The sequence below is a fragment of the Euphorbia lathyris genome, chromosome 7 (assembly GCF_963576675.1).
Source record: "Euphorbia lathyris chromosome 7, ddEupLath1.1, whole genome shotgun sequence".
Lineage (NCBI taxonomy): Eukaryota > Viridiplantae > Streptophyta > Magnoliopsida > Malpighiales > Euphorbiaceae > Euphorbia > Euphorbia lathyris.
In genome coordinates, this window is record NC_088916.1 from 63,180,754 (window position 1) to 63,252,842 (window position 72,089).

General features: G+C 36.2%; 4 protein-coding genes across 6 annotated transcripts; 3 read left to right on the forward strand and 1 right to left on the reverse strand.

Annotated features, from left to right (window-relative positions):
• The first annotated feature begins 11,179 nt into the window (after window positions 1-11,179).
• Window positions 11,180-12,121, forward strand: LOC136234789 (uncharacterized). Its single transcript, XM_066024262.1, has one exon. It carries the CDS (start codon window positions 11,422-11,424, stop codon window positions 11,752-11,754), a length of 333 nt encoding a protein of 110 aa, XP_065880334.1. The 5' UTR covers window positions 11,180-11,421; the 3' UTR covers window positions 11,755-12,121.
• Window positions 12,122-23,351: 11,230 nt separating this feature from the next.
• LOC136200536 (E3 ubiquitin-protein ligase CIP8) lies at window positions 23,352-24,817 on the forward strand. The gene has a single exon (XM_065990903.1). It carries the CDS (start codon window positions 23,531-23,533, stop codon window positions 24,617-24,619), a length of 1,089 nt encoding a protein of 362 aa, XP_065846975.1. The 5' UTR covers window positions 23,352-23,530; the 3' UTR covers window positions 24,620-24,817.
• An 11,913-nt stretch (window positions 24,818-36,730) lies between these two features.
• LOC136235822 (DEAD-box ATP-dependent RNA helicase 28) lies at window positions 36,731-47,069 on the forward strand. Its single transcript, XM_066025869.1, has 19 exons — window positions 36,731-37,125; window positions 37,234-37,413; window positions 37,502-37,570; window positions 37,666-37,772; window positions 37,886-37,964; window positions 38,335-38,508; window positions 38,912-39,060; window positions 39,219-39,314; window positions 39,802-39,904; window positions 40,066-40,128; window positions 40,468-40,529; window positions 40,652-40,748; window positions 42,000-42,118; window positions 42,198-42,240; window positions 42,524-42,625; window positions 44,038-44,136; window positions 44,241-44,321; window positions 44,554-44,831; window positions 46,784-47,069. The coding sequence occupies exons 1-19, from the start codon at window positions 36,829-36,831 to the stop codon at window positions 46,797-46,799; spliced, it is 2,214 nt and encodes a 737-aa protein (XP_065881941.1). The 5' UTR covers window positions 36,731-36,828; the 3' UTR covers window positions 46,800-47,069.
• Window positions 47,070-50,962: 3,893 nt separating this feature from the next.
• Window positions 50,963-59,227, reverse strand: LOC136235040 (uncharacterized). Of its 3 annotated transcripts, none has more exons than XM_066024553.1 (3): window positions 58,891-59,227; window positions 58,390-58,484; window positions 50,963-54,467 (listed from the first exon to the last, which is right to left on the reverse strand). In XM_066024553.1, the coding sequence occupies exon 3, from the start codon at window positions 54,359-54,361 to the stop codon at window positions 51,299-51,301; it is 3,063 nt and encodes a 1,020-aa protein (XP_065880625.1). In that variant the 5' UTR covers window positions 54,362-54,467; window positions 58,390-58,484; window positions 58,891-59,227; the 3' UTR covers window positions 50,963-51,298. The 3 variants fall into 3 exon arrangements, with proteins under 3 accessions (XP_065880625.1, XP_065880626.1, XP_065880627.1); XM_066024554.1 differs by having other exon boundaries at window positions 58,390-58,489; XM_066024555.1 differs by lacking the exon at window positions 58,390-58,484.
• Window positions 59,228-72,089: the final 12,862 nt, after the last annotated feature.

A 72,089-nucleotide genomic window follows, 5' to 3' on the forward strand; every position in this document is an offset into this window, starting at 1 on the left:
ATTTATGAATTGGAGTCTAGAATTTTTAAATTATGGTGTAAAATCATAATATATAGAGAATAATAACATATTAAGAATTAATTTTTTAGAGTAATTCACACTCGCAATTCTTATTGAACAAAATGGAAGCGATCCAAGATCCATTACAAGTGGGACCAGGAGATGGAGAAATATCCACTTCTGAGCTCCCAGGTCCCCGGCAGATGCCAAAGCATTGCATTTGTTGGAGGATCCCCCCTTCTTTACTCTCAGGGTAACTAGGAGTAAAGCAGCTCGACCAAAGGTACGAAGGTGGGGAACTCCTTTGATGATAAGGTGAGTGTTACACATCTTCCATATGCAGCATACTTTTTTTGCAACCAAGTAATTAATTGATTACGTTTTACGAAAGTTCAAGAGTCTAACTGAATATTTTATGTAAGTTGATGAGACTATCAGGATAATTTAAAAGGTAGGATCAATCAAGCTTTTTGGATAAATTGAAGGGACAAATAATGTATTAAGCTTTTTAAAAATAATATCAAAAGTCGAATTGAATTGACAATTAGATCGGGTGTTAATAGTTTCAACCGATACTACAAAATAAATGGTTTATTATAGCGCTAAAATTTAAAGTTTAATGATGTTTTTCGATATCTCTAAATGCTTACCCACATTTTTTAAAGCGTCGTCACAACATCATTAAATCGCATGTCATTAATTTTAGCGACACATAAAACATTGTGTGGTAAATTCAGTCTGACAATATACTACATACAACTTACAAGCATCGTCATGTTTCTAACGCTTATATTTTTAGCATCTTGATTTTTTTATATTATTTATTTTTAATTTCATAAATTTCCACTATGTTTTAATAAGACGTTGCAACAACATATAGTATTTATTATGCCGCTTCAGGAAATATTAATAGCGTCTTAAATACAACATCACTTTAATTTAATCTCGTCTCCAAATTGACGACATTATGTCTACATTTGGTTATATAAAAATCCATTATGTTCCAAACGTGATATTTTGCAGCTAAGATATCGTCTCTAAATTATGACGCTTGCATATTATTATGTCTCCAGTATAACAATATTTCATAAATGAGCGACCAAAAGCTCGAGATGCAATAAGTTGCGTTGGACAAACACGCGATGCAAATACTTTTTCCAACAAATTTTCTATCAGGTTTTTTGTCTCCAGTAAATTATTAAAAAGAAAGATTGAATAAAACTCTATAATGAGTATAAACTAAATTAGAATATTATTAATAATTATCCAATAAAATATATCAATAATTATAAAAAAAAAATATAACTTAATTATTATTTATCATGTAGCTCATCAAAAAATACAAAAAGAATATATGATTATTACTTGTTTTTCTATAAGGGGTCGTTTTTTACGAAATAAAAATTGAGAATTGAAGAATTGATGTCAATAAAGAGATTAAAATTAATTTGAGCTAAAATAATCAGCTAACGAACTCTAAATAAAATTTGGAAAACGGCTCACCAGAAAAGTTGTTTGATGAATTTTTCAATGATGAAAAACTCAAAAGCTTGTTTCCGGGTCTTTTTAATTGATTGAGATCAATAAAAAGTTTGTAAACATGATTTGGAATAGGTGTGTAAACTAAGAATGACTCAAAAATGGGGTTTCGGTGATCTTGGTTTCACGAAAAATGCTTGAAGCTTTGAAGAACATAACAATGGTAAAATTTGATTTCGACTAAGAAAGCTTGAACCGAGGATTGTGTTATAATTTTACTGACTTAACTAAGAGATTGCAAGAAACGATTTGAAAATCGGTTGATTAAACTAAGAGAATTTCGGATTTGAAGTTTCTGAAAATTGGAAGCTTTTCTGAGGAACTGAAGATTAAAGAACTAATTCTGGGAATTGAGACCTTGTTTAGACTAATTAGATACTAAAGAACGATTTCTACGAATCTAAGGATTGATAAAAAGGCCGATTTTGGCAGAGATTTGAGAGAAAAATTGAGTTTTTCTGTGTTTGATTGATTTTGAGTGCGGTTTGGAATGAAAGAGTTGAGCTCTATTTATAGGATTTTGAGTAACAAATCCCATGTTAGTGGCCCTTAAACTTCTCACTCATGATCTCATTACCTTCCTATAAGTTGAAGAAAGAAAATGGTTGAGTTGGGAGTTGGAAAAATGGAGGAAATGCCGTAAAACTTGTGTTTTTTAATATTAGAATCGCATACCTCGATTTTGGTCGTTTTATTTCTTTTAAACGTGTGCAATAATTCTTACACATTTAACTTACTTTTTTACAACCGATTGATAAATTCATTACATTTTATGCAAGTTCATGAGGCTAACTGAACATTTTATACAAGTTGAAGGAGCTATCAGGACAATTTAAAAATTTAGGGAACCAATCAAACTTTTTGGACAAATTCAGAAGACAAATGATGTATTAAGCCCTGTAATTATCAAGTAGATAACTAAAAGTAACTGTTTCAGAATTTTATTAAATACTTTCTATCTTTTGTTTAAATTTTAAAAATACAAACGAGCATTTAGGTTATTTTTATTTTTGTATCAAAGAATAATAAGGTATCAAAATAATTTTAAAGTTCCCTCCATATAAAATACTACCATTTCAATTCGAATGTCTATTGAATAACATAATTAGAAATTGAGATAATAGGAAAAAAAAGATTGAGATAATAAAAATATATTCTGTTAACACCCTTAACACACATAGGCATCAAATTCTGAAGTGGGGGCTTTAATTTCTGATTCACGTGTAAAAGAGTTAACAAAATATATAGGCTTAGCTTAGTGCATCACTTTCCCCGTTCAGTTTGTTCAAAAAGGTTAATTGGTGAAATACGTTCCTTAAATAGGTAGACATATTCAAACTCGTTTTTCAGCACTCTTTCTCTTTAAAAAATTCTACCGGCTTCGTTTTAGCTCCGTTTTGCTCCGTTTTTTACATTCCGGAAAGCTAACATCCCGAGCTTTCTGAAAAAAATAATAGTTGTCTGATATCTTGCTGTTTCGGGGTCCGTTTTGATTGTCGAAGTTGATGGACAGGTTACTGAAAAAATGGTACAAATTTACCCCTGATTTTTATTATTTGTTTTTCTTTTCTTTTTTATAATCATTTTTGATATTATTTTCTATTTTTTATTACATTTTCATTTTGTTGCAAAATGAATTTAATTAAATAAAAAAAACTATAGAGTAAAATTATAACTTATGCTAAAAATACAAAAATTAAATTAGCCCCAACAATTGCCCCCCTATTTTATGTGTAAAAGATTTGAAAATGAATTTTACACATAAAATAAGTTTTTTATTTATTTTTATTTTTCTTTACCCGTCAATACCGATTTGTTGAAGCTGAAATTTGTTTAACTCCGTCTATGAATTCGCGACTTCACTTCCGTTGTTAATAAACTTCTTTGAGCTACTGATTGGCGGAAATAAATTGAATTGTCACTTCTTTTTCACAAGAATCATGATTGGGTAATATCCGTCTTGAACCTCTTGAGGTTGGAGTTGAGAATCCATTTGATGATATGGATATATCGTACATGACGGAACTTGCCCCCAACGTCTTCGAGCTTGGATGCCATCGGTGCTGCACATGTTGTTGTCTCAGATTTGATGGGGACAAACTGAGCGAGTGGACGACGGATCAGGTGGAAAAGGCTACACCGAGCTTCTTTGTAGCGATTGCTTTTTTTTCTCTCTCTCACAACTTTTTTATTCTTTTTTAATTTTTTTTTGGGACATGTAGATGGACTTTTATTGTTTTTCTTCGTTTTTATTTTTCTTTTCATTTATGTCTTTTATCATTTCGTTCTTTACACTTTTTCTTTTGAAATGGATGCTTTATTACCTCTAAGAACGCTAAAAATATCAATGATGCTAAAACAGAACAAAACAAAAAATAAAAGGCACCTCGTACCTTATCGCATCTTTATTTCTTCTATAGTGGTTGATGCTGCCGCTTTGTCCTTCGGATGTGACAAAATTATTGAACCTCTTCGATGAGAGGTTCATTGCTAACCAGCCTATGGTAAGACACAATGGTGCTCGTTTTGAAGATGCTCTTCACTTGATTGGCGCATGACTTGCTTTTTCCTTTAGTCTTGATCTTGATTGGACCAATATTATCTTCGTATAATCGAGACTCCACCATATCCGAATGTGTCTCAATAGGTTTTTTATTTGCCCGAATCACCTCAACGTCATCCCCTTTCCAAAGTAGTAAAAGTTGGTGCAAAGATGATAGAATGCATGAGTTAGAGTGAATCCAATCTCGACCGAGCAAAGCTTGATAACTTGCTGTAGAGCTCACCACAAAAAATGCCGCCGTAGTGGTTTGGGTACCGATGGTAAGTTGCACAGGTAAAACCTCATAGGTTTTAGCAATTTCGCCGGTAAAAGTTGAGACGGAAATTTCTGACGTCATTATGTCGCATACGGATTTCCTGAGAGCTAGTGCCATCTTTAATGGCATAATGTTAATGGCTAAACCATTATCAACTAGAACTCTCGATAAGGGCTTGCCATCAACCTGTGCTTTGACGTATAATGGCTTAATATGGTGTGTCATCTGCGGAGTGGGTTTGTCAAAATAAACCCGCTTCATCTGATCTTCTAACGAAGATTTTATTGTAACACCACATCGTCGTTCTTCTTGGACTTTGTTTCTTTCCTCCTTTGTATCTTCACTTCTGAAATTTATTGGTAAAATTAGAGAAGTAGCAGCACATCCAACTTGGATCAAAAAGTCTCTGACACGAATTTCCACTTTTTCCTTTTCTTTTATTTTTTCTTTCGAAACGTTGTTAGAATCGACACTAGACAACTCCATTTCATTTTTCCTTCTTTTTTCTGCCTCTCTCTTTCTTATTCTTCTTTTTGCATTTTTTGAGAGAGGTTGTGGAAATTTTTTATGTCGGTTGATGAACCATTTTTCGAGGGGAACTTGCGCCGGTGGAGTAACGAAGCATGATCGGCCTTGGTTTGCGCCACTTTTATTTTTATTTATTGGCTTTCGTTTTCTCCGTGGCTTTTCTTTCTCCTTGGCGGTTGGCAAAGTGCCCTTTGGTACCCAAATTTGTTTTGTCTTTGGATGGTCGACGCGCCCTTTTCTCTGACTCGAGGTGTTGCTATGGATATTACGCTTAAGAGGTGGCATCTCGATGGAAGTTGCATTTATCATTGTAGCGGCTGGAAATGGATCATCATCAATCAACATGCTCTCTTTCTTTTCAGGAAATTTAAGCACGCCTTTGTTTATTCTATCCTGCACCGCATTCTTAAAAACAAAGCAAGATTGCATGTCGTGGCTCCAACTATCATGATATTTACAATAAGTTTTTCCACTGGTGTCATCTCCCGATGGAATAATGTGTCCATGTGGTAAGGTGATGAAACCCTCTTTTAGCAAATAATCAAACAATTCTCCAGTTTTAGAAACATCAAATATGTATTGCACATTTGTATTCCGCTTAACCACTCTAGGGGTTTTTGGACTTTTTGCTAACATTGGACAAACGTGAGATCCTATTATAGTTAGTTCGGCTATAGCTACCTCATGTGCCTCATTGGTTTCTATATCCTGATGGTAACTACCTACAGAGTTTTTCTTCCTACGATTATCCTCGCGCATTAATTCTTCATATTCTGACACTTTAGCAACAAGTTCATAATAATCACAAAAATCAATGCCCTGGAATTTCTTCCTATTTTCAAACTCTAAGCCACGTTGAGCAATTTTAACAAACTCTATTTCAGGAATATTAACTCGATATGTATGCCTCATTTTCTTGAAACGATTAATAAAATTTTCAACGGACTCACCTGAGCGCTGAACCATACGAGATAGTTCAGCGATACATACCTCCGACTCAGTTTGATAGAACTGAGCATGAAATAATTATTCCATGCGACCCCAACTTCTGATAGATTCAGGTTGTAATGTCGTATACCATGTGAAAGTCGGTCCAGTTAGTGATCCAGGGAATAAACGCAAATGAAGCATATTGAAGTCTTGCTCCGCACTAATCCCGCTGCATTGGAATGAACATCGAGCAACGTGCTCGATGGTAGATTGTCCACTTTCACCTGAAAATAAAGAAAAATCCGGAATCCTAAAATCGTGAGGGAATGGGTATCGTTGGTCGTATTCCCTAGGGTAGGCTTTCTGAAACTCCGGGCGGTACACTTCACGGACCGTAGGTCCATAAATTTCTTGCACGATGTTCTGAATACGTTGCCTATCCTCTGCTTCATTACATATTTCGCTCCTCACACCTGAAACACGAGATATGTTATTATTATCACGAGAATTCTCACGAATATTTTCACGAGTATATTCGCGGGTATGATCACGGTCTTGATTTCTCCACGTTCCCCCCGAACCACGGGCGTTGATGTCACCATAGTGCTCCGAGTGGGTATTAGGTCCGGTGTTTGACCTGAAATGAGGCGCATTTGGAGGTATTGAAAATTGTTCCGAGGTTCTTCGATCTCCCCGCTCATTAAATCTCATGTTTTCCTCCCGACTAGACGGTGGCCTATATCGGTCGCCTTGGGGAGTGCCTTCCCTTGTGTTATCTGAAACATTGTGACAATTCAAATTTTTAGAAGAAATTTCAGCACACCTATCTGGGATTCTGTTCATCTCATCGGTGAGATTATTAATCCTGTTTTCCAAATTGGGTTGTCTCCAAGCTTGCATCATCTCAGTTTGAGCTTTAACATTTTGCGACATCTCGGCTACAAGCCTTTCCATGTTGCGTATATGGGCCTCTTGTCTCACAAAAAATGCGTTGAAGTCCAGTTGTGGCATTGACGTCTGATGAACGTCTTCCAAGTGGCTCACGGTCTCGGCAACATAACCCTCGGGTGTATTCGTGTCCATGTTTGTATCTTCATTCCTCTTCTGATTTTCATCGGACTTCGAAACGTGTAATTCTCGACTTGTATTTTTCTTGGGTGGCATTGTAAACAACAAATAATATTTAGAAAAGTTTGAAAATAAAACACTAAAGTAGAATATCACGACAATAAAATACCACATAAATACACTACCAAAATAATTAACTTTCGGTTAAATAGTAATGAAAAAAAAATTTAAAATTCTTGGCAAAGCTTAAGAAACCGTAGTTTTAGTACTAAATAAAAAAAAATGTTTTTAGGTCCCACTGGGCGTGCCAAAAATTATTGGCGATATTTTCGAAATATCCCAATTTTCAACCTTGATACGCGGGTGCAGGGATTAAAAATGGTAAAAATAATGCGGGCGTGCCAGAGAAGCTAATTCTCAAAGGATAAAATGGTAATTGAATACAGTAAATAAATAAAATGCGTCTAAATTACTTGAATTCTAAAGGAAAAGCGATTGACGACCGTTACAAGGACTGAAAATAAAAACAACGGTCTTGGGTCCCGACGTTACTTGACAGGTCGGTCGGAAAAATAATTTTTTAAATATAAGTACCAAAAATAAAGTAATAAAACGACACGAAAATATAATTTTTTTTTAATTTTTTTATATTTTTATTGATTTTGTAAATATTTTTCAATGTTTTTTGTATTACAAATAATAATAAAGCATGAAAATTACAAGTTAAAAAGAAATAATAACTTTAAAGCTAGAAATGTAAATAAGTCATAAAAACAAATATGTACGGGATGAAATAAAATTAAACCGATCTCTTTGATGTCGTTGGGATGTGCGAAATTAAGGACTGGAACTCCGGAAAATCGGCTCGGGGGCTGTTGCGTTGTCCAAGTAATTCTGGGTGAATTCGGAGCAGTTCGGAGAGTTCAGGGACTTAGACAGAAACTTACCACCAAGCTAATAAATCAGCAACACTTTGTGGAACAAAAACAAAGATTTCTTGGAACTTTCTGGTTCAATTTCGGGAGCTGTAGAGGTCGGATTATAGCGAAACGAATGCTAGTATTTAAAGTTAGTGTGCGAATGAAGGGTTTAGAACTGGAATTTCAGAAAAAGATCGAGTAAACGAGTCGGAATAAATTATTGAAAATGAGGCGACAGAATAATTGTTTGATGGTTGAAAAACCAAAAGCTTGATTCTGTTTCGTGGAGGGTACTTTATGGACGATTAAGAAGGCTATAAGGGGTCGTTTTTTACGAAATAAAAATTGAGAATTGAAGAATTGATGTCAATAAAGAGATTAAAATTAATTTGAGCTAAAATAATCAGCTAACGAACTCTAAATAAAATTTGGAAAACGGCTCACCAGAAAAGTTGTTTGATGAATTTTTCAATGATGAAAAACTCAAAAGCTTGTTTTCGGGTCTTTTTAATTGATTGAGATCAATAAAAAGTTTGTAAACATGATTTGGAATAGGTGTGTAAACTAAGAATGACTCGAAAATGGGGTTTCGGTGATCTCTGTTTCACGGAAAATGCTCGAAGCTTTGAAAAACATAACAATGGTGAAATTTGATTTCGACTAAGAAAGCTTGAACCGAGGATTGGGTTATAATTTTACTGACTTAACTAAGAGATTGCAAGAAACGATTTGAAAATCGGTTGATTAAACTAAGAGAATTTCGGATTTGAAGTTTCTGAAAATTGGAAGCTTTTCTGAGGAACTGAAGATTAAAGAACTAATTCTGGGAATTGAGACCTTGTTTAGACTAATTGGATGCTAAAGAACGATTTCTACGAATCTAAGGATTGATAAAAAAGGCCGATTTTGGCAGAGATTTGAGAGAAAAATTGAGTTGTTCTGTGTTTGATTGATTTTGAGTGCGGTTTGGAATGAAAGAGTTGAGCTCTATTTATAGGATTTTGAGTAACAAATCCCATGTTAGTGGCCCTTAAACTTCTCACCCATGATCCCATTACCTTCCCATAAGTTGAAGAAAGAAAATGTCTGAGTTGGGAGTTGGAAAAATGGAGGAAATGTCGTGAAATACGTTCCTCAAATAGGTAGACATATTCAAACCCGTTTTTCAGCACTCATTCTCTTTGAAAAATTCTACCGGCTTCGTTTTAGCTCCGTTTTGCTCCGTTTTTGACATTCCGGAAAGCTAACATCCCGAGCTTTCTGAAAAAAATAATATCTATCTGATATTTTGCTGTTTTGGGGTCCGTTTTCATCGTCGAAGTTGCTGGACGGGTTACTGAAAAAATGGTGCAAATTTGCACCTGATTTTTATTATTTCTTTTTCTTTTCTTTTTTATAATCATCTTTTGATATTATTTTCTATTTTTTATTACATTTTCATTTTGTTGCAAAATGAATTTAATTAAATAAAAAAACTATAGAGTAAAATTATAACTTATGCTAAAAATACAAAAATTAAATTAGCCCCCAACAATATTAAAAATTGATTGGACGCTTCAATACGTATTTTTTATAATTAAATTTATCTATACGTTTTTTCTATCCAATCAATACATAATTTATCGATAATTAAATTTACGTTCTAAAAGATAAATAAATATAAATTAGCAAATAAAAATTAATTGCACGCGTTAATACGTATTTTTTTATTGCCAATCAATAATTTATATATACGTTTTTTCTATCTAGTGAATACATAATTTACGTATAATTAAATTTACGTTCTAAAAGGTAAATAAATATAATTTACCAAATAAAAATTAATTGGACACTTCAATACGTATTTTTTATTTCCAATCAATAATTTATCTATACGTTTTTTCTATCCAATCAATACATAATTTATCTATAATTAATATTTATTATAATTAAAAATAAATAAATAAATAAACTCATTTTCCCTAAAGGAAAACGGGTAGTTCATACTACCGGTCCATGGATCAGACCGTATGGGTTACCCGTTTAGAGCAAATTCAACGGAAAAAAAATTCGTTTTAAGTTAAATTCGTTAAATTTCAAATTATTGGTAAATACGAAACTTAGATGTTCAAGTATTTTTCCTTGTTTTGGAGGCATGATTTTTCTTCGTTTTGTTCTTCGGGGTTGAGAGAATTTCACTTTTTTGAATGAAAAATGAAAATGGCAAAAATGTCAAACAAGAGGCGACGATAAGTAAAATAGGGGCGACGTATAAGAAAACCCAATAATAAATGCAACAAAAACCAAAATTTACACTAATATGCAATGATCACATACTGCAGTTATAATTTAACAGAAGTTATTACAAAAACTTGCAGTTCTATATTGAAATTTAATGAAATCAGTGAATGACTTAATCAACAGTGATCAAACCACAAACTCTAACCCTAAAGATGATTTTGTACCTTATATGACACGCTAACCACGACAAAAAGGTACAAAAGTTGATGACTTCTCTCTTTGCACAACCAAAACGAACGGACTTCTAAACGAACGAACTTCTACGATTTTAAATTCAAATTTTTTTCTCCTCACGCTTCTTTTGTAATCATTCACTTCGTTGATTTCAAGAGCAAAAGAATCTAAAAAGAGATGAACAATTTTTAAAGATGATTTTGTACCTTATATGACACGCTAACCACGACAAAAAAGGCACAAAAGTTGATGACTTCTCTCTTTGCACAACCAAAACGAACGAACTTCTACGATTTTAAATTCAAATTTTTTCTCCTCACGCTTCTTTTGTAATCCTTCACTTCGTTGATTTCAAGAGCAAAAGAATCTAAAAAGAGATGAACAATTTTTTTGGGAGAGAAAAATGATTCGAAGTTCGGTTTTTGTGAGGAAGAAGTCGAAAAAAACAAAAACAAAAAAATGTTAGAATACAAGAAATCGATTTTTTCAACTTATTTACGATCATGCATTTTCTAATACAATTTTACCCTTGGCTACAGAACATGAAGACCATTTCCGCAATTTTGATAACCCCACGAACCTCGATCCTTTTTTTCAAAGAAAAAAAATACAAGTATATAGCTGTAAAAACGTGGAATCGCAAGGACTATTTTTGACATAAACCTGAATACTATTGGAAGGAAAAATCCAAATTTAATCAAGGGTTAGTTTCCAAAAAATCTATTGATTATAACAATACATGACCTTTTAATTTTTCTATTAGTAAATTAGATATTTTCTTAGATCGCAACGACGACGTTTTCCGAAACGGAGATTGGTGAGTGAAAGTGACGAAGCTCACTTAGAAAGCCACGATAGCATAGACACGTGTGATAATGTACTTGGATCACCTAAAACCGGCGGATGAATTAGTAGTACAACACAACTCCAACTATTTACTTGTATTTCACCTTCCACTCTCCTTCCCAAGATAAGCTCGCCAAAACAGGAGTAAAGTTTTAACCTTTAATCCCAAATTCTCGACATTCCCAATTGCGTCGACGCATTAACTCTCCTCCTTTCTAGTTCTTCGTCTCCGACTCTGCTTTTTTAATTATATAATCAAGCTCCAGCGGTTCAATTTGAAGAGTTAGTTCCAAAATAGCTGAATTAGAAAGAGGGATATGGCGGTTTCTGATGCAGTAATTGGGAATTTGACGACGATCTATGTCATAGTGATTGCCGGAATTAAGGCGTATGGACTTGTTTGTGGCCGGAGTTTCAGCGGTGGTTTTGTTCTGATTTTATCAACCACAGTTGTCGGTTTGATCTTGATTGCGTCGCTGACGTGGGACGTTTCTCGTAAAGCTACATATGCGATTTCACGAGATCATATTCATGTTCATGAGATGTGTAAAGGCGGCATTTGTTGGCACGGTGTCGCTGTCCGGTCACCGGCTTCTCAGGTCCGATTCAGGCTTCCTCAACATCAGAATAATAACTATGCCCCTATGTAAATAGCAGTTTTTGTTTTTGATTTTGTTAAATATATATATGTATGTATACAGGTGAAGAGTTGAAAAGAGGGCTAGAAATCGAAGAGGGAGGGTTAAGAAGTGAGATACATAAGGTTTGGTTTTGATTTTCTCTTTGATTGCTGGTGTTTGTTGATGGCGCACATAAGGTGTTTGTTTTTTTGCTTCAGAGAAAAAAGAGAGATGAGAATAAGAATGAATGAATGTGTATAATAAATAATACAAAAGGGAACAGTTTTTGTGTATAAAAAGATTCCCCTTTCATCTGATTCTGAATTTCTCTGCACAATTATGCAATTAGGTTTCCAAAATCTTCTCTTTATCTGTTTGCAGAATTGCTAATTTATCATACTGATAAAGAGTTGTTCTTATAATGTTGAATTGCAAAAAATGGAACTTGTTGAAGGCAATCTTTTTCTCTGCAAAAATTGGAAAAGAAATGGTAAATTTTTTTTTTTTTTTTTGAAAGAGAAATGGTAAATTTTTATGCAACCCAATAAGGTTAATTGTACCTACTGACTGCTCTGCAACTCAATTGTTGGATGGAATGGAATTTATATCTTCAGGGGGGGGGGGGGGGGGGGGGGGGTTATCACAAGCACCAGGGGGTAATCCAATAGAAAACACGACACGCGTTGTGTTTCAAGCATCGATCGGGTAACCCAATAGGAAACACAACACGTGCGTGTTACAAGCATTGATCGGGTAACCCAATAGAAAACACAGCACGCGTCATGTCACAAGCATCGATCGGGTAACCCAATAGGAAACACAACACGTGCCGTGTTACAAGCATTGATCGGGTAACCCAATAGAAAACACGACACGCGTCATGTTTTATACAGGGTGTTTTATATGAGGTTCTTCAAGTATCCGGTACTTGTAATAAAATCTCCTCGTTTATAGATATTTTGTAAAATTTCCGGATTAGTATACCCGATCATTTTTATTGATGGGGTCTATTACCTTATTTGTATAATAGAAGTTATCCTTTAGATTATTAAATAACACTGACAATAGATCCATCTTTTGATTATATATGTGGACCAGATAATAATGAAATTAACATTGGCATGGCAGCTGCTTTTTGTTTGTTTTCTTTTTCTGGATGTATTATTGTGTATATGATTAATGTCTTGGCTGCAGAGTATCAGTATTCTTAAGCATTAGTGAAAGAGATTATAAGAATTAAAGCTGGAATGCTGTAATAGGAGTTGTTGTGAATGCAGTGACGGATCCAAAATTTACTAACGGGCAGACTTTCTGGTAGTTTATAAGTAATTGATTGGTCTTTTTTGGATCAATGGATGTTCAATTTTCCTGATTGATGGTCCCTAGCAGGCCCTAGCACCTCCCAGGAGCTAGAATTCAATTAGAGTCAAAGTCATTTACACTATTTGGAGAGCTAGAATTCAATTCAATTCAATTATTAGATTATCCCTTTTGTTGGGAAAATAATTGAGTTAGTAGTTAATAAATTCATCCATATAATTCCATTAGTACTTGTTGGAGGATATGTTAATAATTGCAAGTAAATGAATTGAATTTTGTAGTTCTCATGTTTACCTAATTATGTCATAGCAGTATCAAAGAATTTTATTTTCTTAAAAAACAATGAAATACGATAAAAAAAAAAAATGAAATGAATTGAATTCCTTCCAAATAAAGATTGAAAAGAAAAAATGTCAGAAACAATCACATAAAAACTGTGCTCAGGTTGGTAACTTTTTTTCTTCACAGTTTTCAGGCTTTTAAGTTGGTCTACAGTTGAATTGTGTCGGTGTTTTTGAGAAGAAACATTTCCACCCAGTACACTTGACTCAGTTGGGCCGACAGTACTGTGGCATCCATGATTGAGATTATGAAAATTGGTATCCATTATCATGATTGAGACTAGGGCTGTAATCCAGCCGAGCCGAGCTTTGGCCTGTTCAAGTTCGGTTCGCTATAAAATTAACGAGTTCGAGTCCGAGCCGAGCTTGCTATAAAAGTAACAAGCCGAACCCGAGCTGAGCTTTGGTTTGCTCAACGAGTTTGAGCCGAGCTTCGAGCTTGTTTCGAGCCTAAAATCCTCTTTTAGACTTGGTTCACTAAGAAAATTATCTAACCATGAATTGTTTGTGAATAAATTGTTAATTATATTTGTGAAGTTTGCTCGCAAATAACTCTTTAATTGTGTACATAAACAAGCTCACAAGCAAAGTTCATGAATAAATAAACAAGATGCTTACAAATAGTTTGTATATTACTCATTTATTATGTTTGTGAACGAACTCATCTAATAGCAAATGAAATAATATTAAGTTTAGATATTTGTAAACTAACACAAAATTATATAGTTTTCTACAAAACTAAAATTTGTTCATAAATGTTCTCGCGAGCTTTCGAGCCGAGCTTTGGTCTGCTAAAGCTTGGCTCGTTTACAAACCAAGCCAGTAAATCGTGTTCACGAGCGGCTCGTTTACAAATCGAGCCGAGTCGAGCCGAGCTTTTTTCGAGCCGATCACCGAGCCGTTCATGAGCGGCTCTGTTCATTTACAGCCCTAATTGAGACTCAAAAACCTTAACTTTGAATTAAATTTTAATTTATGAAAATTATAAGAAATTTATACTGACAATTTAAAAATTGAAAATTATATAATTTTTAAGAAATTGTATTGGGATTATAGAACATTAAAGATGTTTATTTCTTTTTAGGTTGAACATTTTTAATTTTTTAACCTTCAAAACACCAAACATCGACTTTTTAGAGCGTTCAAAGCCAAAAATATTCTTTTTTATACAAATAACTATGTAATTATTATTAATTACTTCTTATGTTTTTAATCTTTTTGAACCAATTTTTTTCAAAATTAAATTATTTACTTTTGAGACTCAAGTAGCTTAATTTTGAATTAATTTCCAATTAATGAAAATTATAAGAAATTTATATTAAAAAAGATAAAATTGTATTATTTTTTGAACCGGACTGAATATAAAAAAAAAGATACAGAAGTGAATTTAACTTTTTTTTATAAGATCGAACTGAATTGTACCGTTGATTTAATTAGGTATAATTCTGAAGATTTTCAAATTTTTAATATTACTGAGTAAATATATTGAAGATTCTAGAACTAGATCGAATATTCGAAAAAATATATCCAGAACCGAATTGAACTGTTGACTTTTTCTTTAGAACCGAACCGAATTGTACCGTTGACTTTTATTAGATACAATTCTGAAAATTTTCAAATCTCCAAATTATACCGAACCGTACTCACACCTAATTGCTAATGTCATGATAAAGTCCAATAACCAAGAGGTGATTAATTACCTCCGTTTGCCTTTGGGCTCTATTCCAAAGCCTAACAATTTGATTAAGTGTATTCAAATAAGCCTTTCAGAATGTCAGGGTCACTCACTTTTTCAAAGAGTGTAACTATCTCGTTTCTTTGGCTCATATAGACTCCCCTTGGCGGCTACTGCTTTATGATAACGTGGGTGTCGTCTTTTCTATAATAGTTTCTGGCCGAGTTTTTATTTGTTTTGTTGTTACGTGTTTGGTTTGAAAAAAAAAAAAACTATAGTTTTTAAATTACTTAAAGATTTAAATTAGATTTTTTTTAATAAAAGTAATTATTAAATGATGATGAGTGTCAAGAAGGTTACCCTTAAAGTGCTTACTATTAGAATATAATGATGGGTGTCAAGAAGGTTATCAAAAGGTTGCTAATTTATAGGAACCTTACTTTAAAGTTGTCAAACCTTTTTTACTATAAAAAAAGTGATTTACTTGAATCTTATTGGTGCACCTTTTTGATGACTCTCTCTTTCATTTCACTATTGGTTGACAACATTTACAATTAACCTACTGTAAATGAATTGTTCCAGAATATAAACCTACTGTAAATGAATTGTTCTTTATGTCATTTGTTTTAATAAGATATGGTTGCATAACTGTATAAAGGCAACCACTTTTAAAGAACTAAATAAGTCTAAATAAAAGGAAATCCCTAAGTTTATTTAAAGTGATTATAAAGTGTTCATACAAGCATCAAGTGAGACAAAACATTATAATAAACTGATAAACTTAAAACGACCCCAAGTTAAGTGATATGTTTCGAATAGGGATTGCCATAACACTGTTAAGACTTGCATGTAACAATGTTTTCGATCGAGACAGAAAGCTGATCTCACAAGCTTCAGATATGTAGATATCTGGACAGTTACATGGATCCAATGAAAGGGTTCATTAGGATTGGGGGCTCGACTTGAGATAACAGGACGGGTAGATTTATCCTTGTCATATGTTCATCTCATTGGTATTAATAGGTATAAGTTGTAACACTCTGGTCCAATACCATGTAGATATTGTCCGCTCTGGCCCAAATCCAACACCTTGGGCCGCACGGCTTTAAAACGCGTCTGCATGTATTGGATTCACATCTTACTAATAAGCCTCAATCACTTCCTCTCCATTTCCGATGTGGGATTCAGTTCATTCCTGCCCCCATCGCCATCCCTTAGGGCCGCTCCTTGCTCAGGCCTTCTTACCCCAGCGCCACCCACTCCGGACCGGGTCGTTACAGGCCCACCAGCTTCCGCCTGGTTCGTCCCCGAACCACACATTGTACGTGGAGAGTCGGCTCTGATACCAATTGTAACACCCTGGTCCAATACCATGTAGATATTGTCCGCTCTGGCCCAAATCCAACACCTTGGGCCGCACGGCTTTAAAACGTGTCTGCATGTATTGGATTCACATCTTACTAATAAGCCTCATTCACTTCCTCTCCATTTCCGATGTGGGATTCAGTTCATTCCTGCCCCCATCGCCATCCCTTAGGGCCGCTCCTTGCTCATGCCTTCTTACCCCGGCGCCACCCACTCCGGACCAGGTCGTTACAGGCCCACCAGCTTCCGCCTGGTTCGTCCCCGAACCACACATCGTACGTGGAGAGTCGGCTCTGATACCAATTGTAACACCCTGGTCCAATACCATGTAGATATTGTCCGCTCTGGCCCAAATCCAACACCTTGGGCCGCACGGCTTTAAAACGCGTCTGCATGTATTGGATTCACATCTTACTAATAAGCCTCAATCACTTCCTCTCCATTTCTGATGTGGGATTCAGTTCATTCCTGCCCCCATCGCCATCCCTTAGGGCCGCTCCTTGCTCAGGCCTTCTTACCCCGGCGCCACCCACTCCGGACCGGGTCGTTACATAAGTAATCCTAAGACTCAAAGGAATGTTAATTAGTGATTCTGGATTATGGAATGTGATGCTTTGATCCTGTTGTAACACGATCCATAACAGGGATGACTCTGGGGTGTGTACGGCAGACGTTGGGTATCACAGGAAGTAATTGCAGGATAGTTAACATTGGATTGATCATTTGTCACTCCTGATAAATGGGAGATACGTGTTGGTCCCGTGTAATGTAATAGGATTAGTTCCAAGGGGGGGGGGGGGGTTAGGAACTAATGTAACTTTTTCGCTTAATTACTGACTTAATTTAATTCTTTAAATAACTTCACACAGTTTAGGCCAGCAAGGCTGAGCGCGATGCAAGACAGCTTTAGTCAAGGCTGACTAGAACTGTTTTACTTGTGAGTTGAGAATTAACACTTAAGGTCAGCTTCCAACTCAGCACTCTGATTACTCAGCGTCGGCTTATACAGATTATATACTGAGTAATTTAAACGAGCAACATATACATATATATATCAAGAGAAGGGTTAGAAATTACTCAGCAGTCTTATCCTGGTTCGGCCTCATCGCCTACGTCCAGTCCCCATAATCCTTCCAGGCTTTTTCAATCCACTACTGAGCTCTTTAAAGGTAGAGCACAAACCGTTTACAAGCAATTGAGTATGCAAGAGTACCGTCCTCTATTCGTCTACTCAACCCTACTAAGCGCTATAACCAAACACTCTGATTTTCTCTACCACTGAGTACTAAAACCGAGTACTCAGCACCACTCTCTCAATCTTTACAATTGATACAAATTTGTTCTTTCTAGATGAAGAACACTTTAGATGAATACAAATTCAATCTAGACTTTTACATAGAGATATGATTTGGGTGTAAGTATTTGCTTTTCTTGTTTGTATGTGCTTGTATGGATTGTTTTTCTTTTGTACTTCGGCAAAAGATCCAAGAGATGAACTTGTCCTTTTATAGTGAAATCTGATGCTTCAATCATTTGAATTCGGACATATCCGTTGAATTCAAACGGTCTTCTTGCGTCATTCATTGGTCAGCATACAGATTTGCAGGCCAATCATATCGTCTGAAATTAGCAGGCGTCAGGCTTGTCTTCTTCCGCCAGGTTCGTCTTCTAGCGCCAGTTTCGTCTTTTAGCCAAATGCCAGTTGACCCATGCATCTCGAAAAGGTCTCTTGGGTAATTTCCAAGGCTTCTGAATTGGCGCAGATCTTTGTCGGATTTTGTCTTTTAGTTAACGGATCATTGGCGCTGTCCTGATGAACACTCAATTTGACTTAATAGACGTTGCCTTTGATCTTTATCTTTAGCGAGGCTGAGTTACGTTCTGCTCAGCTTCGTCTTCAAGCGTTTGTTCTGAAGAAGACTTTTCTTCTATTATGTTGAGTTGTGTTCTACTCAGCTTCTGTTGCTCATGCTGACTTCGTCCTGTCTTACTTTTTTATTTCTGTTCTCATTTATAATTATACTCAACATTGAACAAACACATTAGTACAATTAAATCAAAACACTTAAATTTAATTGTCTTAATCATGGGATTAACTTAAATAATTTTGTCAAATCAAAATCATGTGGAAAGGTGTTTCAACAATACGTCCAAGGATTGATTGTGGAAGACTTGACTCTAAATCCTTGCAAGGTGATAACTTAAGACTTGAAATGAAGATTTCACTTAACCTATCTAATTGGAGTTAACTCGGCCTGTACAAGTAAAACGAATGTCTCGCTATACGTGACTTGACATAATCCATGGTTATAAGATTCTGTTCAATGATGTAGTTGATAAAGGATCGAATTATACTGTAACTAATACGAAAAGGTCAATGGCGGAATCAACCTGTCTTCTTATAGATCTGGGGGAATGTTTCGGATCTGCCAATCACAGTTCGCGCACTCATTCTGTTATACAAAGATTGAATGTAATTTTGAGAAATTAATTTAATGGTTGTATACGGCTAGAAGTAATAAGAACCTAATGGGTCACACATAAGACTTGGAACCCAAAAGAGGAACATATGTTAATTAATTGATGGAAGCCCAACTGAGTCCACTAAGGCCCATTTAAGGAGGGGCGATTTTATGTGTTGTGACACATAAGGAATTAATTTAATTTTAATCAATTATAATTAGATTATGATTATGGATTAAATTAATTATAGGATAAATAAGCTAGGAAGTTTATTGAGATTAAATTGCTCCTAATTATTATCCTGTTTAATAAGTTATTATTATCTTTATAATTAGATATAGTTATAGATAATAATAATAAGAGTATTATTCCAAATATAACTCTTACTAAATAACCTAATTCTATCTAACTAGGGTTTAGATACAAGAGGCTATTTATACCCCCTACCATTAAGAATTTCGGCCAAGCTAAGCAACCCCGGGAGAGAGAAAAATCGACCCCTACCGTAGTGGATCAATTTTCACCACTTGCTTCCGATCAATTGATTTTCATCTCTTTCTTTTATTCTTTGATCTTGTGTTGATTAATTAGAGGCAATTTATCTTGATTGCTATTATTCGGTTGAGTTCTAATATCGTTTGATTTGTGTTTTTGTTTTGTGCTCGTGAACTCGGATTAAGAGTTGAGGGCACTTCGCTAGCAACGGTAGATAGTTCGTCAAAAGTTATTTCCTTTTATCCCTCTTTATATGATATAACGATTAACAGATCTTGGTTTAAAGGAAATAGGTTAAAAAAATTTATATTTCCGCTGCCAAACGTTTGCCTATTTTCCTTCAGGACGAAGGGGACAGATGATGTCGTTGATGGAGAGTGAAAGAGAATAGCAGATTAGGAGTTGGGTTGGGGTGAAATAGAATTTGAGGGAGAGAGATCGAGAGTTTATGGATTCAATTCGGTTGAGAGGTTAGGTTTAGTTTAGGGATTTAGGCAGCCTCTTCCTCGACAGAATGAGGGAGGGTATAATTAGATTTTTTTTATTTCGTTTACTTAAAAAATGAGTGTCGTTTTGTGTAAAAGAAATAAAAAAAATACAATTATACCATAATCTGCATATTTCCTTCTTCCTCGATAGATTTCTTCAAATCTGCAGTACAACAACTCTCTTTCACCGGCATTAATGGGGGAAAAGCCCAAAAATGATTTTTTTTTTACAGAGGGATATTATTTCTTTACGGATCTCAGTGGGGGCAAGTGCCCCAATTGCCTCCAATGTAGATCTGTCCCTGCCGAGTAATAGTTATGTTAACGTACCTCTAGGGTTTTGCTATACCTCTCTATTTATATTGCTTAATGGATCCTTCTTCTTCTTATAGGAAACATCCTTCTTTTTAATAACGGACGATTTCTCTTTAATGGCAGACAATTTTTGCTTTATGGAAAACGGCTTCTGGAAGCTGCTGGATCTGAAGGCTTTTAATACTCACTGTGATCATTTGATCTGAAATGCTCCATGTGTCATCATTTATTTCCTATGGTATCATATGCCCCTCTATTTTTCTAGAAAATTGAGCTCTTTAGGGTTCGGTGTGCCTAGTAGAAAAAAGTGTATGGTGTTATGTTTCATTGTTTCGGCTTTCTTATTAGTTTTCTTGCTTCGGTCTTGGCGCGTGTGGTAAATATTTTCTTATCATGTGAAGTAGGTAGGCCTTAGGACTTGTAGTTTTTCCCTTGTGCACGTATGTCCAGATGTATATCAGGCATTTCTCTCTCTCATTCTCATTTGTGTGAATACTTGAATTACTGTTTTTCATCATAGTAAGCTTTAAATGAGGTTGTCGAATTGTTGCCACCGTTTGAATCTTTCTGAGTGCCTATAAATACTCCTAGACTTTCTTCATCGTTATTTTCTCGTGCCTACCCCATCTCAAGTAATAACTAGTCTTCCCGCCTCAAGTTCCTTAGGAGCTTCCTCTCAAGGGACTAGGGGTCCTGTTGTTGATAATCCTTCTTGCTTTATTGAACTCTCCTCATCCTTTTCCTCCTATAGTTCTTCCTTAGGTATCCAACCTCACTTGGACCGCATAGAGGAGGTGATTCAACAAGCTCGGAAGAATGATATCCCCCACCTTTGTCCCAAAAAATGCCCCAAACTGTCACTCCTTCGACGACCATCATTGCTGAAGGTTTGCGTGCTGCTGCACATGCTATAGCACAAGTTGCTGCTGTCGAAAAGGCTTTTGCGGGAAATGTGATGGCTCCTATTGAGAAGGTTGCTTTGGGGGAAGGTGTGTCTGAGAAGGCTACCCCTAAGTAGGAAAACCCATTAAAGTGTTTGTTATGGCTCAATCCCAAAGGACACCAAAAGTGAAGGAACCAGTTGTGTGCTCAAAAAGAGTTAGGAAGGAGCTTGAACAAGCCCTACTGGCGAAGAAGCAGAAAATGGATGTTGTTAGGAAGAAATTGGTTAGAAAGCCTCTGAAAGTCCAAGTTGGGAAGAATGGCTCCTCCCAAGGTACGAGGATGTCCCACCCTCTTAAGGGGGTTTTTAAAGAATTCTTTTAGTACTTCCAACCTTCCAAATTTGCCATCTATTGGCCGAGGTCATGGAAGGGTTCCAACCTTTATTCTTCTCACTATGTCTTCTATGGCTTGATCGATGGTTATAGGAAGCTTGTTTACACTTTCGCCCTTTCCTCAAAGTGATGTTATGCCCTTTTTCTAGAAGTCTCCAGATCTTCCTTCCGTCTATATGGACTACGCATCCTAGACCATCTTCTCTGCGGGGTTGGGCTTCTAGCGTATCTTATAGTTGTTTGAGTTGGACGGTGCTGGATTCCCCAGTGTGATATTGGCTACGATGTACGATATTTTCTGCCCTTTTTATTTTTTCTTTTAACTCTGCCATTTCTACCGCGTGCGCCGCCATGATATCATCCATCTCTTTTTGGATATCACTTAAGTTTTGGTATAATCGGATTTCATCAACTAATCTCTGGTACTGAGGAACTAATGGTTTCTAGTAGTGTCTAGACTTTGGCTCAGATTCCTCCATATCTTCTCCATGAACTTCAAACTGGAGGGGCGTGCTGGTTGTAGGTATGTGTATATAATCTTATGTTGGAAACATTGTTTTTTCGAAAGTTAGGTGTTTGTTCAATTTCACACTCGCCGCCTTGATATCGCCCATCTCTTTTTGGATATCACCTAGTTTTGGCAGAATCGACAAGTGATTTCATCGACTAACCTCTGGTACCGAGGATCTAATGGTTTCTGGTGGTGTCTAGACACTGGCTCAAATTCCTCCATACCTTCTCCATGAACTTGAGATCGGAGGGCCTGCTGGTTGTAGGTTTGTGTGTATGATCTCTTGTCGGAAACATTTTTTTTGGAAATTACGTGTTTGTTCGATTCCACACTCACCGCACTAATGATAACATGGTATTCAAAGCGTCCTCAAAATCTTTCTTCAAAACACATGCAAGAAAGAACAGATAGTCAGAGAGGGGTCGGCGTCCGGCAAACCCGCTCCGATGCCTAAGTAAGCAAGAGTTTAGAAGGGTTGAAGACAATTGAATACCGAGTAATTTTTTTTTTAAGAATGCCGAGTAATAGTTATGTTAACATACCTCTAGAGTTTTGTCATACCTCTCTATATAGTGCTTAATGAATCATTCTCTTCTAGAAAACACGTTCTTTTATTAGAAAACATCATTCTTTTAGTGAAGGACGGTTCCTCTTTAATGGCAGGCGGTTCTCCTTTATGGAAAACGTTTTTGAAAGCTGTTCGATCTAAAGGCACTTAATGCTCCATATGGCCACTCGATGAGAAAGCTCTTAATGCTCCATGTGTTGTTTATTTATTTGCTATGGTATCATTAAATATTAAACAAAGGTATAATACACAAATAACCCCCTAAACTTGTCCAAATGTTGCAACTGTCCCCTCCAACTTTCAGTTGTAACAATTTACCCCTTAAACTTGTTCAATTGTAAAACATAACCCTAAATTGGAAATTTTTTCACCCCGTACTTGAAGCAACCGTAAAAACGTTTCTCTGGATTCGTATCACGCTAAAGATCTGATTATCACACTCCACGAGCGTTGCAACTTTTGTATTTCACGTGTTTCTTCAATTGCAGTCCATGTCAGCAATTTGGAGTTATGTTTTACAATTGGACAAGTTTGAGGGGTAAGTTTTTACAATTGAAAGTTCGGGAGGGCAGTTGCAACATTTGGACAAGTTCAGGGGTTATTTGTGTATTAGGGCTTAAACAAATTAAGTGAAATTTAAATATTTTTATAATTTAATTTTGATTTGAAAAAGTTGGTTTTAAGATTTTCAGTTACTGTTCTGTAGTTAAATTGAAACACTAAACTGTCTTTACCAAGCATTGACAAACGAGAAATTACCAAACCACCGTACGATCAGCCTAAGAAACACTCCTCTCATCCTGTTAATCCCATCTAACGGCTGGACATGAAAGGCATACAACCAAATGAACAACACAGAAAGCCTGTCATTACATAACGACACTGAGCGTAATAATCGATTTTCTTTCCCCCACTTTCTCAGCACCCTCTTCGCCACCAGCCTAATCTAAAACGGGCGGTTCCTCGGCCGTATCAACACCGACGTGCGATGGCCGAAAGCCCGTCTCATTCGCCGGCGCCTGTTTCTGTGCCGGAATCGGATACGTCTCAGTATTGGTGCTACCACTGCAACAAACGCGTCTCTGTCGAAACCCTAGCCAATCAACCTGATGTTATCTGCCTCGAGTGCAAGAATGGTTTCGTTGAATCAATTACTGCCACGGAAACTCCACCTTCCGCCACTCCTTCTCTCACATCAGACCAGGCTGATGATTCTTCTTTTGGATCTCAATTTCTTCAAATGCTTCGCATAATCGCGCAGGCGGCGCGTGATGAGGACGCGCCTCCTCCTCTTCCTCAGGATCCCCAATCTGAGGATGATTTTCTTAGGATTGAGCTTAATGGATGGGAAAACGAGGAAGATGAGGATGAGGATGATGAAGACGATGATTTAACCGAGCACGAGAACGAGAACCACCACGAAAACGAGGAGAACATAGAGGAAGGAGAGCATGACGGTGAAGATGGGGACGAGCGATCTGATAACGAGCATGAGGAGCTCAGAGAGGAAGGGGACGAAGCTAGAAGGCAGCGGGATATTCTGCGTCTTAGGATCCGTGATTTTGCGACTAGAGCAAGGAGCGGGCGTAACAGAATTCTTGACTGGGCAGAGATCTTGATGGGACTGGAAGACAACTCAATTGAGTTTCGCCTTGAAGTCCCAGAAACGGACAGATACATAGGCAATCCAGAGGACTATGTGGATGCTGCTGGATACGAGGCACTGCTGCAGAATTTGGCTGAGAGTGATGGTGGTAGAAGAGGGGCTCCACCTGCTGCAAAATCAATTGTGTCAGCATTGCCCACAATCGAGATCACATCAGAGAAGCAGACTCTGGCATGTGCTATATGCAAGGATATGGTCAATGTTGGTGAAAAAGAGACTAGATTGCCTTGTGGGCATGGATATCATGGGGGCTGCATCGTACCGTGGTTGGCTTCTAGGAATTCTTGTCCTGTTTGTCGGTTTGAATTAGCAACTGATGACTCCGAATATGAGGCAGATAGAAAGAAGAAACCAGTCAGCGCTATCAATGGAGCTTCAGGTTCAGGCGGTGATGACTTGGGTTCCTATTGATTGGAATTGGTATGTCTCGAAATTGGAAAATTTACTCTCATGTAGTTTAAATGGTTCATGGAACTTTGTTGTTTATCTACTTTCCATCAATTAGATGAAGTTGGATTCACTTTCATTTGCCTATGAATGTAAATAATATTTTACTCAGCTTGATTATCTTATTGTTAATATATAACTCAGCTCATTATCAGCCTTGAACTGGCAGTCTGGCACATTAATGTGTTGCAACTAGACATGTAAAAGCTTGCTGCTTGTCCCCTTCCACTTGCTCAAGATTGCTTCTTTTTAATCCTTTTGGGCTCGGATATGAATTTTTTTGACGTTTGATATTTTAGTGGTATTAAAGTGAAACTTCTTTGTGGTTAGTTTTTCCATTTCATGTACCGGAAACCATGTGCATAAGCTTGTTTAATGTCATGAACTAATGATTAGATTTGGACTTAGGGCTTATGATGAAGGTTGCTTGATATTTTTGTATTGGTAACTGTTTGTTAGAAGCTTTCATTTGGCAAAAGAGACTGGACACGAGGTGAACAATATTTTATGCTTGATACTCCTCGTCCTTTGTCTTTCTTGTTTGTCTGATTAATGGTCAAGAGTTTTATTGGTCATCCTTTGAAGTAAATGAGACCATGTTTGTATGCTTTCTGAATAATGGTAGTATACTAGTGATGTGGTACCTGAGTTGAGGTATTGATCCAGTCACTGGAGATGTACTTGTAAAATGGTCGGGTGGGTTCCCAGTGAACTCCAATGGCGAAGTCAGTAAAGGTAGCTGATAATGTATGGTTTATTGTGCTGTGAATGTCTTACCCCTTTGTTAGAAATCTTATACACATATGTATAGGACACGGTATGGAGTAGAAACACTACCTATCCCCGCTATAGGTTCATATGGACTTGTATGTGGACCCTGGCTTGTTATGTGGTTGCTTGTTGGATCTTTGGGCCTTCTTGGATTGGCCTGTTGTATTGGTCATCATCAACTGGTATAGCTAAATTTTTTTCTTTGCCAATTTTTGTGATCTCTTGTTCTCTTTTGCTTGTTAGTTGTTAGGAAATCGAGACTGTCACCTTACTCCAAACCTTTGAAATAGTGATTGTGTGAGGTGTATTTCTTCCTTACTGGTTGCAGTAGTATGGTTTTAGCTCATGCTAGTTGCTAAAACAATCTAGATAATGTGCATCCATATAAGTTCTCATTAGCCTGGATTTGCTTAGTGGAATTGAGTAAGTGAATTGAATGTTGATTAAAGTTTATGTTGAAAATAAATTGTCTACATTTTTTATATTATATGGACTTAGGCTGTTTATTTAGCTTCACAAGGTGTTATTTATGGCATGTGCAGTAAGAAAAGGCTGCATATTTTGCATTGGTCTTTTTTTGCCTTGTATATAAACTTTTAACTTGAGACTGAGAAATTTATCTGGTAGACTCTCTGACCCTATTAGAGCTTGTCTTCAAATGTTTTTTTTGCCCATGTTGTTGTACTATATAGTACATATCACGTGATTTGAGTGGTTAGAAAAACTTTCTGCTGTCTTATTTTTATTGTTGGGAGAATGCTCATTTTATTTTGGAGTGATACGTCCTTTGATGAGAAAAAGCTCAAGATTAGGGCTTTTTGAATCAGGAGCTTGAGGCACTCTAACAACTATTGATTGGAAAAATTGCCACCATAAATGAGGTGTCTGAGACAAACAACTATCAGCTTTCCCAAAGAGTCTAGTAAAATGCCCTTGTTTAGCCACATACAGAAGGAAATTGCTTTCTGAAAAATATGGACGGTATCAGCAGATGACATTTAGTATTAGAAAATAGATGCTGCAGTTGTGTACTTAATTTATATAGGACTGGCAATTGGTTTTGTCCGCCTGCAACTGTCTGGCTTTTATAGTTGTATTGATGTTGTAAAGAGTCTTTGGAATTTGTAGGTGGTGCATCATTTCATTTGATGGTTCTATTCGCATATGTGCATAGATGAAACAGGATTACTGATTCTGATCTGCGTAATGATTGTTTTAGTTTGGTCCTTGCAAGTTGTGTGTTCGTCTGTGTTGTGTTAATAGTTCGCACTATAGTTGTACACTTGTATTTGTGTGAGTTTTCCTGTATTCTAAGGTGTAGAACTCTAATATTGGTGCTGAAGGGGTAAAGCAGGATTTGCTGAGGGCACGGGTCTATTGCTCGACCGTTGCTTTACTCTTAGTGCATCACAACAGAATGAGTAACGCACCCCCAGAGAAAACTCACACAAATACAAGTGTAAGAACTGAGTATAAATTTTAGTTTTTAGCTTAGTTGTTCTTGCCTACTGAGGTTTAGCTGCTTTTAATTGGGTGAAGTGAATTATGAACTTGATTAATGGCTTCTTCCTACTGTGATATGCTGTTACGGTTGGAACTAGTTAAAAGAAACAATATATATACATATACATATTCTGTTAATTTTATCTTAGGAGGGTGAAATGGATTGTTTTATGTAGTATATATGTTTATTTCGTAGTGGACTTGTTAACGTTTAAAATGGTGGATAGCCAAACAGTCAACAAGCCAGCCATGTTCATCTGGGCGTGTATTTAGGGTTTTGATCTAGAGGGGGCAGCTGCCCCCTTGCTATCCTGACGTGTGGTTCTGTTACTATGAAAAGATAATCCCCCTTCCCTCTTATTGGGTGTCTTGTTAGCCCCCGAACCTAGATTGGTCATCGGAATTTGCTTAAAGTGATCTGTTTCCCTTGAGCCCATTCAGCCCTGCCTCCTAAACTTGCATATAGTTCTAATTTGTCAAAATCCTCTCATGTTTTGCCATGTGGTTTTAGAAGGTTAATCAATCATGTCACTTTAAGTAAGTTTAGGAGTTAATGAGACACTATAAGTTCAGGGAGCCAATAAGTTTTTGGACCAAGCTCAAGGGACTTTGATGTATTAAGGGCTTAAAGCACTATTTGATCCCTGATCTATCCAAAATTTTGTCATTTGGCCATTGATCTATTATTTGGTCACATTTGGCCCCTAATCTATCCCAAATTGGTGAACTTTCACCCAATTTGAATTCAAACTTAACCGAATTATTATCTCATTGATAAGTAACGATATTTTGACACTTGAACTTAATAGATTTTAGTTTAGGATTTGTTTTTTCTTTTTTTCTTTTTTTAATCTAATTAATTATTTCCACATAATGTGGGGGAAAAATACTTTAAGAAATATCACGTTTCAAGTTTAAGTGTCAAAATAACGTTGCTTATCAATGAGATAACGATTCCGTTAAGTATTCATACAAATTGGGTGAAATTTAACCAAATGAAATAGGTCAAGGGCCAAATGTGACCAAATAATAGGTCAGGAGTCAAATGACACAATTCTAGATAGGTTAGGGGCCAAATAATGCTTTAAGCCATGTATTAAGTCTATTATACTATATTTTAATTAGGGATAAGATTTCAAAATAGGCTTATGGTTTTTGAGAAGTATCAATTTAGGCTCAATATACAAAATAGCACAAATGTATGCTTAACGATTAAAAAAATTATCAATTTAGGCCTCGATAACGGAACGTGACATGTCATTTATATTACTCTGTTAAGTTCTGTGGAGAGAGAAATCAGAACTTAACGGAGTAATATGAATGACGTGTCACGTTCCGTTATGATGCCTAAATTGGTACTCTTTTTTAAACGTTAAGCATACATTGATGTTATTTTGTACGTGGAGTCTAAATTGATATTTCCCTAAAAACCATAAACCTATTTTAGCAATTTATCCCTTTCATTATCCTATTATCTCTCCTAAATTAGGAGATTTCTTTTCGATTAATTTTTAATCAGCAAACCTAAATATTCTAGCGGTAGAATACATCTTCATTTTTCAGCTCTTGATTATTTCATTCCAAAATTGTTTATTATTCTTATTTTTTTTTTTTAAAGAATCTTAAATATACTTTCTAAAATTTACAAAAGCTTCTTTCTAAAAAAAAATCTCTTCGTTTGTGTTTTTTGTTGCTAGCGTTGTCCTCTTGGAAATTTTTATTTATCTACATAAATTTTTTCTTAGATTTTTCCGAGTATGCGATATTGGCTTGTTGGTGTTGAATGAATGATTGTTCATTCATTGGTAGTGGAGACTAATTTTATTGGGCAAAAAGCATTATTAGTCTTGATTTTTTTTTTGTTCATTAAGCTTTTGATTTTTTATTTGGATATATTAAGCTCTGATCATTTATTTTTTATCTCATTAAGTCATTTATAATTAAATTAGTAAGTTATGAATATTTAATTCTGTTAAAAATATGTTATTAACTTTATCTGTATTTGAAATTATTAAAAAAAAGTATTTTTTACAGTTTGAATTAAGGTTTTACAGTTTTTCTACGGCCATATTATACGTTCAAAATTGCATTCAAACAGTGAAAAAATACAAATTTTGAATGCAGGTGCAATGAATAACAGTTTGTTAATCGAATTTTATGTTCAAAATTATTATTTTTTGTCATAAGGGGCTTAATGAGATAAAAAATAAATGATCAGTGATTTAATGTATCCAAATAAAAGGTTAAGGGTTTAATGAATCAAAAAATAAAAGATTAAGGACTTAATAATGCTTTTTTCCTTTTATTGGCTAGAGTTTGCATGTGGGTTGGGGATCTAAGATATTTATGTTATGTTGGTTTGTCATGATTGATCCTCAATGGGTAAAAAAAAAAAGTTATTCTCTCACCAGATATAAATAAACATCGATAAATAAAGGCATAAAGCAATTTGGCCCCCTAAACTAGTTTTGTTGATGGAAATTTAGGTAGATCAGAAATTTTGTCCTATCAGGAAATGCTATGAATGGGGATTGAAACAAATGAGTTCACTTTGGGAAGTTGTGGAGATGTTTCATGCCTTGGTATATAGAAATAGTCTCTTTTCAATCTGATAAGGAGGATACATCATTTGCTTGCTCTGTTTTAGTTTTAGTTTTGGGTTTGATTGTTGATTTCTATAAAGGTTAGAGACTCATTTGCTTATTTGAAGAGAAAGATGGGCTAATTGATTTTGGTTTTATAGTTTGAGAGATCAAATGGGTTTCATGCCATTAATAAATATATGTAGTGTTACGAGAACAGAGGAGTACATGTGTACGTATCTGTTTTTCTAAGTATCCTAATTTCAACCTTGACGAGTGCGGATGTGATACGGGGCGTGCCATAAAAAATAATTTCCAAAGGATTTTTGGTATTTTTAAGAAAATAGTTGCCCCAAAACTTAACTTCTAGAAACGAGATTGACGAAAGATTCAAGGACTGAAAATATAGAGGATTCCCGACTCTACTTATAAAAAGCTTAACTATCTTAAAAATGGCTACCAAGAAAGTGAAAGCACAGAAAATAGAAAATCAACACATGATGTTTTAATTTTTCTATTTTTATTGGGTTTTTAATAATAATATTTCGATTACAAATCGGGAAGGAAAACATGAAATTACAAGGTGTGCTCACGGAGGAATAGAAATTGCAAATAAAAGGGAAATAATGACAAAATATATACAAGCAAGAAGGATTGAAACAATGTAATTTTTTTTGGGTTTAAGGGACTGGAAGGTGCTGGAAAAAATGTTGGAAAAAGGGTGGTCGAATCTGGAATTTTAGAGCAACAAAAATGAGCAAATTTTGGTGAACTTTGGAGCAATAAATAACTTACATTTGGGTTTGGATTTGGGAAATAAAAAATTTGAGGTGGAAGTTGGGTTGCTAAAGATTATTTAGAAATCGAAATTAGGCAAATCATCGGAAGTCGGTAAAAGAAATCGTTGAAGTTGACAGGTCGAATCTGATTTTTTAGTGCAGAAAAACCAGTAAAGATTGTCTTTTGGAAGTCGGGAAATATCTTGAAAAGTTAGATTTTGGGTTCGGTTTTGAGCGAAAAGAAAAATTCGAATTTGGTATGTTGGGATGACAATGAAAACAGAATTTGCTGAAAAAATAGGCACATGTTAGTTAGAAATGATTTTGAAAGTGGCATGGAGTACAATTTTTGACAAAAAAAATGATTTGTATAAAATTTTCAACTAATCAAAATCTTAATTATGAATCATTTTGTTGAATCAGGATGATTAATGACTTGGAAATAATGGATGGAAATAGTTTGGCAATTGAAAATGGTGAAAACCGAAGGTGTGATGTGTTTTGATTCGAAGCTCAAAAGCTTGAAAAAAATGGAGAAAACATAATGGTGAATTGAAGAATACTCGGTTTTGCACGAATTAAAAACTTGGGAAAACCAATTAGGAGCTTGATGATGAAGATTGAATGTTCAGAAACGAAATTTGATGGTTGGGATGAAGAATTCAATAATCGAATTAAGAACTTGATTTTTTTGACAGAAACTGGATATTAGAGCTTTAATATTTGAATTTAGGAATTGGAAGTTGAAGATTATAGCTTGAAAATGGAAATTGAAAGTTGAAAAAAACAAAATGAGGTCTTGAAAAGAATTCAAAAATTGATTTTGAGTTTATGATTTTTGTTGTTGATTTGTTGGTATCTAAAAACGAAGAATTCAAGCTCTGTTTATAGAGTTTTTGGGCATATATTAACCTCATTAGCTCCTATTTTCACTCATCCTCAATCTCACTACTTCCATTAGAGAAGAAATTCATGCATCCCTATTGAAGAAAATTGCATAACAAATGACATTGAAAAAGTTGTTCACGAGTTGAATTTTGTGTTTTCTGATCTAACTTTGAAAACCCATATCTCCTTCAATACAAGTCTATTTTAGCTTCATGAGTAGTTCATAGTTTCAGAATTCCTTGACGTAATGCCAAAATTCCATCATTTGATGTCTCGAAAAATTTGTCAAAATTGGTAGCTTGGGTTTCATTAAATATAAATATTCTTTTCCCACTTTTGCTTTTATTCTTTTTTACTTCTTTTCTTTGTTTTATTATTTGCTTCATTTTAATTTTATTAACTATATAATATAATTATAACGTATGTTATTTAATTACATAAAAATGAAATTAAAAAAATTAGCTCCCAACAGTATCTTGATATTTTTTATGTGAACATGTTTAGGAATGTTGGTTCGTACATAAGGAACAAAAAGGAATTTGGGAAGAGGAATAATAATAAAGGAAAAAGAAATAAATGATTCTGAATTTCTTTGTCTGTTTGTTTCTGTTGGAAAAAGTGAATATCATACTTGTGAGTAAACAAAGGAGACAATCAACTAAAGTTGTAGATAGTGGTGGAACTAGGATTTCCGAATAGAGGGGCTAATTTTAGCCCAATATTAGAAGAAAAAAAACTTGTTCATGCATATATAAAAAATTAAAATCAAACTATATAAAATTTTAAAATTCTTTGAAAAATGTTAAAAAGCACTTGTTACATATATTATAATACCGATAAATGTACCTATTTTTTTTTTACAATAGGTGAGCTACCGATAGAAGGCAAACTTACTCACCAGGAACCCAAATTTTAAAAATGTTGCAAGATGACTTCATCTTCAACATTGTTGAAAGAAATATTCTCAATGTAACACAACAAGCAATTTGTGAGATAAGCATCTCTCATCCGGTTGCATAAATCTGTCTTAACAATATTCAGTGTAGAAAAACATCTTTCAATAGTTAGATGTTGCAACATGTAAGACTAATGCCAACTCTATAAGTTGATATACTAAATAGAAAAAAAAGTGATACTACACCATCTTTTTTGTAAGCTCACCTATATCACCAAGACTAGCGAATGCTTCATTTACTCCCATAGCATGAATGTAAAGACTAATTAAGTTGATGTCAAGCTTGGTTATATCACAACTAGAAAAATCATCTGAATATAACTTAACAAGACAAGGTGGTCTCTCGTGATCAAACTTAACAAATGAATTTAAAGGATCAAGACACGATAAGCACAAAAGTAACTCAGAAGTTGATTCTCGAAAAGGATTGTTCATTTATGAAACAATAGAAAATCAAGTAGCCCGAGAAAGACATACTTGGAATGGTATCTTCCATATTAGGCACATGTATATCTCTTGCTTAACAAAATTCAGTGACTTTTTTTTAATAGTAATAACATTTTTTTATACTTTGTCTGATTTATTGGCTTGAGGCTCGTTAGACACCATTTTACGTGGATTCTCTCCCAATTAAAGCTTTTTGCGTACGTTAGGACTCGAATCCGAGATCTAGATTAAGCGACTTGAAACCCTTAACCACTCAAGTCCACCTTAATTGGTAATAACAACAATGTTTACATCTATATGTTCTGTATTAATAAATTAATCTCATATTAAAATCAATTACTTTAATAATTAAAATTAAAAGATGGTAAAATAGAAGAAAGCGAAATAAAATTAATTAAAGAAAAATGCTCTAAAAAATAATAATTAAAAAAATATATAAAAATCATACTTTAGAAAGAAAATAATAATTTTAAAATAATTAAAAATACATATTAAAACTGAGATAAGATGAAAAAATAAACAAAAAAAAATGGTTAAAATTATTTTTTGAGGTAAACAAATTAAAAATAAATAAGTACAAAGATTAAAAATGAAATTAGTCTATAAATAAAAATAAGGACTAAAACAAAAATTAAAATTAAATAGAGACTAAAGTATAATTTTGCGAGAATGCTAGAGATACAAGCTAGTAAAAGAGGGGAAACAAAATGGAAAATTGCACTGGGAGTTGTACATTGAGATTAGAAAAGTTTGGAGTGAAATAAATGAAGTGATTGTATTAATAAAATAAACACCAACAAAAGAAACACAATCTCTTTTTTCACTCACCATTTCCTGGAACCCCTAAAATAATTGCCCTCGTGTTTTTAATATTTCAATCTCTTCAAAACGCATATAAATGTCTACATTGTGTATATTCTATAAGTAGATGTAGAATTATAAGTCGTTAATTTCTCATCTCTATAACTTGTATTCAAGTTCTTATAATTTGTTATCATTTAAGGGAGTTTGGTTGGGTGAAAATAGGGTATGAAAATGCGTAATTTCCTTTCTTAATGTTTGGTTAGACAAGATGTAATAGGCAATGAGAATCACATTACCCCTTGTATGAGAGTGGGTCTTAAGTAATCAAATTTGATTCCATTATTCTCTATAAAAAAAATCTCCCACGTTTTCATTATCCGTTTTAAAACCTTTTTCGTTTTTGGTTCATAAAAGCTTTAACTATGCAATTTGTGTCATCATATATTAGTAGAAAAATTCAATTTGCAAAATCTATTTTCTTAAATACATAAGAATTCAATTTTGGTGTGGGTGTTTACATAAAGACTAGATCAATAAAAATCGTGAACTAAAAACCATACCTTCTTTAGGCTCCCATAATTGTGATTCCATAACTTATGGAGCTAAAAGACTCGTGGCAAAAGACTCAAGTAACCGTCTGTTCTTCTTTTCAGCTTGAGGATTTTGGGTAGAGGGATGAGACGTAGGGTTGTCAACGCTTACAAAACCACTAGTCCACTTTCAAACGCCCGAGGGTTGATGCAATCATATTCCTTCGGCAAGGCTAAGCCAACTTTAGTCAAGTCGAGATCCAAGCACGAATCCTCTTACTCTTTCTCACTAAGGGTACTTATATGAGAGTAGAAAGAGCAATCAAAATGTTAGAATTATAAATTAAATCAAGTGGAAAATTCTTCCACACAAGAGGATCATCATAAAGGCCTTACTACACCGCTTTAAAGAAAATTTATTTATCACAACTTCAACTTCTTCAAGCAGTTTTTCCCTACCACACTCCTCGAGCACTTTTGCTACATGTTGCTTGTTCATATCAGATATCATGAGGAATCTCCATCCCTTCCATATCCATTAACATCCATCCATAAATTCATCTAATAAAAGCCTCCACTAATTCTCAATAAGGATGGGACCCATACTTGACACCCAGTACCCACTCGAAGGTTTCGTGTTCAACCTCGAGTAGAGCCCTTCCAGGCATACGAGCACCTAAGTCCAATTGAGAGGAATTCGAAATCGTTAGGAATGGATAAGGATGAGGCTCATACTTGACACTGAATACCCACTCCAAAGTTTCATGTTCAACCTTGAGCAGAGCCATTCCAGGCATACGAGCACCTAAGTTCAATTGAGAGGGATTCTGATTCATTAGGAATGTGAAAGGTGTCTTTCTTCTCGCAATGAAAAACTCACTCCTCCACTCGGGGAGCTATTTCTAGGCTTTAAGAGGAAGGGAGATTTTTGTGTCTTCCAATGTAGATGACACGAGTTCGTATTCTTGGTAATAGTTAAAAGTTGTTTGATTAGCGTGATAGTAAGCCTACATCCTTTACAACGACAAAATTGATACATGTTACTAGTTGAGACCAAATGATAGGACCTATTTGGCTTAGAGCTTTGTCTAGATCTAATTAACTTATCAAAAGAACGATGACAGTGGAACTTAAAACCCACACGCGACATGCGCCTCATAAAGAATAAAATCATCAGGCATCATGCTATTTGCTCGAATCTCAAGCCTTGAAACATCCAATACATATAACTATATATAATGGCTATTAAAGCCACATCCCTAGGAGTTAATATACTACCGAATTCATCAACGAGGAAGAGTTTTTTTTTTGGGTGTAAGATGATGCCAATGCTCAAATCTACTGCCCAACATATTCCAGTGCTTTGTCTCCGTCCACCGTTGTCTCTTGACATCTTCATACATCGTGCTTAAGATCAATGTCAACATCCTTTAAGGTATAAGAATCAAAGAATTCTTTTATGTACCTAGCCATGGTCGGAAGGAATGTCCTTATGCGATAGGTAACAACTTCTAATTTATTTTGTTTTTCAATAGGGGGATTCTTATCTTCCTCACTAGAATTGCTAGTCCAAGAAACGTCTAAAGAGGAAAAAAGCTTGGGCATTTCATAGAAAAAAAGGAGACATGAGAGTAAACTATAAACTTTAGATTTTATAAACAAAAGGGGCGGCTAGATAAATAAAGTTAAATGAGGTGCGATTGAAACAAGGAAAAGACTAGAAGAGAAAATTACAAAGCGAAACTAGCCCGAATATGTTAAAGTTTTTTCACTCTAGAATTTAAATTCAAATAAAATGCGGTCCTTGTGTCTTATACTCGAAAATTGCTGACTTAATCCGAGTCTATATACATTTTCACCATTATAAGTAACCATCAGTTTTATATTGAGTTATCATAGAAGCCTTTGATCGACAACGATTGAACCTTGAGATAAGAGCAAATACCTCTTCACATTAATGTATAATGAGATAATGGGGCATTATTTCGGACGTAGTCCTAACAAAAATCCAATTCGCTTTCTAAAGCCCATTCTTTTCTAAATGGCCCACCGATAAAAGAGAAACCCACAATAAAAATCGTGCCACCGAGTAGACAAAGAGAAATGTCATTTTCATACGAAGCTTATAAGTAGGCAATCTTGAGTTTTTCTCTCTTAATTATGTTAGATATCACTTTATTAACTTTGATATTATAGTGTACCCATAAAGCTCATACTAACGTAAGTCAACGAGTAGACTTACGAGTCAACTCAGAACCAGACCCAACAATATTTATTTTGGGTAATACTTTTAGCCTTTGTTTGGGAGTTTGGAGCTTAACAGATGTGAGAGTTAAAAGAGGTAATGGAAAGGGAAGTGATGGAAATGAAAGTTAAAAATTAACCTTGTTTGGAAGTTGATAGGATGTAAATGAGGCTAAATGTTTAACTTTGTTTGGGAATTTAAATATGGAGGGGAAGGAAGATTAAATTTACTCTGCAGAGACAAGAAATTTTAAAAAAGTTTACGTTACTCCCATTAACCCCCAATTTGGAGGTTAGAAGAAGTAAACATTTAACCACATTAACCTTCATTTACTCTCAAAAAATAACTTCAAAACAAGGTTAACTTAATACTTAACCTTCGATTACTCTTATTTACTCTCATTAACCTCCTCCTAAACAAGAGCTTAATTTATTAATAATGTTTTATTAAATCAAATATGAGTTAGCTAATAATTAATTTTTTATTTTTTATGAATGTAAATGTTTTTAAATTTCAATATTTACGAAAAGCCCTGACAAAAACGACGCGTTGCTTCTGCTCCCTAAAACCCTTGCTAGTCTGATGCATGAAGAAAAACCCTTTTGCATAAACAGAATTGCATAGCAGCTGTAAACACTGCTATCAATTTTTTCGATTCCTGCCAGTGCCATGGCAAGCTTTGTCTTTGAACCTGCAAGCGACGAAGAGCTCAATTTATCCCCTGCCGAAGAGGAAGACAGCGATGATGAACAGGAAGTGGAAGAAGAGGCACAAAAGAAACCTTCAGGTCGGCGGACTCAATCACCATGGGATTTCGGTTCCTACTCCGAATCCGTAGCGGAAGAACACGCTCGTCGAAGCACTACCTCCATCGATTACAAGATATCAAAAGTGCTCCAAGAACGCTCTGTCTCCATCCCCAATCCCGACGATGACGATGCCTCCGATTCTGAACTTGACCAACAAGTACCTCAATCACTCTATTCACGCATAATCTCCGTTTCTTAGGCCGCGAAGATTTCATAATCAGAGTTTTTGGTATTATTATTTATTATTTTCTTATTAATTGCGCAGGAAGATTACAGACCAGAAGAGGATGATGATGAGGCGGGTAATGTTAATGAAAGCAAGCCGTTTTTCGCACCGTCAGAAGGGACTTCATTCCATGCGAATTCCTTTATGGAGCTCAATTTGTCTCGCCCTCTGCTTCGGGCCTGTGAGGCTTTAGGTTACGCTAAGCCTACTCCTATACAGGTTTCAATATTGCCTCCAATTCTACTTACTTATGAAACGTGATGCATTTCTTCTTTGGTTACTGGCTGATAAGGATTTATTTCTGAAGGCGGCTTGTATACCATTGGCACTCACTGGCCGTGATATTTGTGGAAGTGCCATTACTGGTTCGGGAAAGGTACATTTTTAGTTGATACACTACTATATTCGCCTTAGCTATTTACTATTTGGTTGATAGTGGGAGTTTCTTTTCCTCGTTTTTCAATCTGGCAGACAGCTGCTTTTGCATTGCCTTGTTTGGAGAGACTACTTTTCCGTCCCAAACGTGTTCCAGCAATACGGGTCCTTATTCTTACACCAACCAGAGAATTGGCGGTTCAGTGAGTCCTGCTTCCCCTGGCTATGTTATAATTATTGTGCTAGCCACTTCTTTGCCGAATCTTGTTAAGTAATTAATCTAAGGTTTGGACTCAATTGCATCTTTCAATTGTAGGGTGCATAGTATGCTGGAGAAACTCGCTCAGTTTACAGACATCAGATGTTGCTTGATAGTCGGTGGGCTTTCTTCGAAGGTCGGCTAATTTATTTAATCTCTTCAATGTTAGCTCAAATGTTACAATGGCAATATTTTTGGGTATTGCATTTTACTAATCCACCTTCAGTTCTTCTTTGCACGGTTATATTTTTGTCAACCCTCAGTCGTAACAGATTATATGTTGACTATCAAACAATGTTTCATGCGTGTTTGAATTCTACTAGGATAAAGGACTTACTGATTATGTTTTTTTGTTTCCCATTTGTGCACAGTTATCTTTCATGTTTTCAGGCAGTTGGTAGCGAACAAGGATTTTTCTTCTTTTCTCTTTCGCCCCTCCCATTTATGGATACTTCTATTCTTATATATCTCAACACGAGTATAGCTTGAGAAGATTTTTTTTATAGGTACAAGAATCTGCCCTGAGAACAATGCCAGATATTGTTGTGGCTACGCCAGGACGAATGATAGACCATTTACGCAATTCTATGTCTGTAGATCTGGACGATCTTGCAGTTCTAATTCTCGATGAAGCTGATCGCCTTCTGGAGCTTGGCTTTAATGCTGAAATTCAAGAACTGGTACCTTAACTTCTATATCTTTGGCCATTTGAAAGTTGTAACTTCTAATATAGATCATAAAATTGTCTCTGAAAGTTAAGATGTTAATGCTTATTTTTCTTTCTAAACTATTTTTAATCTAACTTGCATGTGCATACAAATTATTGGTAAAGCAATCTATCTATATTGCTTCAGGAGATACTTTATTCATTTTTACTCTAGTTAGCAAAATCAGACAAATTACTAGGGTTCTTATTTCTTAAGGGTGGAAAGTTTTAGTTCGGCCTTATTGACCAGCTGAGTTAAATCATAGTGTTTTCTGTGCTTCAGTTAACAAATTCTTTTACATTTCTTATTTCTCTATTGTTGGAATGTGCTATTTTTATTCTAATCTTTTTCTAAGCAGTTCCTGGTTTATTTGCAGGTTCGACTATGCCCCAAACGAAGGCAGACTATGCTTTTCTCAGCTACAATGACTGAAGAAATTGGTGAGCTTATCAAACTCTCACTGACTAAACCATTGCGGCTATCAGCTGACCCATCAACTAAACGACCAGCAACATTGACTGAGGAGTAAGATAATTTGATCCTATGATCATCAATCCCCTCCCACTCTCTTTTGTCTGGACTTGTTTTACCATTGGGTAATTTGACTTAGGCATGGATAGGATACGCGTTCTCTTTGATTATGTGTGAAGCTTATTAGGAACTATATGGCTTTCTATCTGCAGAGTGATCAGGATACGAAGGATGCGTGAGGTGAATCAGGAGGCTGTTCTTCTTGCATTGTGCTCAAAAACTTTTACATCTAAAGTTATTGTCTTCAGGTGGTTATTACTTTTTATTGCTGCATTAGCATGTTTTCTATCATAGGCTGTTTAGATGTTAGGATAATTGCATCTTGATTTTATTTTTTATTGAATCATTACTGAAGTTGACAATGAGGGTTCATGTTAGCTGACACGACTTGATTTCACGGTTTTATATGATGGTTCATGTTAGCCGACCCCGAATCATTTCGGGACTAAGGCTTTGTTGTTGTTGTTGTATTACTGAAGTTGACAATGAGGGAAACATTGAAGTATAAGAGCGTTATCATTTACCTCTGAAAAGGGAAAAAGGGAATGTAGGTACACAAACAAAAATGTTAATGGCATACCGTTAACCAAAAATGTTATTCTGAGGTGCGAGGACTGAGATTGCAAAGCTTTGACATCATTTTTTTTTTATTGATGATGTCCCCATTTTGGTACTATCTACTTGCGATTTGTCAATTGTCTAGATGGGATTATCATTCTGAGTTTCTCTTGGCAGTGGAACTAAGCAAGCTGCTCATAGATTGAAGATTTTGTTTGGATTAGCGGGCTTCAAAGCTGCTGAGCTTCATGGAAATCTTACACAAGTCCAACGTCTCGATGTAAGTAGCTTATTTTGGAAGATTGCGTGTGTCTCTCCTGAAGATCCTGCAAAAAGATGCAAGAAGATTGTCCTATATTATGCCAATTGTTGCAAGAAGATCCTTCTTGGTTTGTTAAGATCCTTAATTTTCTTTATCTGACTAATGGTTACTTGGTGTAGGCTTTGGAGCTTTTCAGGAAGCAACAAGTTGAATTTCTGATTGCAACAGATGTAGCTGCTCGTGTGAGTAGAGATACTATGTGCTATGTTCTTGTAGTTTAGTTGCAACTTGCATTCCAACAGATCATTCTTCATTTAATTTTTTCGTGACATAAGCAATAGCTACTTATGAAATTCTCCATGTGTTTTGGTGGTTGGGATTTTGATGTTAACGAGAACTTAGATTTGAGTTCATAATAATGCTGAAGATGTTATTTTTGTCCGCTGAAATATAGATTGGCTCCTCTACTTTCCTCTACTTTCCTATGCTTTTTGTTCTGTTTGTTTACTTGCCGAGTATAAAAATTTGGATAACTTTAAGTCATGCTTTATCCTGTGACATATTTGGTTGCTTTTTTTCAGGGACTTGACATTATTGGTGTTCAAACAGTTATTAATTATGCATGTCCTCGTGACTTGACAAGGTAAATGGGAAACCTCCCTTTTGTTTTCTTAATATATGATACTATTTTGTGTTTTTTACTAGAACTTTGTTAACTCATATTTGTGTTTTGCATATCTGGTTTCTATTTCTTTTGTTCTACAGTTACGTTCATAGAGTCGGACGTACAGCAAGAGCTGGTAGAGAAGGTTATGCTGTTACATTTGTGACAGATAATGATCGCTCTCTTTTAAAAGCCATTGTGAGTCATGATCTTCCTATATCTTCTTGAATTGTTTTGTCTTTAACTTAATTTCTGTAAAAGATGGATGTGCTCTGGTTGTGTAGTGGATATCTTAAGTCAGAAGAGTGATAGATTTAGCATTAAAAGTTATCTTAGGTATTTCATCGGCAAAAGCCATATTTTGGCCCCTATACTTGCATATTTTTTTTGAATAATCCCTCTACTCTGATTTGGACTTCCCTAACTCATGTACTCTCAGTTATTGGATGATTCAATCGTTGACTAACGAATCTGTAAAATTGGATTTGTAAATTTTTTAAATTTTACAGATTTAGATTTAGTGTGAAAAAGGATAATGTTAGGATCCAAAATCTCAACTACACGTTAGATCCTTTTTAGCCCTCAATTTGAACAAAAATCTTAAAATTTAATTTATAAATTTTACAGGTATAATTCCTCCATCATCTGTAAAGTTCTGTACATTTATTAGTCTGGCTAGATTATCCAATAAATGAGAGTACGTGGGCTAACTAAGTTCAAAATCAGAATAGAGGGACTTATTAAAGATATTTAGGTAAGTACAGGGGCCAAAAAGGGCTCTGCCCTATTTCATCAATTGGAGAAAATTGGATATTTATTTAATATAGGAATACCTTCTACCTAGCTACATTTTTGTACTTGCTTGGAGTTGCCATGGATGTTTCAACCCCTTAGCTATGAGAAGACAAACATTTTGTTTCTTTATATGTCAGTAGGTATTGGAGGATCCCTTAGGTAATATTACTTAAACCAACCTTGTTTTTTTGTCTGGGTTACTGTAGAGTAAAATATATATTCGTACTTCCCACTTTTTTATATGATCTTTTCCCCTTGGTTTTTCATATTTCTTCATACTATCTAGACAAGAATTTTTAGCACAGCCTGTTCATTCTCGAAATGAAATTGATAAACCATAAGTTTTCCCTTAGGTTGGAACTTCTCCAATGAGTTCAGCTCCTTATCTTGCAATTGAGAACTGTCTTTTTTTTTCCCGCACAAAACCATGTCAATGAATAAAATTTTATTTATTGCCTGAGAAATTGTAGCTTAAAATTCAAACTATAAAATTATGAAATGAAGAATTGTGAAAAACGATTCTTTAGTTTACCGTATTAACATAGAAATTATGAAATGAAGAATAATGAAAAATGATTCTTTAGTTTCCCTTTTTTCTTTTCCTTATTTGCATCATTAGTTAAATATAATGACCAGAAGCTACGACCTTAATAGGCAAAGAGAGCTGGTTCAAAGTTGAGGAGCCGTATTGTGGCAGAGCAATCAATTTCTAAGTGGTCTCAGATAATTGAACAGATGGAAAATCAAGTGGCTTCTATTCTTCGAGAAGAGAGGTTTGGACTGGCCTTTTTCTCTTGGCACTTTGAACCATAATGTTATTCAGATGAAGTTATATATGTTAAATTGTTGCAGAGAAGAGATAATTCTTAGAAAAGCTGAAATGGAAGTAACGAAGGTACTTGTCCCTGCTTTGTCTAGACTGCTCCCATCTTGTTATACACTTATTCATGGGTTATTTTGGGAAGGGTCTTATTATCAGAACTATGTTGCACGGACACTTCTAGTTAGTAGCGTTTCTGAGTTTCTTGTTCGTGTCCATTTTCGTTTGTAGGCTATTTTATGATGGTTATGTTTTAGAAATAACGTTTCCTGTCTGTGTCCGTGCAACATAGTCAGAAGATTATTTCGACTATATTATAAGTATTGGCATCCATGAACACTGTTATGCATATGAGCAGGCAGAGAACATGATTACACATAGGGATGAAATTTATTCACGCCCCAAAAGAACCTGGTTCGTAACGGAAAAAGAGAAGAAGCTGGTGTCAAAAGCAGCAAAGGTAATTTATTTTATGCCATAGCTATTTTTGCTTTGGTCTAGTTAACGTATTAAATAATTCCAGATGTACATAAGATTCATGCCAATGCTACAATTGACTGTATTCTCTTATAAAACTTTTTTCCCATTAAGTATAGCTGTTACGAGATCTAAGACATAATATATTGTGAACATAGAAATTAAGAAATTAAAAAATAAACCATTTTTTTCGTGAAATGATATTGAGACACGTAGGATATCATCTTTTGATAATCATAAATCAGAGAATCCTGAATGGCTGGCTTTTTTATTAGCTGTTTCTTTGTCTCCATCTATATATGAGGCTAAGAACTTCTGAGTGATATCTTTAGTCAGCGTTTGCCATGACATCTGCTTTCTTGCCATTGATACCTGGGTGCTTTCACTTTGACTTAGTTTCTTGCGAAAACACAGAATTAAATGCTGAAAAATTAAAGGAGTTATGTAAGTTTTGAATGTCCCAGATGCTGAAATTATTAAATCAAAAAGTGATTTGGTAAACTAAAATAAAGCACTGAATTTTATCTATTTGCGATTTTCTCTAACGGGCTCATGTATTTTTGTTGTTTTGATTTATTAGTGATAATATAAAGATATTTCAAAAATTCTTTTTTTTTCCCCAGAAGATTTTGGAACTATATTACTGAGCTTCTTGAGTTGAAATTTTTAGTGAAAGATCTCAAGGTATAAGATTAAGAAGATTCAAACTTAATTGAAGATTATATTAATAGTAGCCATAAAAATGTGAAGTGCTTAATTTTGTTCAAATTGTTGAACGAAATTATAAAACAGTCACTTAATATTCTTTTGTCAAACCTATATAAACAGAAGTTCATGATACAGAAGATAAATCTACTGAAAAACAAATTGATTGGCTATTGAGTGCAAATCTGCATATGGATAGACTATAGGAAGTAGCATTTAATGGAGTATTGAGTGTAAGATCTACTTTCAATCTCAAAGAAACTTTGAATATTAGTGACTTCATATGATATTAATTTTGCTAACTGCTTAAGGTGCTTCTCTTGATTTCGTTATATTAATCTCTCTGTCGGTTAAGAAGACTTGGACTTAATTGAATTTTTTTGGTAATAGCAAGTGTCCATTATCAGTCTTTAAAATAATAAGCACTCTTTTTTGAAGTTCAATTTCTGAATGAAATTATCATATACATAGTTATATTTATCTTTAAACCTGATTAAACAAATATAATAAGTGTTAGATAGAAAGGACAACCTACTGAAAAACAAATTCATTGACTATTTAGTTCAACCATGTAAATAGATTTAGGGAGTAGCATTTACCACCAGTGTTGAATGTTAAATCTGCTTGAATTAAAACTGTGATGACATTATTTTCTCCAATTGATTGCAATTCCCCTAATTCATGTGACAGGAATCAAACATGAATGAAAAAGGTTCTGGTAATGACGTTATGAGCGCCCAACAGGCTGAAGAACTTAAATTGAAGGAAAAGAGAAAGCGGGAGCGAGAGGTTCCTTTTTTTATTTTATTTTCAGCAGTTCAACTTTATCATCTTTTGATTTAAAAAATCTGCTCAAGGATCCATCCAATTCTCATGCTAATGTCTTTGGACAGAAAAATTTGCCCCGAAAGAAGCGTCGAAAATTACAAGCAGCTAGAGAGATGTTGGAAGATGATCAAATTGAGAAAGCAGAAGTATGTCTTCTTTGAACTTGTATACTGATTTTGTTGAGTTGGAGGTTTTAACATCAAACTAACAATTACATGGTAGACATGCACTTCATGATATTGGGGACAGTTTCTTGTGCATCTGCATGTTGTTTCGACCTTTAATAATCCATTTACTGATGCCTAAACTAGTTTTTATCTAGTTAAGCTTTTCTTTCAGTTGCAGCTACATTTTGTACTTAAATACAAATTATTGCAGGGAAGTGGAAAGAATAAGAATGAAAAGAATGGTATGTCATTGGTTGACCTGGGTTATCGACGGGCAAAAGCAGTGAAAGCAGTGAAGAGGGCACTAGATTCTGGGAAGATTGTACAAAAGGATCACAAGAAGCCAAAGCGTCCTTCCCAAAAAGGTCAACAGAGGACAGAAGAAATGAAGGAGCTATTCCAGAGTGACATGAGTGAGACAAAGCGGAAGAAAATCAGTGGTGGAATGGGGAATAAAAAGTCCAAAAACTCATTTAAGAGCAAAGCACGGTATGAATCAAACTAATTTTCTTCCTTTTTCTAGTGCTGATGTCATAATTCAGGCTATCATGCTGTTTATACTTGCATACATGATTTAACTTAAAATTGAATATACAAGAGGTATTAATCAGTCCACAACCGTTTAGAAAAAGAATGCTTAAATCTTTAATGTTTTGAGTTTTTCATGCTTTGTGAAGTGAAATGCGGTATTTATATCAGAATTTTAATGCAGTTGAACTCTTTAGCCAGCTTTAGCGAAACCATTAAAAGAATGGGTAAATTACATGTGTGGCCCCTCAACTTTGCTTTCTTTATGACCCCTTAACTACAAAACTGGACATAAAAGCCCCTTAACCTTTGATCACTCCAATATCAATTAACCCTCCATCGTAGATGATATTCTAAAACAACTTCAATTCTTGAATGTTTTGTTTTTGAGGTCATTTAGGTGTTATTTGGTTAAGAGAGAGAAAGTTGCTATTTAGAGAGAAAAAGCTCCGAAAATGGTATTTGGAAAATAAAAAATGGTGGTTCCATGGGAAATGTGGTTCTAAAGAACTTTGATTCTTGGACTTTTTCATTTTGAGATGTGGTTCTAAAGTACAAAGTTCATGAGCCTTTATGTCCAGTTTTGAAGTTTATAGAGAAAGTAAGGACAAAGTTGAGGGGGCCATAAGTATAATTTACCCTTGAAGGAATGGACTGAAGTTTTTTGCATCCATATATGTTTTTTTTATCGCCTATTGCATGCATACATTTTCACGTTAGGAACTAAATGGGCATAATTTGCCAAACTCATGAATGAAAGAGTGGGCAAGTTTTATGTTTTTCAACTCATGGTTATTTATCATAACGTCATCGCTGAGCATGTCAAACTGTTTTTCCTTAAAAAGGAAACCTTTCAAGGGTGGAATAGGTTAATAACAATTTTCAATGAAAGTTGAAGATCATAATTATTAGTGTTTTTTTTAGGCACTTCTATCTAGGGTTGCAAATGGAGAGGGGATTACCCATCCTCGATGGGGTTGCCCCGGCGGGAATGGGGGATCCCCGTTTATTTCCCGAATGGGTGGGGTTAGAAAAATTCCCTAGAGGTGGGGATGGTGCGGGGACCTCTAACCCCATCCCCACATATCCCACATGATTTTTAAAATAGTATATTCGGCTTAATACCTCCCCAGCTCCCTCAACTTGTCCCTTTTTGTCACTTAATCCCCTATGCTTAGTGGCCAACCTTCCAGCCTCCTAAACTCATCAATTGTGTCACATTTAGCCCCTTTTTGCCTACATGTCACATGTTGCGTTAGGAGGCGTGTATGTGCCATGTAAGCAAAAAGGGGCTAAATGTGTTACAATTGTTGAGTTTAGGGGGCTGGGGAGGTATTAAGCCTAGTATATTCATATGGAATTTTAGATATTCATTTTTATATTTGATAAATTGATGTATTACTTTTTTTTTTTTTAAATAAACAAACTTTTATTATCTTAAATCATTAGAAAGAACATCAATAAGAGATGGAGGTGAGTTCATTTTTATAGATTATATTTGCCTAAGTATATTACAAAGCAAAATTTAAATTTCACTAAAGAAAATGTTATTTAGAATTTGAGTAATGGGGACACCACATGGATGGGGATAATTTTTTCTCATTTCATAAACGAGAACAGGGACGGCGGAAGCTGTCCCCACCCCATTCTGCCACATTTGCAACTGTACTTCTATGTGGATAATGTAAGCATAGAACATCATTGTTATCCTAATCACATAATTGCGATATTTGTCCTATTTAAGCCTTTGCAACCTCAGATTGATTTCCTATTATCAAGTTATCTAAATGTAAAGGAAGTGTTTTGATAGTTACATTTCTTTATGATAGATGTCAATATCATCTGCAATGAAAACTAGTATTGGTAACGATTCCTGATTCTAAGCCCTTTTTATTTTAATATGTGATGTCCAGATACAAGCGGAGGTAGCACTGTCAAGTCTTGTCTTGGTTGATGGTTGGCTGGGTTTGTTAGGAATGAGACGGAGACAGAGACTGAGAGAGACATTCAAACAGCAGAGCTATCCAAAAATTGAAGAGGCAGTTTTCTGTAGACAGATTACGATGTAACAATATATTAACTCAGTTCTAGAGGCGGATGATGCATCAAAGAGGTTGTCATTTACCTCATTTTCTGCATCTGATCGCTACAAATGTATTATTTTCTACCGACTTAACATTTTTTGTATTATTTATATTATACTACCTCAACCAAAAACAAACAAACAAAAAAAACATACACGGACAAATATTTACAAAAATATATTTTTTTATAAAATAATACTCTTTTTTTTAACTTCAAAAAATTTACAAGGTTTAATATACCAGAAGCTCTCTGAATTTGGGCTGATATTCAGAGCTGAAAATCAATCGGTGTTCAAGACTTGTAAAATGTAGGTTAGTCTCTTGAATTTGTACAAAATGATTTAAGCAATCTATCGACACTCTCATCTTATTTTGCTTATAATGATGTTAAGAGGTTAATGAGATACTTGTAAAAACTAATATAGTGTTTTTTAGGGTTGCTCATATTAAGTTAATTTACAACGATAAGCTACTAATAATCAGTCATGTGGATTGGGGAAAATCTACTAATGATCAGTTGTAGGGACTGGGGATATAATGCACACAGGCACTTACAATTTGCATCATTAACTGGGAAAAGTATAGAGGCATTTCACAATTCAAGCAATTTAAAAGTAAATGATTTATTTATAGAAAAAATTATAATAGAGTTCCAATATATATTTTCAATTTCATAGGTCGTGATAAAGCAATATTTGAAATACGTACCATACAGAGTAGACTTCAAAGTTCTTCTCATCATCAATGACTTCATGAACATATCTATCAAGGAGTCTATATTTCGATAAAAGCTGTAAGAAAACTCCAAACCTGATGAAGTTAAAAAATTTCTTGATTGCTAGAATTCCATCATCTCAATGTGCTCAATGAATGAATGAGGTTTTCATTTGGTTATTCAGAGTCCAGAGGTAAACATTACTATACAATTAGATATAGGAAGTGAAAAAAAACCACGCACAACTAGCATCAGATCTAGGCTTATTAAAATTAAAACTAGGAAGTTTGGTCTATCACCATTAAATCAAATCAAGGTTTATTAATATTATAGGGGTGGAGTCTTAGAGATTAAAAGTGAAAAAAAAACGTATAACTTGGAAACCTAAGAATAATATGAAAAAATAGAGTATATGCTCTTGCTCTTCTTGTAGATATGATCAAATACTACATGATTATTAAGGTCGTTTGATCAAAACTGGATAAGAATGTTTGTCTATGATGGGTGAATATCGATTTGGTGCCTAACCGTTCATTCAACCAAATCATATTATCTATTAACTAAACTGAAATGATCGTCAAATTTAACATCGAGATGAACAAGGTTAATAACTGAACATAATTGATAAAATTCGATTTAGTTCAATTACTAACCGATGACTAATTAAAATTATTATAATAGGTTAAAAATAAATATTAGATAAAAAAAAGTAGTATATTAGTCACTGTTCAAAAAGAAAGACTGCTTGGACCACCTACGCCACGTCTAGGCGCTTGAAATCAAGAATTTGTCCCGATTTTTTCCGATTAGTCATTTTAAGCGTTTTTAGAATCTTAGGTGGTTTTTAGTTGTTTGGCCTCCACCTAGGCTGCCTGGATGCTTCCTAGACTGCATAGGCGCCGCCTAAACGACGATGAGCAAAAACTTTTTTTATTGTGATATTTTTTACTTTATTAATTTACTTTTGAATTCTTTCAATGATATTGTTGTTGAAATGTTGATGTTTGCATATATTTAAAGTTATATAGTACAAATATACATGTTTTTCGATATTTCATAATTTTATATTATTATTTTTAGATAGTATAATACATATTTCAATTAAATTTATATAATAATTTGTAGATTGATAAATAAAAATACAAAAATACAAATTCGATTAGTCTCCGATTAGTCCCCGACTAATCCTCGAGGACCATGTCCGCCCAACTAGCGCCTAGTGTCTTTTACAACCTTGATATTAGTAGTAAATATATTAAAGGGTAATTAATTTATTAGTCCCTATATTTTGACAAAACACACTGTTTAGTCCCTTTATTTTCAAAAACACGTGGTAAGGTCCTTAACCTTTTTCTCAGTGAACTGTTTAGTCCTTCTGTCTGTTTGTTAGATTTGTTACCGTTTATGACTTCGGAAATGACTAAATTACCCTTTACTATTTACCTTCAAACTTCAGAAGAGAAAATCCAATTTAGAAGAAGAAGCTATTTGTATGGAGAATAAGAAAAAGAACAGACCCAGTGCTTACGAATTTGAACGATTAAGAAGAAAATCAAGAAGAAGAACATTCAAAGTTGATTTCAGATGCATTAGAGTTTAGAGGAAATGAAAATAAAGGAAAAGAAGAACGCAAATCCAAATTGACTAACAGAATCTTCATGAGAGTCTAACGGCAGGGCCTAAACAGTTCACCGAGAAAAACCTTATGGATTTTACCATATGTTTTTGAAAATACAAGGACTAAACAGTGTGTTTTGTCAAAATATAGGGACTAATAAATTAATTATCCTATATTAAATAATCAAGTTAAATTATAAAAATGTAGAATAATTATTTTATATAAGTATAATGTAAAAAAATGCAATCTAACATTGACAGCTAGGAACGATTTTACTCACAACGGTGAAAATGATTCAATTTTATTCCTAATGTTGGCAGCCAATAATAATTTTATGTTGTCGTATTCTGCATCAGTTGCATATCAGTTGACACTAAAAAAGAATTTGCATTTTTTGTAATTTTATAATACCATTGGAGATTAATATATTATAAATTTAACGAAATATTTGGATCTTTTTTCCAACTCGTACAAAACACGATATAATTTTTATTTTATTTTTTTTCCATATGTACATGTTTGTTATGTGTTGCCGACGCGGATTGATAGATTCATGTCTAAAAAAACTATTTAATGAATTATTTTTCAAATTGACTCAACCCGTCAATGTTAAAAGTAAATTTGCTGTTGACCACCCGCGTTAAGATTAACGATATTTTGGAACCTTGCCCTTTCATATACACACAAAAATATCTTGATATTATTCAGTTATATATATATATAACCAAACTGATTGCTAATAATTAAATTACTCTAATTTGAAACCAAATCAAATCAAACTAAATAAATAATCGAATCAAACTCTTTTCTATTTGGTTTCAAATAGTTTAAATTAGGTCTTTTAAATTAGAGACCTAGGGGGCGTTTGGTTTAAACTTCGGAATCGGAATTGGAATCGGAATCGGAATGTGACGGAATCAGAAACGGAATGACTATTTATTTATTTTGTTTGGTTCTATCTGGAATCGGAATATGATTTCATTTGAAGTTGTTGGATTATATAATACTTTTTTTAAATAACTTATTAAATAATAACAATTATAACTTCGGTTAAAAATAAATCTCCTTCAACAATTGAAGCTCTATATCAACACTCGTCTGAATATCAATGGTATAACCTAGCTTGATCTAATTGGGTGAGAAGACAATAGAAGCAACTAATGTTTTATTATTTTCAGCATTCTCTCCCTTTTCTTCAGTCCTATTTTGAATTTCAAACTAATATAAAACCTATAAATCTCCGATTTTGGAGCAAGTGTGACTACCATATTCAACCATGATTGAGAACCTTCTAATCTCATTTCTTCAGGAAATCCAGATACTTGCTTTTGCACAAAAGCAAACAAAACATCTCGATTGATGCTGTGGAAAGTGTTCACGAAAAAGACGGATGAGGGGGCAGGATATGTGAAAGTGGGGGAGATAATTAAGGAGGAATAAATAATTAATTGATTAGGGAATCAGATTTAATTCCTTGGGGTGTCGGGAGGAATGGGTGATTCCCATACAAGAGGGAATGGGATTCTCATTCCTGTCATATTTTGTGTAACCAAACATTATCAAAGGGAATTAAGCATTCCCATTCCGATTCCATGCCATATTCTGATCTAACCAAACACCCCCCTAGTATATACATAAAACTTTAATTCATAAAAAACGAGAAAAACCCCAAAAATGTCAAGTAATATATAATTGCTTTAAATTGCTGTGCTATGTAAGAAAAGAGAAATTACAGCTACATGTACCGAGCTTCTATGATTGCTGACCTATGGAACATGGAAAAGGAAGAAGAAAGTAAGAGACTAGAACAAATAAAAACCTAACTTTTTTTCTTCAGCAATTAATCTCATGAATCATAATACATTCATAATCCCCCCCAATCTTATTCAGTTCTAATTTATCCCCTCACTGAAGCCAATGGGCTTGCAAACTCTTCAATGTTATCGTCGCAAATCCATAAATTAACCAGCTCGCCGGAAGAAGAAATCAGGCAATTAAGATGTATTGTATCCTATCTCCATGGAGGTTGTTGATGTTTATAGGGTAAAGAGTAATGATCCCAGCCGCTATCAGGTTCTCTCCTTTTAACACCTATTCCGGAGCTTGGGCCGGGTTGCACATTGGCCCTCAAATGCTCTTCCATCATTCGGCTTTGACCAGGCATGAGAAACTGCCTTAAACCTCCAGCATTTACTCCATCATTTGTAAAACCGGTATTCAGATCGAAGCTGGGCCGTGAGGGCCCTGCACCATTTAAATTTGGTGGTGCACTGGCCATGTTCATGATAAATGGCGGCTGGGAGTAAGGAGGAACAGATGCAGAACTCAAAATTTGAGGAACCATAGAGGCTGCTACTCTTGTATCCACCATGTAAGGAATCGAGGGGCCAGCTCCATACATTGTTGAGGATAAGGACATGTTGGGAGCTGGTGTCAGTCCGTTGTACCCGAAAACTGGAGAATGTGTGAACGGAACAGTTGGAATCCCCAGAACACCGCCCATTCTTGCCACATTAGCATCCATTATGGCGTGGTCTAGAGACTTGCCGTTTGCTAATGATGGATGTTGCGGAATGAAATCCTTTCGACCGACTTCCACCCTGCTACCCACTTCAACTCTAGTACCCAGAATAGAAATAACAGGATCACCCGGTCTAGATATTCCAAAAGCACTTACATTTTGGTTGCGATGGTAGAACCCCTGATCTGAAGAATCATTGTGAAAAAGCGGTCTATCATTCAGATCAAAATTCCTCAGTGAAGGCTGCATCGATGATGATGAAGATGCAGGTGATGGGCTGCGATGGCCATTTCGAGGGTAAAATAGCTGCCCCACCATCCTCAAAGTTGATTGTGGAACATCGCCTTCATTGCTCATACGATTTAAATCCAGATTGGGCCTCTCTGTTCTTCTTGGACCAACTTCAAGTGAGGATTCTGCAGATTGCAGGCCAGATGAGACTGGAACAGGCCTTACTGGCATTAAGTCCAACATCTTCTCATCTCCATCCCCAGCAACATTGAGATCAAAATCAAAGCTGTCCTTCTTAGCTTTTGAACTATGGCTAGTTCCCCCGGTCTCAAAGATCCTATCACCATCAGAGGTCTTGCGTGGGGAAGCTGGGCGAAAAGCACTAGTAGCTGCAGATCCTTTCCATCCAAGAATCCCCTCGAACTGCAAAGGTGCTGAAGGAGATGCAGAAGCCACTGCTGGCCTGGAAGCTGAAACAACCGAAATTGGAGTAGAGATGGGATTCACTGCACGCTCCATATCATCAGAACATACTTCTTGATTCAAATCAAAATCATTCAGATCAAAAGCACATAGACCTTTCTCTGACTTAATTTCTTGTTCCGGAGCCACTTCAGTGACCTGTGATGACTCCAACTCATGTGTGCCATTTTCTGCTTCCGTCTCCATGTTGTTTGAACTAATTAAGCGCACATCTTCCATAGGAGATGGTTCCGCAGGCTGATTTTGTCCACTTGGCATGTCTTCATGGGAAACTCCTGTATGCAGGTCCTGCTTTGTATTTATTGAATCAGGGCTATCTGGTCGCCTAGTATCACTTGCCATGATTTCATCTGAAGAAGAGCTGCAAGATGGTTCTCTATAATCTATGACCTCTCTTTCCACTTCTTGAGCAACTTGTCGAGCAACTTCTAGAGCATCAACTATGCCATAGTCAAGCTCGATATCAGACCTCCTTCTGCTATTCCGATCCGGGCTTGGGGTATCTTCGGTTCTAGTGAAATCGCGCACATCTCTTAAATAATCAGCTCCATCACTGCTATGCTCCCCATCATCCTCATCCTCATCATCCTCATTATTACCATCCCCATCATTATCATCATTATCATCATCATCAGCAACTCCAATGTCTAACATGTGTGAAAAACGAGTCCCTACATCATCTGGTTTCTCTAACTTCCTGTTACTGAGAGATGAGTCTAGCAGAGGGTCGGGAGAGCAATCATCTTTATCTGTAGAATTGAGTGCCTGCGCTGGAAGGTTATTATTAGCCCCTCCATCGTCTTTCCCAGCTTTTGGCAGAGATGCAGAGTTTCCTGTATCACTAGACATACTGTTTGAACCAAAATCACCTTCCCGTGTATCAACATTGTTTTGCACTGCAGGTTCAGCCATATTCTCTTTAGCATTACTGGTGTTAACAACTGAAGAGCACACTCCAGGTTCCACCTTACAAGGTGGAGAAGCTAGCATATCTGAGTTATCAGAGAAACTGCTTAGCTTCTTTGAAGAATCCAACTCTGGTTCAGTAGTTGGTCCATTTGATATGGAAAAACTATGAGTCTCAGTCAGAGTAGTTCCTTCAACGGCACTCATCGAGACCTTTTCCTTTAATGGAGGACTCTCTTGAACAGAGTTTGCCATGACAGACGTATTAAGAGGATCGGGTGATACATGCTCCCTGTTTCTATGAGGTTGTTCTTTTAATTCTTCTGATTGAGGACAATTCGAATCATCTCTGGCAGGTTCAGCTATAATATTTTCTTCATTGACAATTTTATTGAAAAGGGAAAGATTCTCAGCAGCACACTCTGCCACTTCACAGGCGTGATGAAGTGCCAGCACACCATCATGATGAACCGCATCACTAACACTGCCCTGCTTCCAGCTATCAAACAGTGCTCTTGCTCTATCCTGTACACGAGAGCTGCCATGATCAAGAAGATTATTGACAGTGATCCAGATCCCAGAAGAAACAGACCTCTCCTTGTCTATTTGCAGCTTTTCCAAAGCTCTTAACAGTGCAGTAAGTGACTCCTCCACAAAGCTATCAGCTGCATCATTGCCATACTTCTTCGCATCTTTTAACCAGTTATCAATATATGAGAGTCCATCTAATTGAATAAAAAGATCTAGACAATCTTTGTTCTCTGTAGCAGCGATCGTGCTTGCAACAGCAGCCCACTGCCTTAATGCATCTCCGACATTCTTTACACTAGAATCTTTTTCCTTCTGCATTACAGCAACCAGCTCGTGCACTCGAGAAGGCGCTGTGAGCCCATCTTTCATTTCAGTCAAGGTAAAGAAATCTTCAAGTGTCATAGTTCTTCACACCCCAAACCTCCAAGAATTACAAAAATCCTCATTGTGTAATTGTCCTCTCTCCATTGAGAACAGGTGGCTTTGGGAACAATAATTACAGAATAACCTGTAGAAGACACAAAAATGGAACCCCTAAGCAAACAATGTCGACAAATTCAGTAGCTCAACTACAGCCTACAAAATTCAGCTTAAAACAACACGGGGAAGACAATAATTGCATAATAATCTCAAAAGGAACAAAATGCAACAAGCTGAGGACATCCAAACACGCAGCTTGAGAAAACTATGACCAAGCATGGGCAACTAGAATAAGGGACAAGGAACAATAAATTAATGTGCAAGATACCATATATCTAAAGGACTTAATACAACTGGCACTTACAAAAAGATAGAATCTAAATGTTATATTGTTCACTTATCCACTAAGGTTCTAATTGACAGCATAACCAGAATTTACCCAAATTATCAAGCAATGAATACAATATCATGCATGAAAGTTTGTTCTACTTGTTATACTTCCTAGCTAAATGTAGACTAGCATGAAGACTTCCTAGATAAATATGGATCAACATGGAGACACACAGCTAAATATCGACCAACAAGGAGATAAAAATATTGTTTCAAAGATAACAGCCACCTCACATATTCATAGAGGACGAGAAATCAGCCAACAAGGAGACTTGAATGATGCCAAAGAGGGGAAAAAAGTGCAACACTTCTAATGATATGATCCTATCTACAGTGTTTTCTAATTGTACTCTCATCATTAGTACACACAATAAGCTATCATACATACACAGCTAACCTAAAAAACAAGCATAACCATAATGGTTGATGAACATTAATCCATGATACAACAACAACAACAACAAAGTCTTAGTCCCGAAATGATTCGGGGTCGGCTAACATGAACCATCATATAAAACCGTGAAAATCAAGTCGTGTCAGCGACACAGATTCGCTCCCTCCACTCCGTCCTATCCACTACCATATTTTCCTCAATTCCCAGTAAACTCATATCACTCTCGATCACCCTCCTCCAAGTTTGCTTAGGTCTTCCCCTACCCCTCACCACTACATCCCTTTGCCACTCTTCGGTTCTCCTAACCGGCGCATCAAGCGCTCTACGTCTCACATGGCCAAACCACCTTAGTCGGTTTTCTCTCATTTTATTCTCAATAGATGTGACCCCTACTTTTGTCCTAATTATTTCATTACGCACCCGGTCCTTTCTCGTATGACCACACATCCATCTCAACATACGCATCTCCGCCACCGACATCTTACGGATGTGGCAGTGTTTCACTGCCCAACACTCCGTACCATATAACAATGCTGGTCTAATTGCCGTCCGGTAGAATTTTCCCTTCAATCTATTAGGCATGCCGGGATCACAAAGGAAACCCGTAGCACTCTTCCACTTCGACCAACCAGCTTTAATCCTATGAGCAACATCTCCATCTACTTCTCCATCCGTTTGGATAATAGATCCTAAATACCGGAAGCAATCCGAGGCCTGAACAACTCTCCCATCTAGGGTGATTGTCCCTGCCTCCCTACTCCTACGGCCGCTAAACTTACACTCCAAATATTCTGTCTTACTTCGACTCAACTTAAAGCCTCTAGATTCTAGAGTTTGTCTCCATAGTTCCAACTTCCTCTCCACTCCTTCTTTCGTCTCATCAACCAACACAATATCATCTGCAAACAGCATGCACCAGATGCAGCTGGAAGTAGAATAAATTTGATATGAAAAGATTTTCCAAATGCAGCTGGAAGTAGAATAAATTTGACAAATCCTTAGTACATATCTTCTATAGAATGTTGTCGTTCCTCAGAGTGTAGGTACATACACATGTATAACAAATAAGCAAAATTTCCTCCATACAAGGTAAAAAAGAAATCGCTACAGAACTGTTATCCATAGACAGGAACACCTTTCAAAAAAATGTTAACAGCAACAGAAAATCAAATTGGCTTGTTGTGATTGGATCATTAAGTATTGATTGGAATGCAAAACTAAAACCTCAAATTCAACAACTCTTTTAACTAGATGCATCTCAGAATATCAATAGCTCACTTTCAAATTAAGATTTCCGAACTGAAGAAAGTAGTTAAATTAGGGTGATCCTACTTAAACACTTCAAAAGGAACCTTTGAAGTTAATAGATTAGAGTTCAGTTAATTATCTAAAGTTGATTGTGTTAAGTAAAATCTTATCTATTAGCCATTTGTTAATGAACAAAGTAGTACAGGTAGGACAATATCTGCTTTCCCATAGTTACTAAAGGTGCAAGGGGCACTAGCGCTTTGTGCCTGAGCGACACAAGGCGCACTAAAAGAATAAAATTACATAGAACCACCATAAATGATAATTTTTAAAATAAAAGAAATTGTAAACTTTGAAATCTAAATGCAATAAATACGAAATCATGTCAATATTCTTAATCATAAATTCTAACATGCAACAAACCTTACATTCTAAAGTTAAAGAGTTCAACTAAATAGTAAATGTAAATCCTAAGCTGACTAATAGCTACTTCTTATCAAAAGTCCAAATTCAAGTTCTGCCCTTGTTTCCTTTTTTTTTGGTATTTTACAGTTGTTGGGTGCTTCTTTCCTTTGTTTCCTATTATGCATCTTTCTTTCTCTCTCTGTTTTTATTTTCTGCAATTGTTCAATTTGGAAATCTGTCTGCTTTCCTTTTGGTTTTGTTATTTTTGGACGCTAGTTGTACCTAATCCAACGGTGGAGATTGAACACGTGGGTAAATAATATAAAACGGGATAAGGTACAAAAATGTCCCTAACATTAACAACAAGGAGCAAAAGTGCCCCTATCGTTAAAACTTGGTCCAACATTAGACAAAACTAACAGATCCCTACTCTCAGTTAACTTTTCCGTTTCTCACCTTCAGGCGTCTTTGTCTGCATCCCCTCTTCAGATGAAAACGCAAAAACTCACAATTACCCAAATCAGTGGTAAATTCCTTAAACCCAATGATCGTAATTCACGTAGGTTTCATGTGATCTGGATCCTTCACTCCCAAATTCTCGCCGATCCCCTCTTCAGATGAAAACGCAAAAACTCACAATTACCCAAATCAATGGTAAATTCCTCAAACCCAATGATCGTAATTCACGTAGGTTTCATGTGATCTGGATCCTTCACTCCCAAATTCTCGCCGATTTCTCTTGATTATTGTTTGATTGCACTTCGAATTTTTTCGGCTTTATGCAGTTCACTCCGATTTGGTTCAGAAAATCAGTATATCTGTACATTTATGGTCTTTTTCCAATCTTTATTACGGCTTCCAAATATCAGAACATAAAACAGAATTACTAAATCGGTGAACGACGACTTGGAAAAGTGAAAGGATTTGGATCGAATATGTTTAGAAGGTTTATTGCAAAAATCAATGGCAGTGAGCATGCAACGGTGAGCCTGCAGCTGGTTGCTTAATGGACTTTGACAACTGGAAGCTAAGATATAATAACAGATCTTTGGCACTGCGTATTTTATTTGTAAATTTTGAGTTTTTGCTCTTTCTTTCTGATGGACGATTTTTGAGTTTCTGGGTTTTCGTTTCGATGGAGATCAACTACGAAAGCTAAATATGGTATTTTTTTATGACATGGAAAACACTTGGAGCGGAGGAACAGAAAAATTATTTGACTATAGAGATCTGTTAGTTTTACTTAAAATAGGATCAAGTTGTCAACATAAGGTCCTTAATTGTACCATTTTAACGTTAAGGGTATTATTGCTATTTCCTATCAACATTAAGGGCATTTTTGTACCTTATCCCAATATAAAACCCTAAAAAAATAACCTACGGAAAAAAAAAAAGGCGCACCATGGCATCGTCATTAAGGACAAAACTCATAAAAATCCATCCAACAGACTAACTAATTCGCCAAGCTACAGCTAATGCAGAGTTGTATACATGAGACAGTATTAATTAACTGAAATTATAACAGTTGTTATTGCAGATGTAGAAAAGGAAAGAACAGTAATATTATACTTACACAAAACATGAAAAATCTCAGCTTGTAGAACAGCAACTAAAAAAGATTAAAGTCTGTAGATGATTTCACCAAATAAATATCATTCAATCCTGAAACTGCACTGCACATAATACTTGTGATTAGGAAAAAGAACATTAAAATTGGGAAAAAATTAAAAAGATGATCAGCTTAAAACAGGGAAAAAAAATAGGTATAGCTCCATTAAGATACTAGACAAAACCATACAATACAACGCCACTGCACTGAGCGAGGGCAAAAAAGATCGAACCCTAAAATTTAAGAACAATCACGCAAAAAAAAAAAAAACTGACAAAACCCTAGGTTTACGGCTGCATATTACAAAGTGAGGTGCAAATGAAAAGGGATTTGATGACATAACTTAAATTATCACAATTAATCAAGGAAGACATGTGATTCTAAGCTCCTCACATACAAATAAATTCACAATCCAATAAATCATAATGGAAATGACGGTAATAGCAAGCGTAACATGAACTTTACCCTGATAAATTAATTTCACTGGAATCAAATTAAACCCTAGCTGCGATGACGGCTCCAACAGAGAGCACTTCAATTTCTGGTTGTTTCTCTCTCTCTCTGTATAGAAACTTTCTCCAGCAAACGGATTTTGAGCTATATATCCGTAAATTCTCGGTCTAACGAGCTCTGAATTATTATTCGTTTCTCTCGTCACAAAACCCTCGCTTCGTCTCAGAGAAGAACCCTTTTTTCAAAGCAGAGACAAAGAAGGAAACAATGCTTCTTCTTCGTGCAAATTGTGTTTCTTTCTATTTTTTTAATTTTTCCTGAATTTTTCTCGATATTTAAATTTTTGTATACATTTCAATTTGCTGGTCGGGTTTGGTTATGAATTGGGTAAGTGCACGTGCCACGCGTATGTAAGCCGTTGGCTCAGAGCCGGCTCAAAAGAGACCCTGTTTCTCCTATATTTTTATTTTTTCATAAAAGAAAATAAATGATTATGAATGAATGTATGAATGAATAATTATATTATAGTATGTCCTTTCAAAAAATAATAATTATATTATATTATATGATATGAAATGAAATGAAAAATAACTGTCAATTTTCGGGTATGCTATAAATGTGGGTCTTACTGAAAGTATGGGATAGACAAGGTCCAACCTGAAAAAGAAAGGAGCACATCGTTGTCTACGGCTCTGCCCTGTAACTTGTAAGTCACGTGCCATGTACACGTCTATATTTTAGATCACGATTGAGCAACATATCCTTCTAACATTTTTCCATTTCCATCCATCTTTCTATACTAATTCACCATATATTCATCTCAAAGTGGACCCTAATGGACTATGGTGTTAAAAAAATTAAAACCGATGGACCGATAAAATTCGATTTTTTGATTCGGTTTTCAATTTATACGGTTTGGTTTAGTTTTATTTTCACGTAGATTTGATCGGGTCTATTTTAGAATAAAAGAATTATGAATAATTCGAACCGACCGTTTAGTTAAGAGAAATAGTTATTTGTCAACTGAATTTTAAGATATATAGAATTTTGAATAACAAGTAGAGTGTTTTTGTATTCTACTCCATGAGATCTTTCTACGTTATTTGTCAATTTGTAATAGTTGTTTAGAGGAGTGAAGACATTTAAACGGTCAGAAGTCCATTTAAAATTTAAATGTTAACTATAAAGTTAAATCTCATTGATGAAATTAATGTTTATTATTAATTTGTGAAATGTTTTAGTGGTTACACTGGTTTTAATTGCCACTAACGTGAATTAGTTCGGTAAGACTACTTTTTCATTAAGTAAATTAATTGAGAAAAAAAATGTTTCAGCAGTATAGAGAAGTGAAGTGTTTTTTAGAGAGAATGGAGTTAAGGAAATTTAAACTTTCAGAATTCCTTTGCAATTCTGAATAGTAGTTACCAGAGAATTAAACCTCATCAATAAAATTAATGTTCATTATTAATTTGTGAAAGATTATAGTGGTTACACTGATTTTAATTATCATTAACGTGAATTACTAATGGAATTAATGTTCATTATTAATTTGTGAAAAGTTTTAGTGGTTACAGTTTTAATTATATTTAGGATTGTAAAGGAATTCTGAAAGTTTAAATTTCTTTAACTCCATTCTCTAAAAAAAAAGCATTCAATTCTCTATACTGCTGAAACATTTTTTTTCTCAATTAATTTACTTATTGAAAAAGTAATCTTACCGAACTAATTCACGTTACTGGCAATTAAAACCAGTGTAACCACTAAAACGTTTCACAAATTAATAATAAATATAAATTTCATCAATGAGATTTAACGTTTCAGTAAGATTAATTTTTCGTTAAGTAAATTGGTTCTTGAATTAATTTAGGGAAAAAAAGTTTCAACACTATGTCTGTAAGAGTGTCATTTTCCTCATTCGAAACACATAAATATAGACAATTTATTTCAAAATTTCCCTCTCCACCAAATTTTGTTTAACCCCACAAACTTCTATTTCAACTCGTTTGTCCTATTTATTGATTTTTTTGGTGATAATTCGACATACATAGTTAGAGTTCGACTCATGCTTCTATTATATATTGAGATCCAATTGTCAATTGTAGCACAATTTGTCTTAAGAAGACGGATTACATCAGGCCTCGAATGCTTCTTCTTCCGTTCATCCAGTTCATCTGAAGGTTTATTATATTCAACTTATTATAATTTTATTATTTTTGTTCTTCAATTTAATAAAATTATTATTTTGTTCTTATTATAGTTTTTTTATGAATCGATATTCTTAATAATCTTAAGACAAATATTAATCTTTCCAAAGAGATGTACATGAATACCTTAACTGGATTACCTTGATAAATGGATTAATTTTTCGGACTAACCCTACGACCAACAACCTAGAGCACAACTGGATTGCCTTTCACACTTGGAGAGGTATTGTAAAAGCAAATATGTGGTTGCGACATGTTTGTGACACATAGTAGACAATGGCGAGAACACACTGTTTTGGACTGATAAATAACTGTTGGACAGATCGATTATTTCAGCCATCAGTGTAATGATTCCCCTTGTGGGGAGGTTTAACATCATTGCTTTTTACTAGGTGGGATTTGCTTAATAAGTATATTACTGATGAAATTGCTAAATTGTATGCTTATTAATATGGATCCTACCAACCTAGACAACATGTGTTGGGCACTTTCCCCTAATGGCTCTTTTACAGTTAAGTCTGTGTATTATTCCTAATTAAGTACTTTGGCAAGTTTATAGGACATTAACTAGAAAAGTGTTTGGCAGCTGAAAGTTCCTCACAAAATCTACACCTTGCTATGGATTGTGCTTCATGGTAAGTTAATGGGCAATTATGAACGGAGCATATGTGGCTTTACCCAAATTGATATGTGCCCTATTTGCCATGCCCATTCCGAGACAACCTTGCATATCCTTAGAGACTGCTATAAAGCTAAATAAATTTGAAGTCATTTCATTCCAAATAAGCTTTGGAATTTTTGGACCTCTATATATTTGCAGGATTGGATTTTGTTTAATATTAAATCCTTTGTTCATCTTGAGTTTATTAGTGATATCTTGCAGATTTTCCTTCACCGGAATACGTCCATGTGAGGCGTCGTTGGGATCGGCTGAGGCACTCCGATGCCAAAGTCAATAATATTCTAATAACATCCAAATGTTATCCAAGGGCTTATCCTTGAAGATCCTCTTAATCGAAGGACCCAAAGAACATTCAAACCTCATCATCAGCCGAGATTCGCCAGATAGATAACGTATAAAGGAAGCCATACACATTGAGGGGACCACAAGATATAGATACGCCACATAAAGGCCAAAAGCCTTTACGAGATCTGCATCCGCTAAGGACGAAAGTGTTGGTCCCTTGTAAGGTTGCAAGTATAGTTCCAAGGGGGGGTTAGGAACTATTTAAACTTTTTTGCAATTAGGGCAGACTTCTTTTTCTAAAGAAAAGGTTTGAACAGCGGCGCTGAGTAAACAGCAAGATACTGGATTAGTCAACAGGTGACTAGGTCAGTTTCTTAGCTTGAGTCAGGAGATAGCACTTAGAGTCTATTCCTGAGCTCAGACGTTCAACGCGCACAACTCAACTTGACCTCTTTACTTGGTCAGTTTTTGGTTATTTTAAGCAAGCAATATAAATAAGGAGTTAAAGGTAAGGAATACTTCACTCAGCAGATTTATCCAGGTTCGGCTTCTTCTAAGCCTACGTCCTGTCTCCGGAACACGTTTCGAGATTTCAAATCCTCTACTGAGCTCTTTAAAGGTAGAGCCTCAAACCTTTTACAATATCAGCAACTGAGTATGACAAGAGTACCTTCCTCTATACTTCTACTCAATCCTAATCTCTCGCTGAGTACTAAAACCGAGTACTCAGCCTCTCCTTTCTATCTCTAGAAATGATAAGTGTTTTGTCCTATACAAAGGTTTGCTAAGACACTTTAGACGATTTAACAATCACTCTAGACTTTTACACAGATATAAGAAATGTAGTGTAAGAATTTGCTTTGCTTCTTTGCTTGCAGAACTTGTAGAAATTTGGTCAGCGTAACTGCTTGATCAAGTTCTGTGTATTGTGAAGCTTGTGATGGCACTATTTATAGAGACGTCTGGGCATCGGTCATTTTGAATTTCGAAATAACCGTTGGAGGGAAACGGCTACATGTCATTGTCATCCTGACTTGCTCAGAGCTCTCGGCCAATCAAAATTGTGTATCTTCTGTCCTCGGTCAGCTCAGCAGACTGTCTCTCCTTTTATGGTAAAGTCAACTGGACAGCATACTGTGTCGTCTGAACTTTGCCCAAAAGGGAAATACTTTGTCTGGAAGTTTTGCTATGCCAGCTGCTGTCTTGTACGCTTTGTCGAGACTACTCAGCAGCTTCATCTTGAAGTTGTTCCCGAAGGTCTTCTAGATCCTTCCGTTTGTTGAGTTGCGTTCTGTTTAGAACGGTAACGTTTTGACAAACGCGGGCCGAGTGTACTGAGTTGTTTGACTTGGGCCTTGGCTTCCGTAATGGGCTTGGGCCATTTAATCCTTATGTCTTATAACAGTTTTAACTCAACATTGAACAAACACATTAGTAGAATAAATCAAAGCATTTAAACTTAGTGTGTTTAGAATATGTATTTTAAATTATACTTAAACAATTTTGTCAAATCAAAATTATGTGGAAAGGTGTTTCAACAAACTCCCCCCATTTTGATGTTGGCAAAACTATTCAGCAAGGAACTCAGTATGAGCTCCCCCATGATAGTTGACCTAGTATAATTTAGCAAACTCCCCCGTAAGGGTTGAGCTACTGACTTAGTTTTACTCAAAACATTTAAAGGTTTAAATGAGTAAGTCTAAGGTCAGTTTTCAGATATAGGTCAGCTATATCAACATATTCTATTTACTCAGTATTTAGCGGAAGGTTTAGTCATATAGAGTGCGCTGAGTAATTTGTTGTTCAATGAGTTCTTATCAGAATGTTTATAAACACATAGGTCAATGTCAAACATGTTATCAGCATATCATTTAGTTAATAAATGTTACAAGTATTAAACATAGCTGATTTAATTGAAGATACATAATGACTCAGTACTTAATAACATATATCATAACTCAGGATTTGAATAAGAGATGCAAATATGATATATAGATAGAAGTCAGTATTTACACAACAACATATATATAGATAAGGCAAATAGATTACAACTGTATTAGCCTATACTGAGCTAGCCTATCTATTTCTTTTTCTTGTGTTGCGATGACTGACTTCGCTCATGCTAAGCTCTTGCTGCATGTTCTTTCTCCCCCGTTTTGTCAACTTCAGGGAGCCTGAAAGCATCAGTTAATACAACGCGAGTCAGTTCTTGGGATAGCTCTTTAAGCAGCTTAGCGCTTTCATTTACGCCATCAAAAATGGCAACTCCATCAGCTGAGACCTCTTCGGGTACTTTGAGATCAGCAGCACTGAGCATATTGACGCTGAATGCTTGAGCTTTGCCTTGCCAGATAAGAGCTTCAGTAAGGCCAGCAAAGATTTGGTGGAAGGTTTTTAAGAGAGCTGTGTCGTAATACTGACGTTGGATGTTGTTATGACGAATGTGATTGAAGGTCTGTTGTGCAAGAGTCATCATCTCGTTCTGCTTCATTGCGTCAGTATCCATCTCTTGCTTATTTAGATTAAGCAATCTTACTGCCTCACCAATTTGCTCTACTGAGCACTGACTGTATGATACCATTTGCTCGTTGGTCTTAAGTTGCTCAGTATGAAGCTGAGCAAAGAGCATTTTGAGTTCAGAGGAAGTGGCATAGTCAGTGTGCACAGCTGACAACTTCTGGACTTGTTGATGGAGAGAGTTCAGATGTTGAACGGTTGTCAGCTGGATCTCTGCCAACTTAGCAATGGAATCCTGCTTAGCTTGCTAGGCTTGGAAAGATAGGACGACGTTCAGCAGATCCTTGAGTCCCTTAACTTCGTTAAGAAGCTGAGTGACTTGGGAGAGCTGGGTGGTCTCAAGAATTGAAGAGCCAGCAGCAGGAGAAGTGGAATGTTGAAGGTCTCTGATTAATGCTTGCACTGAGTCAATGATCTTTTTGCCGGACTCAGTGGCATTCAGATGGCTTTGCGAACCTTCAGGGACATCAGTATGACCGGAAGGAAGTGGAGTGAAGGGGGTAACCTGGTCAGTGACTGGAATAGAAGTCTCAATCTGCACTTGAGTTGAAGGAATAGTTGATTGATCGGCAGAGAGTTGAGTTTGAGAAGTTACAATGTGAATACTGTCTGTGCTGACGGTAAAGCTATGTGGAGTCAGCACCATGCTTGAGGAAGTAGCATGAACAGTAAGCGGCTCAACCTGACTGGTTGATGTTGTAGAGGCATTGGGGTCGGCATGTTCCTGTTGAGAAGAAACAGAGGCTTGTTTTTCTAAAGGCGCCGATGTAGTGGAAGTGGATTGGCGTTTGAAAAACTTAAGTTGGACGGTAGAAGGGTCCTTAGTTGTCTTTGAGATGACAAAGTTAGGAATAGTTGGTATGTGCACAGGAGGGTCACTGACTAGCTTCTCACTGGCCTTGACCAACTTTCACCTTCTTCGAGGTGGAGTGTCAGTATGAGCAGGTTCTCCTGAGTGAGTGGGGGAAGATACTTGTTGCTCAGTGTGAGTCTGGTCAGCTGGCTCTTCAACTTGATCAACAGTGTGTTGGTCAAGTACTTGCTCAACTCCCGCAGCCAACTCAGTGTCGACATGCACATTTCCACCAGCTAATCCAGTGTTAGCATCCTCAGCTTCATGTTCGCTGGCAGTTTCCTCAGAATCTTCAGCGTCATCCTGACCGCTGGCTTCTTCTTCTTCTTCTTCCTCAGTACTATCTCTATCAAGTTCTTCCTCAACTTGAGAGATGAAGTGATCATCTAGTTGGACCTCAGGCTCCTCAGACTCAGCACCTGTACCTTGACACTGGGTGAAGTGAGAGTCATCCGGTACAATGAAGTCGGTCGGTATGGCTTCCAGAGGAGTCAAGGTTGAAGTTTTCTGCTTCTTCTGAGGTTGCTCGGCAGCTTCCTCAGTTCCAGGCTCACCTTGCCTGGTTCTCTTCTCAACTGTCTTACCAGCTGACCTCTGCCTCTTTGCTGGAGACTCAACGTTTTGTGAAGGAGTCTCAGCAGTTTTCCTCTTGCGGGAAGCTGGGGCCTTAGTTCTTCGCCCTTTCTTTGGCCCAGCAGCTTCCTCAGCTTGGCCAGCAGCAGCAGCAGCAGCAGCTTTGCCTTTCTTCAAAGGCTGTCCAAATTTCAGTGCCCTCAGCGAGGATGCTGTTATCTCAGTTCCTTTAAATTTCTCCTCACCTTCGAGGTCAATTTTGTGGTTAATGAGGATTCTTGTTATTATTGACCCAAGCCTCATTGTACCAGTGCTGCGAAGAAACCCAGCAATGAGAAAGACAGGCATGTTGATGGGGGTGTATGTCAGCATGTGCCATATGAAGCACTGTTCAAAGTTTGTTGCTGATGTAGTGCAGTTTATCTTTGGGTAAATAAAATAACTCAACAGGTAGTGAGCCATCTTCTGGTGCTGACCCATTGATGATGCTGAGACTTCTCCTGAGTAGCCATCAGGTTTGCAGAAGCTGTGTACATAATTAGTCTTGTCCTGATCTCCCGATTTTCTCAGCCTTGCTCCCTCAGTTTTCAGCTGGAGGAGATTTCCTATGTAGAGAGGGTTGATGAAGATGGTTTTGCCTCTTACCTCAGTGCATAGGTAGTCGGTGGAGTCATTTGCGACTTTGAGGTTGTGGTAGAATTCCCTCACTAGGTCAGGATAAGTTTCATCCCTAACCGAGAACAGCCCAGTCCATCCATTCTGGGAAATCCATTCGCAAAAAGGCTGTTCATACTGTACAAAGTGTTCCGAAACCCATCTGGAGGGCTCAACCTTCCATTCTCGTACGTTCTCAAAAACTTTGGAGTAGGTTCGAACCTTCACAGTTTTTCCTTGACCAGAGTTTTGGCCAGTTTTTCCCTTACTCGGCGTAGGAGGATTTTGAGTAGGTTCATCGGAGTTAGCCTTTTGGTGGCCGGCACCGGAGACGTTGAAAGATAACTTAGTCATTTTCAGGGATTGGGAAAGTTCAGAAGGATTGAGAGAGAAGGTTTCTTTGCCTTAGAATTTGATTAAGCGTAAAGAATAAAAGATGGGAAATTACCCATAATTTATAGACAGAATGAGCGGTGTGGATTTAATCAAATCCATGTGTCAGTTTTGCCTTGGGATTGTGTACCGACAAAGATCCTGGCATTTATGACACATACGGCGAATACGTCATCCTAGGGCTATACGCGTGCTTTTACATTTATGCTAACGGATCTAACACTCAGCATCTAGAATGTCAAGCGTTTGATATTCTGAGTGGTCAGTAATGCATTTACGGATGATTTTAAAGTTTAAGTTTAAACTAATTTACTCAGTGTGCAAGTTACTCAGTATTTGATGTTCAGTCAGTTTCGATGAGTTACTCAGCAAACAATCAATCATTTAGCATAGTAATTCACTCAGCATTCATATTCATTTAGTACAGGAATTTACTGAAGAGGATTAAACATACCAATTGCTTCTCTCAGTATGCTGAACTGCTCACGGGCCAGTGGCTTCGTGAAGATATCCGCAAGCTGTTCGTCCGTTGGGACAAAGGTCAACTTGATCTCCCCTTTGAGTACATGGTCTCTAATGAAGTGATGTCTGATGCTGACATGCTTCATTCTGCTGTGTTGAATTGGGTTCTTGGAAAGATCAATTGCACTTTTGTTGTCACATTTGACTTCAATTGTCTTCGTTTGAACACCATAGTCTTCAAGCTGTTGCTTAATCCATAGGACTTGAGCAACACAATGACCAGCAGCAATGTACTCAGCTTCAGTGGTAGACAAGGCTACTGACGCCTGCTTTTTGCTGAACCAGGATACAAGACAGCTTCCTAAGAAGTGGCATCCTCCAGAGGTGCTTTTACGTTCTAGCTTATCCCATCCATAGTCAGCGTCAGTGTATCCGATGAGTGTAAAATCATGAGTATTTGGATACCACAGACCTGCGTTCACTGAGCTTTGCAAGTATCTAAGGATTCTTTTTACAGCAATGTAATGAGATTCCTTAGGGTTAGATTGATATCTAGCACAGTAGCATACTGAGAACTGAATGTCTGGTCTACTGGCTGTTAAGTAAAGTAGAGAGCCTATCATACCTCGATATAATTTGCTGTCTACTGACTTACCATTCTCGTCAGTGCAGAGGACAGTGTCAGTGCCCATAGGAGTGGATATTGGCTTGCAATTCTCCAAGTCATATTTCTTTAATATCTCCTTGGCATATTTGGCTTGACTGATGAAGATGCCATTCTTTCCTTGTTTAATTTGAAGACCGAGGAAGAAGTTGAGTTCTCCCATCATGGACATTTCAAACTCAGTCTGCATTTGTTTGCTAAACTCCTTGCACATTGATTCGTTAGTTGCACCAAATATTATATCATCAACATAAATTTGGGCCAGCAGGGTATCTTTACCCTTTCTCTTAATGAATAAGGTTGTATCAGCTTTGCCCCTGACGTAATTTCTAGTCAGCATGAAACTGGTCAGCCTCTCATACCAAGCACGTGGTGCTTGCTTGAGGCCGTCCAGAGCCTTTTTGAGTTTGTAAACATGGTTTGGGAACTTAGGGTCCTCAAAACCTGGAGGTTGATTTACATAAACCTCCTCGTTTATAACTCCATTAAGAAATGCACTTTTGACATCCATTTGGAATAATTTAAAGTTCATGTAAGATGCATATGCACATAGAATTCTAATTGCCTCTAGCCTTGCCACTGGGGCAAAGGTCTCACCGTAGTCAATACCTTCTTGCTGACTGTAGCCCTGAGCTACAAGCCTTGCTTTGTTCCTGACTACGTTTCCTTGTTCATCCATCTTGTTCCTGAAGACCCATCTTGTTCCGATGGTCTTTTGACTCTTTGGATGAGGTACTAGCTCCCATACATCGTTTCTTCTGAATTGATCGAGCTCCTCTTGCATTGCGTTCATCCAGAATTCATCGTACTCAGCTTCAGCGAAATTCTTCGGTTCTTGTACTGAGACGAAGGCAACATTGCTGAGGTACTTCCTGAGTTGATTCCTCGTCATCAGGGTATTCCCAGCAGAATCAAGGATTGCACTCTCTGAGTGCCCTCTTGGGATCCTTATCTCTTTAGGTAGATTTATGTCTTGTGATGTTTCTGTTTCAACAATCTCTACAGAAGTAGATGGGTCAGTAAAAGTAATCTTAGGTTCACTCTTACTCTTGGTCGGCCTTTTCGTGAATGACTCAGTAGCTGGTTCTTGGTCAGCGGTGGTTACTGAGTGAGGATCATCTTCAGTCAGCGGCCGGTATCTATCTGCAGGGTCAGTTTCGTCGAACTCTACATGTACTGACTCTTCTAAAATTTGAGTTCGCTTATTAAAAACTCTGTATGCTTTGCTGTTTGTTGAGTAGCCCAAAAAGATAGCCTCATCAGCTTTTGAATCAAACTTTGCTAAGCTATCTTTGGTATTTAAAATAAAACATCTACAGCCAAAGGCACGAAAGTATCCAATATTGGGCTTTCGTCCTTTCCAAAGTGCATAGGGGGTTTTCTTTAATATAGGTCTAACTAGAGCCCTATTAAGAATATAGCATGATGTGTTAACAGCCTCTCCCCAAAAATACTTTGGAAGCCTATGCTCATCCAGCATTGTCCTGGCTATTTCAACCAGAGTTCTGTTCTTCCTTTCTACAACCCCATTTTGCTTAGGTGTTCTAGGAGCAGAAAAATTGTGGTCAATGCCGCTGGCTTCACAGAATTCAACAAACTTTTGGTTTTTGAATTCCCCACCGTTATCACTACGGATGTGAGCTAATTTTAGGTCTTTTTCATTTTCAATTTTTCTAACCAAATTTGAAAATGTCTCAAAGGTCTCATCCTTGCTGGTCAGCAGGATAACCCACGTATACCGAGAGAAGTCATCTACAATGACCAAGGAAAATCTTCTTCCACCCAGACTCAGCGGCTGGACTGGACCGAAGAGATCCAAGTGTAGTAACTCTAACAGACGTTTAGTTGAGACGATATTTTTGCTATAAAAAGATTGTTTGGTTTGTTTTCCAGCTTGGCAAGCGTGGCATAATCGATCTTTTTGAAATTTAAGTTCAGGCAGTCCCTCAACCAATTGCTTTCTTGCTAGTTTGGCCAGGAGGTCCATGCTTACATGACCAAGTCTCCTGTGCCATAGCCAGGAATTTTCTTCCTTTGATACTAAGCACACAGTTTTTGAAAACTTTTTCTCTAAGTCTAGCATAAAGACATTATCTATCCGAGGGGCAGTTAAAATTAACTCATTTGTTTTACCCTCGTATATTTTACATCCAGTAGCATCAAATATAACTTTTCTCCCATTATCACATAGCTGAGCTACGCTGAGTAAGTTATATTTGAGTCCGCTGACTAGGGAGACGGATTCAATAGTAGGATTACCTCCGATGGTTCCTGACCCTACTATCTTACCCTTCTTGTTGTCTCCAAAACTTACGCTTCCTCCTCGTTTACGCTCAAACGTGATGAACTGAGTTTCATCACCCGTCATATGCCTTGAGCATACGCTGTCAATATACCACATCTTTGACTTCTCGGCACATCTCAGGCTTACCTGCATTGTAACTAGTTACTTTTAGGTACCCAATTCTTTTTGGGTCCTGGCTAGTTAGGTGCAACAGGTATAGCATCATATTTTATTTTATGGCGAATACATGGACAGTATGGCCATTCTTTCCACAGAAGTCACAGCTGACCTTCTGTTTAGGATTTTTTACTGACTTGTCAGCACCCTAGTGCTGAGCGTGCCAGCACACCTTAGTGGTGTGTCCTAACTTCCCACAAAAGTCACACTGGACTTTTCGCTGGGGTTTCCATCTCTGCTGAGTACCTTGGTACTGAGTTCTCAGAGGAATGTTATTTTTATTAGGAACCTTTAGTTGGTTCTGGATGGTTGTGACGTCCTTCCTCAGTTTCTTTGAAACTGACTGGACTTCAGAGACAGACTCATGTATGATTTTCATATTATCATGCAGAGTTGAATTGTCCTGAAGAAGGAATCTGAGGTCACTCAGTTTGACCTCTTCCACTTCGTCACAGCGCCTGCTGAGTGCTCTAATTTTCTTATTACACTTATTGACAAGTGTATAGAGATCACTCAGGGCATTAACTATATCATTTCTGAGCTGGGGAAGAGAAATTACCTCATTTTATTGCTCCTCATCTTCTGATAGGTCAGCATGCTTAGAGACGCATGGCTCAGCAAGTTCGTCAGCCATGAAGCATATCTTTGCTGACTCGGTGGCCTTAGTTTCTGTAGATGAAGACTCATCGTTGTCGCTCCAAGTAGCCACCATTGCTTTCTTCCCACTTTTCTTGTCTTTCCTCAGCGTGGGGCAGTTTGACTTAATATGGCCAGTTTGATGGCACTCAAAGCATGTAATAGGCTTTGAGCTGTCCTTTCTGTATTTGCTGTCACTTGAGTCAGCCTTATACTTATCAAACTTTCTGTAAGGATTTTTAGAGTATTTGTCACTCTTCTTGAATAGCCTTTTCATCTTCCTTGTGAACATAGCCATCTCCTCATCGTCAGTTGAACTCCCGTCAGTGGAGTCAGCTTTCATGACAAGTGACTTCTGCTTCTTGTCTTCAGATTTTTCCTTCACCTCAAAGTTTTTCATGGATATCTCATGGGTCAGCAATGAACCGGTGAGTTCGTCATATTTGTAGGTGGATAAATCCTAAGCTTCCTCAACTGCTGTCTTCTTTGCTTGCCAGTCTTTAGGAAGACTCCTGAGAATCTTTTTGACTTGTTCTTCCTCAGTGAAGATTTTCCCAAGTCTCTTGAGCTCATTAATGATATTGGTAAACCTTGCATTCATGTCTGAAATGCCCTCATCATTGTTCATCTCGAACAGCTCGTACAGTCTCATCTGCTGATTCACCTTGGACTCTTTTACTTTATTTGTTCCCTCGTAGGTGACTTCCAGCTTTCTCCAGATCTCTTGTGCCGACTCACAACCTGAGATTTTATTATATTCTGCAGCATCGAGCGCACAGTGAAGCATATTGATAGCCGAAGCATGGTTTTGGAGCTTCTTAAGATCA

Coding starts and splice junctions, on each gene's coding strand:
- LOC136200536 (XM_065990903.1), top strand. CDS start 23,531: ATGGCCGAAAGCCCGTCTCATTCGCCGGCGCCTGTTTCTGTGCCGGAA.
- LOC136234789 (XM_066024262.1), top strand. CDS start 11,422: ATGGCGGTTTCTGATGCAGTAATTGGGAATTTGACGACGATCTATGTC.
- LOC136235822 (XM_066025869.1), top strand. CDS start 36,829: ATGGCAAGCTTTGTCTTTGAACCTGCAAGCGACGAAGAGCTCAATTTA. Junction 37,571..37,665: donor CCATTACTGGTTCGGGAAAG/GTACATTTTTAG, acceptor TCAATCTGGCAG/ACAGCTGCTTTTGCATTGCC. Junction 42,119..42,197: donor TCTATTCTTCGAGAAGAGAG/GTTTGGACTGGC, acceptor AAATTGTTGCAG/AGAAGAGATAATTCTTAGAA.
- LOC136235040 (XM_066024555.1), bottom strand. CDS start 54,361: ATGACACTTGAAGATTTCTTTACCTTGACTGAAATGAAAGATGGGCTC.